Below are 72,089 nucleotides of genomic sequence, written 5' to 3'. Positions count from 1 at the left end.
TTGGTTCTTCCAGAAAATAAAGCTGATCAGAACTGCTGTAATCTATCACAACCGACCATAGGCCCGTTTCAATAAGAGGGTTCAACCAACTCTGAGTTTAAACTTGAACTGTGAGTTGAATTACCCTGAGATGGGAAACTCAGAACAGCTGAACTGAGATCCACTCCGAGTAGGTTTACTCTGAATTTAGCACATGAACCCAACTATGAAAAGCCCTGATCAATGGAGCTCTGAAATTATGATTCACCTATGATTGACAACAGTTCCCGCCAAAAAGACCTCTGCATTCTTTGAGTCTTACTTAGTATTATTGTTGTGTTTCCTATCAAAATTTCTAAGGATTCTTAAATCAAGATGCATTTTCTACATAGTAAAAAAGTTCATAAGGTATTTAGTCATTAAAGTATATTTTTCGTATTTTGCAAATTATCTGCCATTGGGGTAAGAAAAATAATCTCGTTTATTTGCATTAAGCTTATTTTCTTGTTTTAAGTAAAATGCACTAAATTTACATTCCAAAATATTAAGCAGAGATGGGCATAAATACATAGAAATGTATTTAAAATAAAAATACAAAATACTGAGTGGAAAAATGTATTTAAATACAAATACAATATTTTGTATTTTTAAAATACACAAAATACATGTGAAATTGGCCATCAAGTGCAGGCATCTCTATTAGACAATCTATTAGACAGAAATATCTGGACATTCTGAATGAAAAACAAAAACATTTAGATGTGTACTACTGATTAGAAATTACGAAGATTTTTAGCTAAAACTGGTACAGTCTGTCAGGGAGTAGATGGGCAACAGACCTTTAAAAGTAAAAAAAAATAAAATAAATAAAAACATGCACAGACAAATCCAAATTTTCACCCTGCGACTCATGACGATACATTGATGTCTTAAGACACGAAACGATCGTTTTTTGCGAGAAACTGAACCGTATTTATACCATTTTTACCTCTGATACACCACCACGTCCATCTCTCCTCGTGCTCATCATCCGACTCGTTACATGTGCACGCACTCTGGCGTAGAATACGCAAACGCCCGGAAGCGATCTGTCGCATGTATACGACACTCATTGTTTACACAGTGCACAGAGATTGTGGGAATAGCGGCTTTTCAAAATGTTAATTACTTGTGCTTATCCTGATTCTTCAAACCGATTTAAAACTAAAAGATTACGTTTGCTTGCGCGAACTCATCCGGGACTTTTCACCTGTTTCCCCTTACGGCGTTTGCGTATACTACGCCAGAGCGCATACACATGTCACGAGCCGGATGATAAACTCGTGCTCAGGACAGATGGACATTGCTGTGTATCAAAGGTAAAAAATGATATAAATTTTCTCACAAAAAACGATCGTTTCGTGTCCTAGGACATCAATGTATCATTACGAGCCACAGGGTGTAATTTGGTCTGATGCCCATCCACTCCCATTATATGGCTGACAGACTGCACCAGTTTTAGCTAAAAATCTTGGTTTGTGTTCTACTGAGGAAACAAAGTCACCTACATCTTGGATGCCCTGGGGGTAAGCAGATAAACATCACGTTTTCATTTTTGGGTGAACTATCCCTTTAAGGTTGGGGGAGGGCTGTGTCTGAACTAAATCAGCACCCTGATAAAGAGGTTAATTGGCACAAAGTATTTTATGTATTTTGAAAATGCAAAACACTCATCTTAAATGTATTTAAATACAAATTACATTAGATTTTTCCCAAAGGCTTTAAAATACAAAATACAAAATAGTATTTTGTATGTCAAATATGTATTTTAAATACATTTATCTGAAATACTGCCCATCCCTGATATTAAGAAACACATTTTTGCAACGTAAATGAAAGAATGAGCTATTTAAACATTGCTTACACTTTAAAAAGGGGGAGGAGACTGAAAAACTCTGGGTTTACCAAATAAAACCTGCTCCTGACCAGGTTAGGTTCCCAGAGTAACTGATTCTGAGTACAAGTTACCTCTCTTTCAGAAACAGGCTTGACTTTCTCAGGTTTGACAAACCTCCTATTCTGAAACGAAAAACACAGAGTTTTCCTCATTTCGGGGTTGACATTCTCTGAGTTTTCACTTAACCTCCTTTCTGAAATGGATCACAGATCATCTGTATTCAGAGAGTCTGAGCAGTTCCTCAGGGGCTTTCTTTCAGCCGTCAAACTGCTATGTAATCAAATCTTGGATGACAAATGTAAACAACCTCATTTTTAAGGGAGATAACATTTTTATGCACAATACTGTACATCTAAGCTACAGTGTCTCTACACAGATTTGCCTTTAGAATGCACTGACAGAGCCAAAGGCTGTGATTAATATCTTTCAAATGCAGGGTGTGCGTGAGAAAATCAGGATGTTTTTAATGATGAATATTTGTGTATTGATTGATTGTTTTGTTTATTTGGTATTATTCATTGTTACTGTATTTTTTCTATTTCATTTATCATTGCATTACTATTTCTAAATACTTTCCTTCTAATCTGTGTTTATATATAATTACATTCCTTGTCCTCTAGAGCTTTATTGACTGGAACAGGTTTTCTTGTAAAGCAACTGTAAATTCAGATTCCTTCTGAGTTTAATAAACATGTTTGAACCATAATCCAAATCATAAATATGAAAATCTGGACAGCGATGGTCAAACAAACTCAGCGCAAGTTACCACAACTTTAAGAAATCCATGGCTGCATGTTATGAGTGATGTCTGCGCTAATGCCAGGAACTTCTTGATCATTCAATTTATATCCTTCATAATGCATGTGCTACATGTCAGCTGTTGATTTCACCTGAAATACACAAGTTTAATTGATTTCAGGGTCACAGACACTGTTGAAAGAGAGCCGAGCTGGACATTCACATCACTGAATCAATGCTGAACTGAATTTAAGTGATGTTTTATTAACTAATTTCGGGAGGAGTGCGCACAGATAATTAACACAGCCAATGCATCATCAGTAATCACTCCTTATCCAATCGGTGTTAAAGGGAATCCCTATAAATAACCAAAGCAGTCTTACCTTTCCTATCTTACGTTTTTCAACAGACTTTGGTCCAACCAAGCTAGACAAAATGTCCGAGATTGAACTTCTCCAAGAGGAGAATCTTTTCAAGGCCGCTGCCTCACCAACATCACCTACTTTGACACAGGCAAACGCCGTCCCGCTGCACAGTCAATTTTCCTGAGTAAAATTGACTCAAATTTTACTCTATGACAGATAACATTTGGTCCCTCTCTATTCGGATGGTAATTGTTTCTCATGTACATGTCTGTAACAATGAATCTGCATGGCACTTGATAAAAACCATATACTCAGATGTCGATTTATGTGATCCTACAAACCTGGGAACATGCTGCTCATGTGGTTGCATGATTGTCTGCCTAAATACAATATAATATTTAATTTAACAAAAGGAAAATATTACAATATCATACTTATTACGTGATTATTTAAATCTCCTGTTTAAAAATAAGACAGGCATGCTATTGAAATGCTTTTTTTTATCTCAAAGTGATGGATGTCATTTTAAAAATATGGAAATGAGTGTAAATAAGTTAATTCGGCTTTATATTTACATGAGGTAAACATAAAGTTGCTTGGTTCACATCTTTAATGTAATATAGCCTAATTGTAGGTTAATAATAACATTGTATTGCTGTATGGCCCATTTCAAATGTTTTTTCCCTCTTTCTCCTGAGGTGGAGCATTTATGAAATATTCTTGTAAATATTGTTCATGTAAATCCGCAGTGGTCAAAAAGGATTATTCAAAAGGTGAATTTTAAACTGAAACACTGACATTATGCAATAAAATCACGGACTAGCCCCAGTAAATGTTGAAAATATCCTACGTTCCCATGAGAAACAGTTAACTTACCGTCTGAATAGGGTTAATTCACATCAAAATGACCTTCAACAATCCAATTAAGGCTAACACCTGTCTGCACCGGACGCAACAGCTAAAGTCTGTCTACAGCGGACGCGACTGTTGCAAATCATTTAAACTTTAAACTTTGCGTGAGCGCGTCATAAAAAAATGCGGCAGCAGATTACTGTCGAGGATTTGCAATGTTGAGCCGCGTTGCATCCAGTGTAGACAGCATTATAGATTTGATTGTATTTTTTCGTGGCGCACAGTGCGCTAGGTGTACCATTAACTTAACTCTTTTCCGAGTCAAGTACATGTGGTGCACAACTCGAGCCGCTCGTCACAATAGTTAAGTAGATAGCATTGATAGGCAGCTAACCTTAGCTAGTTTCACTGGTGTCAATTTACAATCCAATTCTCATAATATATATGTTAGCTAAGTTATTTGCTTTCAAGATAACTTCGCCTAACTCAGTTCTCTAACATGAGAAGCAATCTCTGTAATATTAGGGCTGGACAATATATCGAACGATATTGTGAGGCGCGTTTAGTCAATGAAGCCGGTACTTTGATTAGTAGTAAATCTCCATCACGTGCGTTCCGCTCAGGTTCGGCTGGAGCGGCAATTAATACACAGAGACGTAAATCTCTGACAAGCTACGCCATATCGAGCTTGATTAAGCTCGATATGGCGTAGCTTGTCAGAGGTTTACGCGCCTCACAATATAGTTCGATATATTGTCCAGCCCTATGTAATATTTATAAAAAACGCGGCAAAATGTTCTGACTCTGAGCTCAAAGCAGAGGCGAATATTATGGAAATAAATACACAACTTTAAAACTGTACTTACTTTACTATCCAGCAGAAATGTGCCGTCATCTGAACCCAAAGCAGCAGCAGTCGATGGTCGCGATTAACAGTAGGATCAACGAAGGAATGAGAACACTCAGTTAGGGGAGGAGTCACAGTTACTCTGAAAATTTGCTCCCACTCTAGTGACACCTTTTACTCTGTACACTCAAAATAGAGCAAAAACAACTCTTTTTGAGGAAAAAAATATTAACTCTGGAAAAACAACTCTGCCATTTTTCCTGTGTGGATCTTCCAAGCGAGCCCGCGGCTGCAAAATGGGGCCGTAAACCCCCGTTCCGCCATTCACGCTCGCCGAACCCCACTATCACCTTCACCCTCAAGGCATCAGCCACCTTCGCCGGCGTCTTCCTTTGCCTCAGCCCTTTCCTCCATCCCAGCTACAGGGAAGTGGACCGTGGCCAGATTGCGCCAAGTGCTCACCAGCGCCAGAGGCACCTTTCCGCGGCGAGCCACTAAAGCGGAGCTCCTCCATCCTCCAAACTTCACCCCTCCTCCTAATGCCGCGAACACAGCAGGCATGGGCCACGGCGCCCCTTATTCACGGCCTGGACATACTAATACCAAAAGGCCTTCAGCAAGCCTGGGCCGTGCGCCCCCACCTCTGTTCTTCTGGGTATCAGCGTGCCGATGACAGCACCGACCATCAGGCCGCCGCCCCTCCAAGCTGCCGCATTAGTGCAAGCCCACAGCCGGCTACAAAGACCCATTTACAGCCAATACCTTTCCACACTCCTAATCCCCTCCCCTACCCATGGCCGGCAGCGCCGCCATCCCACCCTAGCGCAAGCATGTCTCCGCCTGCGGCGCAAGCCACAGCACCCGCTAACGCCGCAACGGCACAAGCCCTCAGTTATAGCGTGAGCGGGCCATTATCACTCCCGGCAGTTTCTCTCCATGCTCAATCTCGCACTTCATTCACGCTAGCCTCAGCCACACCCCTGCCTGTCCCTCCAAATGCAATCGCCCCGGATTCACCTCCCGTTTCCAATTCCATCCGGACACAGATTCTAGCAGGTGCAGACATCGACCTCTTCACCCTCCTCTCTCCTATCTCTCCTTCACATCCGGATCGCCTAATTAATTGCGGCGAATTTTCAGTTACATTAAAAAACTCCACTCACAACTCATCTCGCATTCTTTCGTTTACAGAACTGACCATCGGGTTTAACCAGTTCTCAGAGGTAATTTGCTCTGTTTTTCCCCACAGGAGATGCGAGCTCAGCGATTACCTCACGATAATCGCTGAGCTCGCGCTGTCACACGGAGGCTCGCATTATTACGTCTATCAATAAGATGTTCTCTGCAAAATGCGCAATCCGTACCGCTCAGTGGAATCAGTGCCCCTATTGGGGTGCCTTGGATTACGAGCTTCACAACAGGGTGTTCGCTGGCTGCCGCAATATTGCTTGCGCAGTTTGCCGCTCCCTCTCGCACTCCTCTATTTCTTGCCCCTTTGTCATTCCTTCTATCCCTCAGTGTCCCGAGCCATCCCAACCCAAATCTACCAGCCATGTCCCACGCCTCATGGACACCTCTTCCTTCCCCTCTCCCTCTCTTCACCGCCGCTCTTCCTCTTCCGGCAGTCAAGCCTGCACCAACTTTAATAATGTGAGGTGCACTAGACCAGTGGTTTTCAATCCTGGTCCTGGGGACCCACTGCTCTGCACATTTTGTGTGTCTCCCTTATTTAACACACCTGATTCAGATTGTCATCTCATTAGGAGAGAGATCCATGTGCTGAACTCAGTGTGTCAGATAAGGGAGACATACAAAATGTGCAGAGCAGTGGGTCCCCAGGACCAGGATTGAAAACCACTGCACTAGACAACGCTGTCGTTTTCTGCATGTCTGTAATTTCTGTGGCAGCTCCCATGCCCGTTTGATCTGCCCAGTGCAGAGAGCTGCAAATAAAAAAGATAAACAGTATCTATCGACTCCTGTTAATGCTTCTCGTTTATCTGCTGAATTGCTTCATCATCCTGATTCTAATTTTACAGATTATATCCTTTCAGGTCTCTTGCATGGCTTTCACCTGGGCGTCGTAAGTCTCCCCTCCCAAAGTCTCATCTGTCCCAACCTTCAATCCGCTCTCACCGAACCCGAAACAGTCGACATCTTAATTGAAAAAGAAATAGAAGCAAATTTTATGATCAGCCCCTTTTCCGTTCCTCCCTTTGATGTTTTTCGAGTCAGCCCCATCGGCGTCGCAACCAGAAAATTTTCAGGTAAAAAACGCCTCATAATTGATCTCTCATCCCCACATAATTCCCCGTTTCCAAGTATTAACAGCCTCATTCCACTTGAAGAATTTTCTCTCCACTATCACAACATTGATCAAGCCATCACTCTGATCAAAGAAGCAGGTCTTGGTGCTTGGCTGGCCAATGGCGACATTACTTCTGCCTTTAAAGTTATGCCCATTCACCCTGACTACTGGCATTTATTCGGAATCCGCGATTTGCTGGATCCTCTCTAACAATTACCATCTACCGTTTCTGGTTCATCTCCTAGATGACTTTTTAATTATCTCACCCCCCAACTCCCTTCCAGCCGCCCATCTCGCGACAACCCAAAAACTCTTTGCCGAGCTCGGGACCCATCTCGCACAGGAAAAAAACGTAGGTCTTAGCACTTCCATCGAATTTTTGGGCGTCAACCTAGATTCCCAAAAATTTCAGGCTTCTCTTCCTAAAGAGAAAATCGATAGGACTATTTTGGGAGCCTCCTCTCTCTTAACCCCCTCCAGCTGCTCCAAACGCGAGCTTTTAGCCATCCTTGGCCACCTGAATTTTGCAATGCGCATTATTCCGCAAGGTCGCCCCTTCATCTCGCACCTCCTCTCCCTCGCGTCCTCCGTTCACGCGCTAGAAGATCAGATATACTTAAATGACTCATGCCACAACGAACTTAACCTGTGGATATCCTTCCTTAAACAATGGAACGGCTTATCCTTTTTCTACAAAAATCTGGTTTCCTCCCCAGTCGATATTCAGCTATTTACTGATGCTGCTCCCTCCATCGATTTCGGAGGTTTTTTACCATGGCTGGTGGTTGGCTTCCACATGGCCCTCCCAGCTAACAGACTTACCGCAGCACTTATCGTCCTCAGCACTTTTCGAGCTGTACCCTCTAGTCATCGCAGCCGCTCTATGGGGTAAAGAGTGGTCAGCCACCAGTATAATCGTGCATTGCGACAACGAAGCCACCGTGCACTGCATTAATAAAGGTCGTTCCCATTCTTCCGCATCAATGCCCTTATTAAGACGGCTGATCTGGATTTCAGCTCGTGACCAATTCATTATGACTGCTCATCACATCCCTGGGCCAAAATATTTAATAGCTGACTCTCTCTCTCGCTTTGCCTTTCAGAAATTCAGAGCATTGGCCCCGGAGGTGGATCCACTCCCAACCCCAGTACCTCCCTATTCAGAGCTGATATTCCCTCAAATCACCCTTTGAGACCTCTCCTAACAGCATCTTTGGAGTCCATCTTACAAGCCGTCTCCCCCAACACACTTCAGTCATACCTAACAGCGTGGAAATGTTTTAAAACTTTCCACTCCGCATATAATCTGGCGTTCCCCAATTTTTCCCTGTTAGCCGTTAACTCCTTCATCTCTTACCTCAACATCATAAAAAACCTCCAAATCAGCTCAATCAAAGGATACCTAAGCGGGATCCAATTTTTTCATAAGCTCATATACGGCTCACTTTGACCCAATATATCCAATTCTCAGGCATCCCTGCTCATTAAAGGTATCCAAAAAACCCATCCTACCCGCCCCAACACTGCCAGCCTATAACCCTTAATATTCTAACTAAATGCATCTCTACTCTCCGTAAAGGTTACCAATCTTTACACAGCGCCCATACCTTAGACCCCATGTTCATCCTGGCATTCTTTGGCTTCCTTAGATGCTCTGAACTCACTACCACATCCGTTTTCAACCCAAATATGCACCCTACCATCTCCGACCTAGCAGTGCTAGATGATGAAGTTATTTCCTACTTCATAAAGCAAATCATGTCAGACCAATTAAAGAAAGGCCATTTCATTTATATATTTAATCTCCAATCGCCCATCCAACCATTCCAAACCCTTCTAGCCTTCCTCCAGCTCAGGAGATCCCAATCAAAAAGTCCATCCGACCCCCTTTTCACAGATGACTTCAACCGTCCTGTCTCTCGATTCTGGTTCCAAAAGCATCTCAAGTCTGTCCTACTTTTATCCGGTACCCCAGCTAATAACTTCTCTAGCCACTCCTTTCGATAAGGCGCAGTAGCCCAAAAAGGTATGTCACAGTACCAAATCCAAACACTGGGGTGCTGGTCATCGGAAGCTTTCAAAAGATCTCTCCGATCCTCTCCTGGACAGCACGCCAAATACGCTTATCCTTTTACTCTGTTTATTATCAGTAAGTGGGAACTCGTGAACTGAAATACTGACTGCTTACAATGGTCTCCTTGCATTATCAGCACACTGTTTTTCTGTTTGACACTGTTAAGCTGCTTTGACACAATCAGTATTGTAAAAATGCGCTGTATAAATACAGGTGACCTGACAACTCCTTTAGTTAGAGCACCTAAATGTTTTTTTTAACAATCAAACACCAAATTTGGGTTAATGTCACAAATTAAGTTTCTATCAGTGTAGTTTGTGGGTTAAACAAAAACTATATTGAACATTAAAAGCTGCCATATTTCAAAAAGACAGATGAAATACGCGTGCTATTTTTTTGAATGAGTTACATTGAAAATATGAAACTACTTTCCTTGCAGCATTTCTGCTTACTGTCAGAGAGGGTTTTTTCACATTGTTTTGAAGAGACAAATCACATGCTGAACATTCATTTGTGTGAACAGGCCGTAAGCCTCCGCAGATGGATGTGCGTCACACCTGTCCTGATCTCACTCCTCTGGCTCCCATAGTCACTCAAATCAAATAAAGTATTAGAGCACTGGAATACTAATGTACTAGAGTGCTAGTGTGTGTCCATCTTTTTTTTTTAGAAGCAACTAAAGACGTCCACAGCCACTAACTAACAAAAATGCTATAATAATCATGCTTTATACTAAACCTGCCATTATGTGCTAGGAATAATGCTTTTGATGTTGTTTTTCTTATTCTGGGTAATTTTCAGGTTTCTCTGGCCTCATCAGTGGCCTGTGTATTTTAGTCTACGTGACGCATGTGTTGTTGCACCCGATCACAGTATGAAAACCTCCTCCGATACAGATGATTGAGGAAAGCACTAGAGAAACTGTAGAGAAACTATGGAGGGAAGCTGGACCACCTGTGCTAGGATCGTAGAAAATAATATTCTTGATTCTGCAATGTAATATATCCCTTCATCATCAGTTTCCAGTCATATCAGTGATTTCACAAGTAACTCATTACAATACTGCATAGATCATGATAAAGCACAAGATTACATGACATTGTTGCTGTTTTTCATTATCGGAGTGTGTGAAAGTTATCAGAACAAATGATTTCTCCGAATTAAAATTATATTTGTGTGCTCTTATAACATATATTACTTAATGGCTTACCTAAAACACAGGTTGAGCCGGTTTGCTGAGCATGCTTGGCATAGTCTGGGTTTCCCTGAGCCATTCTTTCCCTTTCTCACTTTCTACGGCTCCACAGTTCTTGCGTATTCTTCTGAGCATTAAACACTGGAATAAAAGTTAGTTTAGTCATAGCTCATAATGGTGTTGGGTTAAATGCATGTTGGTTAAGAGAAGAGCTGACAACAAATCACTTACGACATAAATGTCATAATAATCATTTAATTCATAGGTGCTTTTTCATAACAGATTAGTATAAAATTATTTAAGTCACACCCTGAAGGCAATGACTCCAATCACAAATATGGTGTGACATCTAACACACACACACACACACACACACACAGAAGAAACATGCACACACACACGCGCACATACACATATACACACACACACACACACACACACACGTTGGGTTTACATGTTTTATGGGGACATTCCATAGGCGTAATGGTTTTCATACTGTACAAACCGTACTTTTTATCACTCTACACCTACCCTACACCTAAACCTAGCCCTCACAGGAGATTGTGCACACTTTTACTTCATCAAAAAAACTCATTGTGCATGATTTATAAGCCTGTTTCCTCATGGGGACCTGAGAAATGTCAAGTGGTCCCCATAACGTGATGAATACCAGGTACACACAGTAAGTCAGGTTTTAGACCGTATCATAGTACTGAGACTGCTCTTATTAGAGTTACAAATGACCTGCTCTTGTCAACCGATCGTGGTTGCATCTCTCTATTAGTGCTACTGAATCTTAGTGCTGCGTTTGATACTATTGACCACAACATTCTTTTAAATAGACTTGAAAATTATAGGCATTAATGGTAGTGCACTAGCATGGTTCAAATCATACTTATCTGACCGTCATCAGTTTGTGGAAATAAATGAAGAGGTATCATTTAAATCGCAAGTGCAGTATGGAGTACCTCAAGGCTCAGTACTAGGGCCATTACTTTTTACGCTTCACATGCTACCCTTGGGAGATATCATCAGGAAACATGGTGTTAGCTTTCATTGTTACGCTGATGATACTCAGCTCTATATTTCTTCACGGCCCGGCGAAACATACCAATTTGAAAAACTAAAAGAATGCATAGCTGATATAAAACAATGGATGGTGAATAACTTCTTACTGTTAAATTCTGAAAAAAACAGAGGTGTTCATTATTGGACCTAAAAACCTCCACAAGTAATAACCTAAAACACTGTCTAATACTAGATGGCTGCTCTGTAAATTCGTCGTCATCAGTTAGGAACCTAGGTGTGCTATTCATTTACTCATTTAGCCGACGCTTTTATCCATCTGCGGAGGCTTACGGCCTGTTCACACAAATGAATGTTCAGCATGTGATTTGTCTCTTCAAAACAAAGGCTCCCTATAAAACATCAGATTGATTTTGAAATCTTGCTAATTACTTATAAAGCCCTCAATGGTTTAGCTCCTCAGTACTTGAGCGAGCTTCTATCGCATTATAGTCCCTCACGTCCGCTGCGTTCTCAAAATTCTGGCAATTTGATAATACCTAGAATATCAAAATCAACTGCGGGCGGCAGATCATTTTCTTATCTAGCGCCTAAACTCTGGAACAATCTACCTAACACTGTTCGGGAGGCAGACACACTCTGTCAGTTTAAATCTAGATTAAAGACACATCTCTTTAACCTGGCTTACACATAAAACATTAACACATTCCTATAATTCAAATCCGTTAAAGGATTGTTAGGCTGCATTAATTAGGTCAGCCGGAACCGAAAACACGTCCCATAACACCTGATGCACTCGCTGCATCGTAAAAAGAATGGCATCTACGCTAATATTAGTCTGTTTCATTCTTATTCCGAGGTCACCGTAGCCACCAGACCCAGCCTGTATCCGGATCAGATGGTCACTGCAGTCCCCCGGATCCAGTCCGCACCAGCTTAGATCATGGATCACCACCTAGAGATGACTTCAATAGCCGTGGATGTCAACCAGATGAGCTCCAGAGACCGATCATCAATGAAGACCTCACCAACCTAGACGGCCATCAGCGCTACACCACAGGATCCTGATGAGTTCTCTACAATCAGACATTGGTACAAACTGCTGGTTTGGTCTGGCCAGAGGAGAACTGGTCCCCCGACTGAGCCTGGTTTCTCCCAAGGTTTTTTTCTCCATTTCTGTCACCTGTGGAGTTTTGGTTCCTTGCCGCTGTCGTCTCTGGCTTGCTTAGTTGGGGACACTTTCCAGCGATATCGTATACTACTTGAACTGAACTGGACGATGATATCACTGAATTCATTGATGAACTGCCTTTAACTGACAATTGATTATCTACAATAATGCGTTACTTACTCACTATTGTGCTGTTTAAATACTGTGCAGTTGCTTTGACACAATCTGTATTGTTAAAAGCGCTATATAAATAAAGGTGACTTGACTTGACACACACACACACACACACACACATATATATATTTATTCCTGAGTTTGAAAGTGGCGGAATGTGGTTTGGTCTCTTCTGTCATTGCCTTTGGGAAAATGAGTCACGCCAAACTAAATCGTGATGATAAACATCACTAAAGCTGTTATTCCAGTAATGAATCTCTTGATAATACGAGCCGGACAGGTTTTGTGAAATTTACCTTCATGGAGGTGTTCTTTTAAATTACAATCTTGAAACTATCAGAAGTTTAGAACTACAAAGAAATTCTAATTGAAAGTATAACTCTTTACTGGATTTGTTCAATTAGCTTTAAACATCAAGCTTTTGCTGATCCAAAAAATGCTGTTGTTCACCGAAACGTCTTCTTATCCTTGCATGTCTCCAAAACTACTAAAAGCCTCAAGGAATTGCTTTATTATAAACTGGCAGTCATAAACACCTCTTTCATATATGTGCCAGAGAATCAGAAATCTGCCGGCTCCTGTGGCACGATGGGATAGAAACCTGTCCGGCGCTTCCTCATTTCAGACACTCTTTGCCTTTTTTTTTAGATACATCGTTGAGAAATAGTCAGCGATTGTCTTACATGTTGAACACGACTGGAAAATGAATATATCATATCGCTAACACTTTACCAATATACAACTTATATTCACAAGTCCACACTTACATATAACAGAGTAAGGGTTATGCACGGAATTTTGGGTTTCTAGGGTATATAGGGTTATATAATATAGAGTTTCTTAATGCATTTCGGCTCATGTACACTTGATGTGGCTTGGTTACACGATTTCTCCCGTCATCCCAAGGTCTAAGCGCACACTGGTTGCATTCATAACAAACCACAAAAATCATGGGAATTCTGCCTTTCAGGTTCGACACATCGGATGCGTTACATTCAGCGCTGACGTAAACAGCAGTTTATGTATTTCTTTGTGCCTTGAGTTTCACAGATGATTTCGGGTAATGTTCAGACTTAAAAACCCAGAGGCGTACAACTGCTTTCCTGTATGGTCATGTGCACATTCAGTAATTCACCAGTCATTTCCTATTTATTCTGTATATTTCTACAGTGTTGAGTCTCATCGGGTCACACTAGACCACATGAAATACTATGCGTGAAAGCACAGAAACCATACTGGAGCCCACTAGCTTTCATTGCAAGGGCAGAAAAAAACATTGCAATATATGTTTTGTTAAACAAATTGCTTAGTTTTTTTTAAGAGGAAAGGAGCAAATACAGGTTTGCACCAACTTGAGGGAGATGAAATAATGAATTATTATTCTGGGGTTAAAGTCCCTAGTCTTTTGCACTATTGATTTTTGTCCTATTTAGTTTTATTTATGATTGCTTGGGCACAAATTTAAAAATAAGGCTCATTTTGTCAAAACCCTACACACTATTTACACATCTACACACACAAGTAGCAGAACATCTCAGGTCTTTTGCAAAATGAAGCACTTAATTCAAAACTGTACAATAATTTACCAAACGCCAGTTTTGGTACCCTATGGCATGCACACACGGTTCATGCAGTCAGATTCTGTTTGAACCACTTTCACACATCTTAAACACTTGGAACATTTCTACTTTTCTAATGATACTGTACAGTCTGGGTTTGATTTATTTTCCTTTTTTGAGATATTGTTAAGGAACTTGAATATATTTTCCAAACACAACACACGAGACAAGCACTGCACCTTGATGAAAGTATTTATTTTTCACCACATTGTAAAATCCTTCAGTACATCATTGCAATTAGGCTGAATTTTGCACTGAAAATCCGAACATATTCTAAATACAATATAGAACATAACTATTGTGGAGACAAAAACAACAAACAAACAAAAAAACACCTTAGCATCATCTCTTCATGTAGCTGGATTTTTTCCACATTGGCTGTAATGTCCTCCCTCACAAGACAGCAAAGGAAGAATCTTCTTGAATGGCGACTCCAGGCGAGACTCTGCTTCTATTGGGTCACACAGGAGCTTGAATGAGAGTCGGAGATTATAAACTTTTCACTGCCGTGCGTAAGGGAAAAAGGAAAAGAAGGGAGAGCGTTGTGGGAGATACTGTAATGATGGATCAAGTTTCTGGTTGCATTAGTCCAATACTTAGCCTGTCTAGAAATGTGAGTATGTGGTCTGTATTGTAAGGACCTATTTTGTCATGCCAGTGGAGGAGCCCATATATATGTGATGTTCCCACAGCGTTGGACATTCAAAATAGCTCTGTGGCCAAAGAGGTTTCTCCCTATTCCTCTCCCTCTTACTGCAACACTGCCTTTCAGTTTTGTTGAAAACATAAATCCATCTGTTGCCTTTTTATAGTGCTTATACCTTGATTGTAGGGCTGCATGATTAATCGCATGCGATATCCAATGCGCATCTAGTCAGTAAAGCCGGTCCTGTAATCAGCACCGAAACACACACGTGATGGAGATTTATTACCGATTACAGGACCGGCTTTACTGACTAGATGCGCATTGGATATCATATGTGATTAACCCTGAAAGACCAAAATATAGAAAAAACTTTTTTAGCCCCATAGCAGTATATATCATAAGTAATAATCTCACAACAATCATATATTTTTTTTGTTTATGAATAAGCATTTATTAATAAATATATTTGGAAAAAATATTTGGTCACATTCAGTGTGGTTTGAATGAAGTCTGTGTTTACTTGCAGTGATAGTCCCTAAAACAGTTCTTTTCATCTGAGAAGCACAGGCGAACATTGCACTTGCTACACAGTGTGTTTGTGTATCCATTATTGCAGTGTCTGCCGCGTCCTCTCTTTGTCTTTACTGGGAAATGTGCAATCATGTCTTTGCGTACATCCAGTGGGGGGTGGTCCGATGACCTCTTGGCTGGGGGACTCACATCTTATGAGGATGGTCTCTTTTGAGGATCCAAAGGGCTCCCTGATGTCACCGTCTTCCCTGAAGATGGTCGCCCTCTCTTGGGTGATATGTTGTGTGTGTTCACAAGGATAAGAGAGGATGCAAGTTGTGCCTGAAACTGTCTCCTGTTCAGTATCTCTTTCTTAGTCATCTTCAGAGTTTTACAGTCCCGCTCGTAAAGGAGCCAGCCGTTAATTACAGCAAGGATGATGGTGTGCCAGAAGATGTAAATGTAGCAGCGGTGAGATTTCATGGGGAACTTGTACTTGGCAGCAAATGAGTGGCTTTGTCCCATCGTTGAATTTTCTGCACAGGTTCAGGTCCAGCAAAAGATGACACAAGCGTGGCCGCTCTGTTGTCATACCATTTGACAGCGCAGATGTTGTGGTTCCCCTCAACTCGGACATATTTTTAACAGAAAAAAAAATTACCCCTTTAAGACTTGCACTCTATTAATTTTCTAACTGCTTGATTTCTTAAAACAAAAACTAACATTAGCTTCTTTATTCTTTTTGCATTCTATTTATTATATAATAAACAAAAAAGGCCTCTAAACTTGCTCTATTCTTTTTCAATTCTAACTGTTTTCTATTTATTATATAATTAGCAAAAAAAAAAAAAAACTTGCCACATATATCATTGCTTTTAGACTGTCATTTAAACATCATTCCCTATGCATAAAGAAAAGTAGGTTGCTCTAAAAGTATGTTATATAGAGTGATGAATGCAGACAAGAAAACATGAAGAATGGAAAAGTGGAAAATAACACAGGTAAGACAAATACATTTATTCTACCTATGTACATATCAAACTGTTGGTACGCCAATAAGAACAGTTATTTAGAAAAAAAATATTTTTTGCGTGCTATACCACGTGCAGACAAAAAAAAGTGTAATACATTATAGCCAAATTGGGATAGGCTTCAAGCAAGTGTAGATCAAATGAGCGCGTGATCAAGTGACATCACTTTAGGGTACGAGCCGGTATCCATGGCAACGCTCAGCTGCTTAGTAAATGACAGTTAACGGTCCTCCCGGTTATTTCTTCAGACACGGTCTTTTGTTTATAGCTTTCGTCGGTCGAAAAGGTGTTTATACTTTTATATTTGTATACATTATCTACAGTAATCACTGTGTATCTGGTAATGCTAAAAAGTTCGTTTTCTGAAGTTGTCCGTCGTGTATAGCTGCTGCCGTTAGCATATGTGAACACGTTTGAAGCTAACGTTAGCATGTAAAGGTGAAATAATTAAATGTACATATTATTTACAGAAAATGAGCTTAAGTATTTCATTTTCATGTGGTAAAAATACACACAGAGACGCCAATGTGGCAAAAAGCCTATTTGGGACGGATATCTTCATATAAGGACCGCCTCGTCTAAATCCAAATTCTTTACAAATTATTTTTCAATGGACAAACTATAGTCCTTCTAGACATAAAATCATAACACTACTGCATGTTTTCATTTGATTGTTTTAGGATAGAAGATAACGGGAAGAATTGCCGTCGGACTAACCCCACAGCTGGCAACCACACTCACACTCCGAAGAAAGAGCACTTAACCTGACAAATGTTCAATTTAAATAAACCTATTTTAACCTACAACGTGTCTGTTGTCTATGATTAGCCTAAAAGTAAAATAAATTGACATCCATATTACTTAAAATGAAAGTCCCCTAAACGTCCCGAATGGCCGCTGCAGGTCCTGTGAACGTCCCCGTGAATGTCCGGAGGACGTCTTCGCGAATGTCCGCTAGACGTAACGGGGACCCTACAAAATGACGTCTGGGTGACGTTCGCAGAGGCCTTTTAGGGGACGTTCTGGGGACCTATTTTTGTTAGCTGGGGTCAGGTCTCTAAACCACCACCACATTTTTCCCAAAAGATGGTCTCTTGGTTCTTTAAAAACTTACAAAATCCATGGTTACCATTTGAAACTTTTTGCAAAAAAACAAAATAAAATAAAAGGATCTGGTACTTACCTACATCCTTGCATTGGTAGACTTTGCCTTCAATGAAGTCAGGTCTCTCTAAACCACCACTACACAAAACTAAGGGGGATCTGGTACTTACCTACAGGCTAGCATTGGTAGACTCTGCCTTCAAAAGGAGTCAGGTCTCTAAACCACCACCACAACACTTCTAAATGGTCTCTTGGTTTTTCTTTAAAGAGAAGGGGGAAAAAATCATAGTTACCATCTAAAACGTTGTCACTCACACAAAAACAAAGTGCAACTTTGTGTGCAACCTCAACCACTGAACCAGAGAATCTGTTTGTGTGTAAAAATTGTAGGGGGCACAAGTTACTCTTTAGTTCAAGATGGACTCTCCTCATCTGGTCAGCTCCTGGAGAATGTTCCTATGGCCTCATCAGTACCTGACAGAAACAAAATTACAAGAACTCACATTTAAAGAAACAGTATTATGATGCTTCTATGAAAATATATACAGCTATGAGTTTGTTTTCAGAAGTCTGTAGCTATACTCTGCTCTGTTACAGTTTAATTATAAACCGTTTAAAAACCATCATGTCCAGAAGGAGGTTGAAACCACTTGATGGCATAAGCAACATTTCATATTTGGGCAATCACTTTGCAGTACAGAACTGTCCTGTGGAGAAGGTAAACTAAATTAAACTCATTTTTCTAAATTAAAACCCTAACCCAACAACAGTTATCAACGCAACAAAGATTGAAAGGGTTAGTTGAAAGGCAGTTGGTTCCAAGGTTGCTTTGCAGCCCACAGGCTTTCATTGTACAACGACAAGAGATAGTCTTCAAAATACAGTGCGAGTCCACAGAAGAACTTATTTGTAAAAGTTTGGAATTACAAGAGAGTGAATAATTCTTATTTTTGGATGAACGATCCATAGCCATTTTTTTAAACCTTATTCATAGTACTTCCGGGAGCATATTGCTAAATAGCCCTGCTGAAAAAACAGCATATGCTGGTTAGGTATGTTTTGGTACTGGGTCAAGGACCAGCATAAACCAGCATCCCAGCACCAAAACATACCTAACCCGCAAATACTGTTTTTGTTTTTTTTTCACCAGGGAGACCTACAGCTACTTACGGATATCTGTAGACCTAACAAGCTTGGGCCGACCTTAACATCTAATAACTGAGCTTAAGGACCAATGAATTACACAAACAGACAACTGACCATCATCTGTTTGCCCCTCTGCAGGTCTCCTTACAAAGTAGTACTCCCAATACTGTAGTATCAGAGGTAGCTTTGAGTCAATATGCACACTGAAGACCAGGAGTCAAATATGAGTTTCAATCAGGGAGTTCAGTAAAGACAAAGTTCTCCACATTTACAAAGGCCAAAGACAGTTAGAAGATCCAGCTTTGAGTAAACTTCAAAAATACTTTTAGACATAAGCAAGGGGGAAAATGAAATTAAATTACCCACACAAGCCCCATTCTGAAAACTTTAGAGCCCATGCTTTACAAAAAGTAGCAGACACACCAACACACAGTAACTTTATTATAAGCAAACACTGCAGTTTCACTGATATTTCAGTGTCATCTGCAGCTTTAAATCTGCAAGCTCTTTAAAATTTGGTCATCGTTGCCTAACCCTAGGATTGCTTATTTGAGAGTCTGTGGTCTCTAACCATGCCCGAAGAGCCTCCAGGACAGAGAAATCTGCAAAAATTTAACTTACTACAAACTCAATGTGTAACGAAACCTGAAGTGATATGCTACCTTGTTTGTGATTTGGAATTAATTTTACTATGTGTTATTTTGCACACTTTGTTTGTATATGGTTTGATTTTGTTGAACAAATTAAGTTATGGATGGGGACTTCAATTATGACACCGAATGTACTGAGCGTAGCAGATATATGACATGTATAGTATTGGACGTTAAGCGAACACGCCAACAAGGAACGGGTACACGGCTGATTCACAGATTGCCCAATTTATTAGTTTAGCTCCTGGTTCAAGAGAGAACAAGGTAATCATGATTTGTTATACATGTATTGTAACGCTCTGACACGGATAACTGGTTAAGTTAGTGAAATGAAAGAGATGGAAACGGCAAAGTTGGTGACCCACACATTTAACTGCAAAGGAGAGTCCCTTGAGCAAGGCACCGAAACCCAAACTGCTCCCCGGGTGCCGCAGCAATAGCAATACGGCTGCCCACTGCTGCGGGGGTGTGTGTGGTGTTCACTACTGTGTGTGCACGCACGCATTTGGATGGGTTAAATGCAGAGCATAAACTCTGAGTATGTGAGTATGGGTTACAACACTTGGCCTCACGTCACATCCATCCTCCTTACGGTGGTTCATGATGCTATATTGTGCGATGGCTCTATGGAATGCGAACAACAAATGAATTGTGAACATCATTGGAAGGGTTGATCGTTTTTAACCAGGACACTACACAATAGATTAAACCAAATGTGCATATTGGTTTTTACTTGCATGTAACATAATGAACAATTGTTACATGCATTGAGGTCCAGCTGGTTGTCTGGCTGAAGTTGCTTTAGTACAGAGCCAACCTGAGGTTAAACAAGGCTAGATAGACTTGAATTTTGAGGAGAGACACCAAAAGTCCATCCATCTTACGAAGTCACCAACAGGCTGTCATGGACACCGGATAAACACATCGGTCTCAGTTGACGCATTTTGAAACTACAGCCAAAAACTTATATAGTCTAGGCCCAAGGTATACGGATACCATTTGGGAGCAGAAGGGTGTTGCATGAGTCGACCTGTTGAGACGGGGACAGATATAGAGAAGCAGGAAATTAAAACTGATAAGCTACCAAAACTTACAGCGTCATCTCAGTAGGTGGTTAAAATCCACAAAACTTGCCAAGCACACTTACCAACCGCTAGAAAGTCGAAAGAACTGACAGCATTAAACACATTTGGGCCTGAGTAGGACAACATGGCATGATATTTAACCTACCCAGTTGAATGAGGAGTACAGGAGAAAGATCAGTAGAGAGCTAATGGAGTTGCAGTGCAGTCCAAGAACAGTTGCGTTTCCGTTGTCTGGCAGAGATGAAAGCAGGAGTGAGTGATGATAGCTTTGTTGCTGGCTGTCCTACATAGTCACAGTCCAAAGGAGTGTGAAAGGCTGTGTGTCCCGCAGAGATCAAGGGAGGCGACCCAGAACAAAACAAAAACAAATAGCTTCAAGCAGCAAAGTAGACTCAGTAACCAGCTGATTAATCTCTTAGGTAGCGCCTGATAATTACAGACAGCTGTGTTGGAGCAGGGCCGGAACTAAAGTCTTCAGGTAGGTACATCTCCAGGAACAGAGTTGGGCACCTCATCTTAAACTGTCTGTACTGTAAATGAAGGTTAGAAGACAAGACCCCAAATTAAACAAATGGAAACCTAAGCCTAATAAACTGCAAAAGTCAACAAAATCATAAATGCAATCAATTAAAGAACAGAATATAAGTGTTTCTTTTAAAAACCTTCACTTACTCCTGCTACTGTCATCTTAGCCCCATCATCACACTGTATTCGAGTACATAGATGACAGACATCAGAGACCGCATTTGGCCACTGAGGCATTCAGACTCTTTAATAAAGATTACACCAGATAGTGGTGGCAACAGAGACAAGGCAAGTTCGTATCGGTAGATGTCAGTATAGAGCACGGTTTAGCTCCAAACCTGATCAAACTCACCTACCCGTGCCTTCCTATTATCCTGAAGACATGGACTAGCATGCTCAGGGGTGTTTGATTAGGGTTGGAGCTAAACTCTGCAGGAAATTGGATCTTGTGGCCAGAGTTGAAGATCCCTGGTATCTAAAAATCATGGTCACATCAGTAATAAGATGCAAAAGTCATGCTGATGCTCACTGGAAGAGAAAAAGAAAGGCACCACAAGACACGTGAACGCAAAGGGCCATTGATGTACAACACGTGTAAGCCACAAAACTGTAATAACAGCAAAACACTTCAACAGTAACAACCAATCAGTGCCACGTTGAAAGCAAAGGATCTGAAAGAGCAAAAACCACAGCAAACGTGAAAACCAAAACTCAGACACGGTCAAGCAATAAACTTTAAAAGACTTACCAATCATTGTGTAGTCACAGCTCACATTACAATAAAGAAACATTTGTACATAAACACAGAGCTGAGAAAGTAGAGGAAACAATTCTTAAATTAAACACACAACAGATGAAGAGGATGAGGAATGAAAAAACAAACAAACGTATAACAAGGCAAACACAATACAGGCCAAGATCCTCATCTGATGTCATTTCTCTCAGCTGTCATATTTAATCAGCTGCACATGATTTCATCGACCTTCAACAGGACTGTTAACAAATAAAAAAGACACCTTCTGATTAGCTCAGAACATTTACTGAATATAGGTTGTCATTTATTTATTTTTTTAAATCAAGCATGACAACCTCCTTCAGCATCCATCCACTGTGACTGCAATCTCACACTGACAAACCAGGCCCAGCTAATGAGCATTAATAGCAATGGGCAAAACCATTGACAGCCACACAAGCTAACAGAAATTAAATCAGAAATTAAATCCATCTAATGACCAAACCTCAGTTATAAACTAAACATGTGCTAATCAACAAATTGTTATTTTTTCAGTTTCAATTTATACATATTCCATCATTGGTAAAGCATTCAAATTTTAAAATAACAAACAATCCCCTTCAACTTCTACACTTGGTTTCTGCCACTTCCCATAATGCACCACAGCACAGATACAAAAGGGTTGTGGCTAGGAGGGATACAGCTCTGACCAAAAACTAACAATGAAATAATTTTTTCTACCTAGTAGATTGTGTTTTATTAAAATATAGAATTAGTGTTGTACAGTGTGACAAAAATAACATTGGATTGATGTGCACATGCCCAGAGCTGTATCACTTCTAGCATAAAGCATATAAAAGTTCAGTCCAGCAGCACCTCTGGTTTTTCACTTGCGTTGCAGTAAATTGGCATATTTTGATTATATTGTGCTGTTTTCTCTTAACTAGAGATGGGTAGATGAAGCCTTGTGAAGCTTTTGAGACATTTCCCCTGATTGTACCAAAAAGACTCAAAGTTTCAAACACAGACCCTATCAGTGACATCTAGTGGTCATCTGCAGTTATAGCAGCCACTTTCATATTTTACATCTCCTTATAATGAATGAAGATTCGAATCAGTCTTCTGGCTTTAGGTGTTTCAGTCAGCTGGTTTGAGATGCGCCTCGCCTAAAAATAAAGGTGAGAGCAGGGGCTGCAGTGAGGAGAGGAGTGAAATAAGCGCAGTTAAAGGAGGAGTTCACTCTCAGAACAAAAATTGACAGATAATGTACTAACCTCCTTGTCATCCGAGATGTTCATGTCTTTCTTTCTTCAGTCGTAAGGAAATTATGTTTTCTGAGGAAAACAGTTCAGGAATGTCTCCATATAATGGACTTCTATGGTGCCCTGAGTTTGAACTTCCAAAATGCAGCTTCAAAGAGCTCTAAACGATCCCAGCCGAGGAAGAAGAGTCTAATCTAGCAAAATGATTGGTTATTTACTAAAAACATTTACAATTTATATACTTTTTAATCTCTACACAGAGTACACACAGAGCTAGACAAGACGAGCATTTGAGGTTAAAATGTATATAAATATATATTTTTTTAGAAAATAACCAATCGTTTTGCTACAGTAGATAAGACCCTTCTTTCCTCGACTGTCAGTGTTTAGAGCCATTTGAAGCTGCATTTTGGAAGTTCAAACTCACCATAGACGTCCACTATATTGACAGAAATCCTGAAATGTTTTCCTCAAAAAACATTACTTCCTTACGACTAAAGAAAGACAGACAGACAGACAGACATGAACATCTTGGATGACAAGGGGGTGGGTACTTTATCTGTCAATTCTTGTTCTGAAAGTGATCTGCTCCTTTAAGACGGACAGTTCTGAGCGCTGGAAGCGGAACACATAGGCCTACGAGATTAAAGGCGGATATCGCGTTATTCACACTCACCTGCTGTTTGCTGATAAACATATCATCATTTCAGCTCTGTTGCTTTTATATGAAAATAAATGCGATGCACAAGATACTCAAAGTGCTTGCTATTTAATTCCATACGAAAGGCGTATTTATCATCCATTTTTTTACTTTAATACAAACATCTATTTTGAATTTTTATATAAATATGACAGCAATCCCATAGTGTTTGGGAATATTCATGCATAATTTAAACACACAACCACATGATATTAGATTAAAAATAAAACATTTTAGAAGAGAATGCAACGTCACAGTTGTATGAACCAATGAGCATTAAGCTGTGTCGTCAGGCAGTCGTTTCCCATCATGCTTTTGGTCAGCGCAGTCGGTGGAGAGCTACTGCGCCCAACAGCTCAATCCGACACAGACGCCTCACCTCGAGTTTTTTGGCTCACGTAAGCATGATGTCTGAGCAAGTCGGACGTAACTCCTATTGTGACGCCTGAAGCCGCAAACGTCATCGGTCACATGATCACAGAGATCTGATTCAAGCCTCAACATAGACTTTTGAACCAGTCCGCTTCAATAGAGTAAAACAGGCTTCGGAGCCTCAGTGTCAAACGTCCCATCGCTACTCTTAACATTTTTCCAGACACACGACCCTACCCTTCATTTGAAGTAAAATGGAGAGAAAGAGAAAGCTCATAATAAAGAATAGCTCTTCTCTAATAACCCTGCATCCCAATGTTCATACTTATACTACGCCCTTAACGTATGTACTCTTTTGGTGAAGAAAAAGTACACACTTTTGAGTGTGTAGTAGAAGAGTAGGCCAGCTTTGGGACATACTAACACATCCACAACTGCATCTTTACCCTGTCACAGTAAACTGGCCTGTAGATCAACTGGTCAGAATGAACATCCTCCACATTTACTTTAGTTTAACATCCTACCGTATTGGAGAGAAAAGTAGCACATTGATCTGCCATTGGCGGGTCTTTAATGCCGATACTCATATTTTCTGCATAATGACGCATTTAAAAGTTAACAACCAAACGGGTGTTTATAAAAGTTCACATTGCTGTTGCAGATTAAATATAACACAGATAACATTAAATAAATATGTTTTACCAGGTTAAATGTTGATTATTAGAAACTTAAACCCTTTTCTCTAAACATCTCTACCTAACCACTGGTCGCGCACATCTGCCATGCTTTTAACACGTTTTATTCTTGTTTGTAGTTCTGGACCTAGTCCTTTGCCAAAGTGCAATGGATTGTGGGCAATATTAGCCATTAGAGTGTGCACGGATCCACACTTTAAAAATTCGACCTGAAATAGTAGACCATCAATATACTCTTTTCAGCATACTATGCTTTGGGACACACTTATTGTAATCTCACATACTAATATAGGACGGATAGTATGAACATTGAGATGCCAAACACCCTTTTTTATTTAATACTTTTTTAACAATACAATACTTTACCTTTGGCAATTTTACAGCCATGGGTCTGTCCTATAATGCCTGATGAGTTTGGAGAACACCTAACAAGTATTCACAAAACATTTTGTCTTAGCACTAAGAGTTCTCCTAAATAGCAGTAAAAGTTTTTAGCTGAGAGTTTTCTCTTAAAACCTATTCACAAAGCAGCTGAGACTAACTTTTACTCAGGAATAGAGAGAAATCTTAATCTAAGAGTAAGGGGCGGGGTTGACCTCGTTGCTACGGATGATGTCAGCAGGCTCATTAACTATGCACACTGTGATTGGCTGATAGGGGAGGGGTCTCTGTCAGAGATTTACTCATAGAAATATTGTAGAGGGATATTATGTTGTCATATTCAAATAAAGGTTTAAAAATAAAAATGTTGCCACTAATGTCCATTAGTGTCAATAATTAAACAAGTATATGCTCAGCTAATTGTCAGCCTCTTGCATGTGTGCTTCTCATAAACAATTAGCTGATATGCATAAACAACATTTTAATTGACCGACTAGAATAACCACAGCTGATGGTAAGACATGCAAACATAAAAGAAAACCAAACTGGACTCAAGAACAGCTTCTTACCCAACCTGTTAATGAAAACAAGGATATAATCAAAGGAACATTTGGAGTATGGATAACCTCCAAAACTAAAAAAGATGCGTAGGAAAACATATGTGTGCCAGTAAATGCAACAAGTTCCTAAAATGTTTAAGTTCCAAGGCAGATAGCTGGCAACAGCCATTTTAGTCCTGCTAAAATAAAAAACTAAAAAAAAAAATGGAAACCATTACAATTTTTTTTTTTTTTTAAACTGGTTAAAATAGAAATCATATTGGTTTTAATGGTAACTGTAATGGTGCCTAGTGGTGGCTTGTTAAAACCACTAAATCCTAATGGAAACCAAAACAGTACAGGAAACCATTTATTAATGCTTTAATGGCTAAAAGTGGTTTGTAATATTTGTAATGGTATTTGTAGTGAAAACAATTAGAATTTCTGTGATGATTGTTTTTTTTTTCTTCAGCCGAGAGGATAGGCCTAGTTTGTGATTTGGTCTTAGTGACTGAGTAGTCCTCTTCACTACTCCTAATGTGTTACAGATCTAGGAGCTAGTTTTAATGATAAAATACTTTGTGAAATACTCTTAGAGCAAAAATTTAGGAGTCCTAAATTTTGGATTGACACGCCCACTATTTTTAAGATTTTCTTTTTGAGATTTTGAGATTTTCTTCTGGTTCTTTTTTCTATTGAGATGTTTTGTGAATTCGGGCCCTGTTATATTCTTGGAGGCAGCAGTATATGGAGGCAGACGGATGTAATTTAAGTCTGTTTGTTTTACAGATGCTGTACACGACAGCACACAACAACACACTGCTCTTCCCATCTCTCAGCGGTAAGCTTTTTATTACCTAAGAAATAGCTAATGACATGTTACTTACTACTTCACTAAAAAGATTAGCCTTTTTTTTTCAGATTCCCTCCAGACCCTTTAGATTCCCAGCTCTCTGTTGAACTCTCTCCTCTTCAGTTTTCTGTAGGGTTCAGGTTAAAGAACTGGGGCAGTCATGGCACAACCTTTGTTTGTGCTCAGTGATCCGTTTTTGTTTTGACGGTTCTTTCAAATCAGCGTTCAGCTGGAAAAAAATACAATCACGGTCCATTATAAAGTCTTTCTGACCCCAGGACTATTTTCTGCAAATATCCATCTGTGCTCCTTGAAGACTCCTTGGGCACTCAAACTATCTTCCTCATACTTCATATTACTACTTTAGTAAGTACTTCTTCAAGCTTTGGTCTGGATTCAGAATACCCGAGACCAGATGATGCCAGCCCTGAAACAACATACAGCACTACATGATTCTGCTACAAGTTTGATTGCAACACATAATCATTACTGTTAATAGTGTTCATCCTCTGTTTGATTACACCATTACGGATTTTAACATCTATGCCATAGGTACATCGACTTGACATACAGTAGTCACCACGAGTAAGCTACTAAATATACTGTAGAAACCTACATTTTCTGTACAGCTGCTTTGCAACGTTTTGTATCGTGAAAAGTGCTATACAAATAAACTTGAACTGAATGTTGTATTAAGATCTTGTCTGAGGACGACTTTGATTAACTTTTTGATCCACTTCAAATGTTGACTACTGTTTATGAAGATGTATTACAATTCAGTTTGAGTCATCTTTAAAGCTTGAATCGTAACAACGCCGCACACTTTCGTGTCAGTTTCAACCCTGCTTACAAACAAAGAGTTTCTAGACTATTCCTGAAGATCTTGATTAGCTGCTTTTGGTTGAAGTTGGAGGTAAAAGCAAGCCTTAGTTTTTAATCAGCAATCCGTGGATTATGGAGAGAGATTTAAGCAACGTTATACCAATAGTCCTCACAGTGGCAGTATTGCATTGTATTTTTAATCCAAGGAAACCCACAAATTGTATTTCTAACCTGCTTCAAAACACAATCCTGAAGACATCCTTTAGCAGATGACCCTGTGTGTGATTAGGTCTGGAACTCATCTCTGCAGGTCTACAATACAGTAGTGGAGACATATTGCTGTGGTGCCTGGGGACCGGTTGCTCAAGGGTCTCACCTCAGTCTGGTATTGAACCTGGAAAAAAGCGCCGTTTACTCTCTCCCCCCTCAACACCAATCCCTGCCAGACCTGAGACCTGAACCCGCAACCTTCCCGTTACAAGTCTGACTCTCTAACCATTAGGCTACGACTATAGGTTTAAGTGTAAAGCAATCAATACAAAAGGGGAAAATTATTGTACCCATTTTGTCGTTGTTAGATAAAAAGTGTAAATGGGGTTATTACAGATTTTTTTCTCCACATTTTTCAGTGTTTTAAATTTTTTTCATTTCAGTTTTGGTCCTTTATACATTTAAAACTAGTAATCAAGGGTTGTAATATTATTAATCGGCATTACTTGGACGAGTGTGCAGGATGTGTGTTTCTATTTCTCTTTTTGTTACAATAAAAAAAGTAAGGGTGAGCAAATGACTCAAATTTCACTTCTGAGTATAAGCTATCCCTTTAAGAACTTTAACCAGAGTGCCCACGCTTTCCCTCGAAGCCCACATTCACAAGAGGACTCTGACGCACGCGTGTGGTGGCGCTAACACAGACCAATAGCTCTCATACAGCGAGCGTCTTTCTCCGCATGTAAACGGGGCACGACGTATGTGTTCAGCACCGTAACGGCCGGATCAGGGTCAGCGCCGCCACACGCTTCCGTCGTGGTACACAAGTGACGCAGTAGAGATGAAAATGTGGAATAGTCTTTACTTCTGTTTTTTGCGCAAAAAAGTAAAGTATTCTCATAGCTTCGTAAAACTGCAGTTGGACACCGTTGGACTACTTTGTCGAACATCTTGGTTCTTTTCTGGGTCTTGAACGTGGTAGGACCCTTTGCTGTCTACAGGAGAGTCATCAAAAACATCCTCAATTGCCTAATACAACAAACAATGTTTGGAACAACATGAGGGTGAGTAATTATTGACAGAATTGTCATTTTTGGGTAAACTAACCCTTGAAAAGCGATTGATTTACAAACCTCAGAAAAAGACCAACTTGATCAAGAATTTCTTTTCTGACCAACAGCAGAGCTGGAAAAACAGAGTCTGCAAACAGTTTGAGCATTTGCTACCAATCCTTCTTTATTTATAATAAAGGAAAAGCAAGTAGGCCGATTAGCGAGAAAGACAATGAGTGTTTGCAAGTGCAGTTGGCATGACAGGAGCAGGCGACGGCATCCGATGTCTTTGGTCCGAACCGGAGCAGGAGGAACGAGACGGTGAAAGCGCATGACTGAAGGCACTTGATTACAGCGGTCTCAGATCGTTTTGGAAAAAAAGAATGAAACGAGTCTCTCTCTATACACGAGGAAGAACAGAAGTCGCTCGATTCAGAGAAATAATAAATCGCACTACATACATGGCCGGAGGCTACAAAACATTATACATATAGTTTACATATATACAGGATTGAGCTGATCGCCGTGACAAAGCTTTCGGAAACAAAAGAGAGACGCACAGACGGATTCGAAGTCGGCAGAGAAAGAGCTTTCCCGATCGAACGCGCAGACGGTTTTTGATCCGATATCCCGGCATGCGGACGCTTTCCGCCGGAGTATTTCAGGAAGGCCGAAGGGAGCAGACGGTGAGAGCGGAAGAACAGCGCGGCGTGAAATGAGGCGGTGAGAGCGGACGCGCGTGAGGTATATCGTGAGCGTGAAGACTCCAGCTTTAGCACCCGAACGGGGCCCGCTGGAACAAACCGCCTGCCGTCTTAGTGTTGATCATCGAGAACCGCTTTCCTCGACTCTAAACCGTTTGAAAGAGGAAGCCCACGAGCAAACACTCACCACAGGAACTACTGAGACTAACACTGAACTCTAATGTGACAGACGGGTGTAAAAGAATAAGACAGAAGAGTGAAGAGCAGCTCAACGGATGTAAACTTGACTTTCTCTTCATCAGACAGCGGTGTGTGTGTGTGTGTGTGTGTGTGTGAGATCACGGGCCGTGGGTCCGCGGCTGCCTCTGAGGAAGCCCGTTGTGGGCGGGTCGATCGGAGCGGTAGCCTGAGGAGTGCGAGGAGCCTCTGGTGCTGTTGGTCGGCTGGGAGTTGAGGTCGCTCTGGTGGCTGCGCTCTCCCTGATAACGGTAGCCGCCTCGGCCGGGGTTCCGCTCGGGATGCGTGTTTCCGTTATACCGCTGGTTGCCCTGGTAACCGTGAATGATGCGCCTGTTGCCCTGGAAAATCTGCAAGAGACAAACGGCAGTTCAGCTCACCATCGTCAGGATCAAGCAGCGCTAGTCCGGTTTGTGTTGTGCCATATATTGCCCTACAAATAATTGCAATATTACTGTCATTTTAAAGGTACCATAGAATGGAAAACTGTATTCACCTTTGCATAGTCAGGGTATCTGCAGATATGAACAAGTGAAATGTATGATTTAAGACCTTTTTAATACCACCTTACATAAATTTAAGACCTAAACCTGTAATGGAAATACACATTACATTACATGCATATATGTGACCCTGGACCACAAAACCAGTCTTAAGTCGCTGGGGTATATTTGTAGCAATAGCCAAAAATACATTGTATGGTTCAAAATTTTTGATTTTTCTTTTATGCCAAAAAATAATTAAGAAATTAAGTAAAGTTCATGTTCCATGAAGATTTTTTGTAAAATTCCTACTGTAAACATATCAAAATGTAATTTTTGATTAGTAATATGCATTGTTAAGAACCTAATTTGGACAACTTTAAAGGTGATTTTCTCAGTCTTTTTGATTTTTTTGCATCCTCAGATTTCTGATTTCAAATAGTTGTATCTCGGCCAAATATTGTCCTATCCTAACAAACCATACATCAATAGAAAGCTTATTTATTCAGCTTTCATATGATGTATAAATCTCAGTTTTGTCAAATTTAACCTTATGACTGGTTTTGTGGTCCAGGGTCACATATGTAATATTTAATGTGTTTAATGTAAAAAGTAAACAATTTCATGGCTGTCATATTATATTTATTACTACGATATACAGTGAACTTTTCATATCAGCAGACACTATTCCACACAAATGTCCCCATAAAAGTACCACTTAGAGATATCTGGTGAAGTAAACAATTTATTCTGAAGCAATATTTTCATCAGTGCTCCATTAGCTTTTACATCTTAAATCTGCATATTTGATTTACCTTTATAAAGGCCTTTTTTTACTTTTGAAATGAATGCATCACCTTTGAAATTATTGCAATTTATCAAATTCTATATGACTGTTAGCAGTCAGATTACATCATTTACACTGCAAAATTAAAAGTGCAATAAAAGATGTTATGAGATTAATGTACTGGGCCCCGAAGACAGGCGTAACGTTAGCGTTTGGATTTGCAGTAGCTGCCGATGCTGCATACATCTGAATGGGGACAGTTGTTGCCTGACTTTCGGCATAGCGCTTGTGCTTCTCGCCGTTCATGTGTGCGTCAAGGGCTTGGCAGCCCATTGTTCCCAGTTTCATTTTTTTTTGCAAAGTCTGCAACGCGCTTTGTATTTTGTCGTTTTCTGTAACCAGCCGCGATATTTCTCATCCTCGAGCCAATTATCATTGAACCTGCACTTGCCCATCTTGGCTCGCGTCTGCCACCCTGAAATACTTCTTCGTCTGTTTCCACTGGGCCTACAGTGGAAACACAAACTCCAGCTGGTCCAAAATGCAGCAGCTAGAGTTCTTACTAGAACCAGAAAGTATGAGCATATTAGCCCGGTTCTGTCAGCACTGCACTGGCTCCCTATTAAACATCGTATAGACTTTAAAATCTTGCTAATTACTTAAAGCCCTCAATGGTTTAGCTCCTAAGTACTTGAGCGAGCTCTTATCATATTATAGTCCTTCACGTCCGCTGCGTTCTCAAAACTCCGGCAATTTGATAATACCTAGAATATCAAAATCAACTGCGGGCGGCAGATCATTTTCTTATCTAGCGCCTAAACTCTGGAACAATCTACCTAACACTGTTCGGGAGGCAGACACACTCTGTCAGTTTAAATCTAGATTAAAGACACATCTCTTTAACCTGGCCTACACTTAATACATTTCACAATCCAAATCCGTTAAAGGATTGTTAGGCTGCATTATTTAGGTCAACCGGAACCAGGGACACTTCCTATAACACCTGATGTACTCGTTGCATCAGAAGAAGAATGCCATCTACGCTAATATTAGTATCTTTCCTTCTTATTCCGAGGTCACCGTAGCCACCGATCATGTATCCAGATCAGACGTTCACTGCAGTCCCCCGGATCCAGTCTGTACCCATCAGCACCCAGAGATATCCTTTACAGCCCTGAATGTCAGCAGAGACCACATCAAAGACAGATCATCAGTGAAGACCTCATCACCTAGATGGCCATCGACGCAAGACTGCCAAAACCAGATGAGTCCTCTCCAATCTGATTTTGTGGCAACTTGGAACTCTTGCATCTACATTAATATTAGTCTGTTTGTTTCTTATTCCCAGGTCACCATAGCCACCAGATCCAGTCCGTATCCAGATCAGATGGTCACTGCAGTCCCCCGGATCCAGTCCGTACCAAGAGGTGGATCAACACCTACAGCCGAATGTCAGCGGATACCGTGTCAACTAGATGAGCCCCAGAGACAGATCATCAGAAAGAACTCCTACCCTAAACGGCCACCGGCACAAGGCCACGGGAACCAGATGAGTCCTCCCCAATTTGACTTTGCTGCAATATGGAACTTTTGCACTTTTGACATTTTATTTTATTATTTTAATACTGTAAGGTTGCTTTGACACAACTTGTATTGTAAAAAGCGCTGTATAAATAATCTTGACTTGACTTGACTACAGGGAAAATACTGCCCCCTAAATGTGTTATGCCTGTGCCATTTTACTGTCTTGTTAGACAGGGACGAGCATGGGAAAATCTCTCTCCAAACATATTCTTTCATTCGGCACAAATTGAATTTAATACCGTCCTGATGAAATTTAATGCCACCCATCGAAAATTAGCGAAATTTAATACATTTTAAGACCTTAAAATTTAAGACGTTTTAATACTTAAGGATCCGCAGAGACCCTGTGTTACTAAGGATATCAATAACGTTTTATTAAAACACTGGCATATTGTAGAGAGTGATCCCAGTCTCAAGAAACGTTTCCATAAACCACCTTGTTTAGTGTATAAAAAACACCTAACCTTCGAAATATTTTAGTCAGAGCGGATTTGAAACCGGCTCCTCACTTCTTGAATAAAATACCTCATGGGAAACATAGATGTGGTAACTGTCTACAGTGTAATTTCACATCAACTTTCACACATCCTCACACGGCAAAAATGTTTGTAATGCTGAAAAAATGTAAATTGCTTTTACAGCGTGAGGTTTTTTAGATTTTTACTTTAGACACGTCGCCCCCTAGAGCAGCGGTTCTCAATTCCAGTCCTCGCGCCCCACCGCTCTGAATATTTTGCATGTCTCTCTTAGTTAACACGCCTGATTGACACGGTCCCTGCACAGTGTTCATTGCTCCCTGCTCCTTGAGCGGGGGAAATCTGTTTACGACACTTCGAAACATTCATTCACATATTTGCGCTACGTTACCGCATGCAGCGTCTTCACACACAGATGAAACTTAGAGAAGTGTGACAAATGCATCTGTAAATAAATACATTTAAAATTTACGTCTCGAACGCTTTAATGACCTTCAAATGGAACACATACGCTCGCTCCGAACTAATGAATAATGGGGGAATATCCTGTGATGTCCACTTCGAAGGGCAGTAACGTTGGAATAGAACAAACGTCTGAAGCGATGCGTGAAACACACAAAATATGCAGAGCGGTGGGTCTCGAGGACTGGAATTGAGAACCGCTGCCCTAGAGGACTTAATGAAGATTTTGGTATTCGTCATAAACTTATTGTGTCTATATATATGGGTGTGTGTTTCTCTTAAGGTGTATAATATATCAAAGGTTTGGGTGTGACTCATTTAATTTCATTTAATGAATTAATTTGATGTATACTTGCAGGTACAAAATCAAGAAAAGCATTTTTTGAAGTGTATATTAATAACAATATTGTTGTATTTTGCATAGTTTTACATATTTGTGTGTGTAGATTTATTACAGCTGTTGATGTATTGGTCAGTAACATGGTGTTTGGTCCTGTGATTTGGATCACCTGGAGCTATAAAGAGTGGCACATTAGTATTCAATTTGTCTGATGAACAGCCTGCGAAACGTCACATACGCTATGCGAAAGTTGTTTTAAAAATAAGCATTTTTGATATTTTTGGAGCTTTGGTGTTGCCGACTTTACACTTTACTTTGTACTTGTTGCTTTTTAGTCGAGCACCCATTTGAGACTGATGTGCGTGCTATTAATTTTAAAAAGTATATAAATTGTTAATTGTTTTGAAAATAATCGATCGCTTCACTAGACAAGACTCTTCTTCCTCGGCTGGGATCGGTTAGAGTCCTTTGAAGCTGCATTTTGGAAGTTCAAACTCTGGGCACCATAGAAGTCCACTATATGGAGAACAATCTCTTTACGACTGAAGAAAGACAGACATGAACATCTTAGATGACAAGGGGGTGAGTAAATTTCCCCATCTACAGATTTTTCCCTGAGCTTCTTTTCTCTGTAAATGAAGGGTGCAAACTATTGCTGAAACACACAATCCCTACTTAGCAGTCAGAGGCACAGACCCCTAAACAAGACCATATCTGCAGATGAAGCTTCTTGTCAATTTAAACTAGCAGCTCATAACTGCACCACGTTACGTACGAGAAGCTGCAAAAGACACAGGCGCACGTGGAATGCAAAAGACATGATGACATTCATTTTTATGTAAATATAATGGGCAATATATTGTGTCACCAAAAATGATTGAGGACATGTACATATACTGTGCGATAAGCGGATATGTTGATTATCGCGACAGGCCTAATGAGCGTGCGATCGGTCACCTGTTTGTGGGGCACGCTGGGACGGCCGGGGTAAGCGGAGGCCTGATGCTGGAGCTCAGAGGGAGGCGGGGCTTTGGTAGGGGCGGAGCCTGTGACAGAGGAAGAGGTGGAGCTACAACGGGAACGGCTGGAGTAACTGGTCTGAGGATGATAGACTACAGAAAGACAGACAGTCAGTCATCTGAACACTTCATGTGCATTTATATGAAAATGACCACAGTCACGCTCAGGGTTGCCAGGTCTTAGAAAAACTTCCAGCCCAAAGACCCCCAAAAGGACTGAAAGCTAACCCAATATTCTCCTGTCCAATCACAGCTGACAGCTGCAGAATTCACATATAGGGCCTTAAAATACAATAGTCAACATTTGAAGTGGACCAAAACCTTTCAAAGTTGTCCTAAAACTAAAACAAAACCCATTCTTGCCTTAGGACAACTACGATGAACCTTTTTGATCCACTTCAAATGTTGACTACTGTAAATGCTTTGATTTCATATAAAATCTTTTTGGATTTTTTTTAGCATTTCTATAGGCAGAATGACATTTTATTTCATTATTTAATCAGTATTTTATTCCTCTTTAGCAGTGTTGGGTAAGTTACTCTAATAACTAGTAATGAATCACTTTTCTTAATTACATCTTCAACAGTCTAATAAGATTACTGTACAAATTACTTTTTGGAGAGAGTATTTAATGACTTATTACCAATTACTTTCTAAATCCTGTATCAACCTTGACAAGTTAATGATGCAAAGATTTGTTCTTTTAATTAATAAGTTCTTTAATAATAAGTTCTTTTAATTCTTTCAAATAAATAGATAACTACATAAATGAGTCTGGTTACACTTTAGATTAGGCTCCAATAAAGTAGTTAAGTTTAAGATTTGAGTAGGATTAAGGATTTAGAATAAGGTCTTGAAACACATTAATGCCTTATTCTGCAAGTAATAATCAACAGCCGATATCCCAGTAATATCCATGCTAATAACCAACTAGTTAATAGTGAGAATTGAACACTGGAGAGTTAATAAGAATACTGGTAACACTTTAAAGCATTTAAAGTGTGAAGGGTACATAAAAAGCACACACTTTCAGGTTAGACTTTACATTTTGATGTTAAATTCACTATTGTATTGTACATAAATGTTCTACAGTCTATACACAGTATTAAAGTACAATTACATAAAAAGTAACTAATTAAATTACAGAACAAAATAAGAGTAATCCCTTACTTTACTTTAAGGGAAAAGTAATTAAATTACAGTAACTAATTACTGAGTAACTAGTTACACCCAACACTGCTCTTCAGTTACTTTCATTTTGTTACTCTTAATTCTTCTTTTACCCTCTTTGATTTTAATTTTCAGCACTTTGCTTGATGAAGCTATAAATATGAATAAGACTTTCGCTATGTGATAAGCTGACATCCATAAAAACAAGTCAAAATGTACATTGTGAATTTCACCGTACACAATGTTTTAAAGCAGCTTTACAGAAAATCATAACGTTAATGTTATAAAGGTATACATGAAGAACATTTAGCGCATTACAGATTTAGCAGATTAAAATGCTATTTCAAAATTTTTGAATTTTTCCTTGTCTACAAGTAACCTTTCTGGCACATGTGGTACATTACAGTGGTGTGAAAAAGTGTTTGCCCCCTAAACTCAATAACTGGTTGGGCCACCCTTTGCAGCATCAACTGCAATCAAGCGTTTGCCATAACTTGCAATGAGTCTGTTACAGCACTGAGCAGGAATTTTGGCCACTCATCTTGGCAGATTTGTTGTAATTCAGCCACATTGGAGGGTTTTCCAGCAGGAACCGCCTTTTTAAGGTCATGCCACAGCATCTCAACAGGATTCAGGTCAGGACTTTGACTAGGACACTCCAAAGTCTTCATTTTGTTTTTCTTCAACCATTCAGAGGTGGATTTGCTGGTGTGTTTTGGATCATTGTCCTGCTGAATATATCGATATTACGACCTATGCTATCAATGTCAAATGCTGAAACATTAATTCATGCGTTCATGACCTCAAGGATAGATTATTGTAATGCTTTATTGGGTGGTTGTTCTGCACGCTTAATAAACAAACTCCAGCTGGTCCAAAATGCAGCAGCTAGAGTTCTTACTAGAACCAGAAAGTATGACCATATTAGCCCGGTTCTGTCAACACTGCATTGGCTCCCTATTAAACATCGTATAGATTTTAAAATCTTGCTAATTACTTATAAAGCCCTCAATGGTTTAGCTCCTCAGTACTTGAGCGAGCTCCTATCGTATTATAGTCCCTCACGTCCGCTGCGTTCTCAAAATTCTGGCAATTTGATAATACCTAGAATATCAAAATCAACTGCGGGCGGCAGATCATTTTCTTATCTAGCGCCTAAACTCTGGAACAATCTACCTAACACTGTTCGGGAGGCAGACACACTCTGTCAGTTTAAATCTAGATTAAAGACACATCTCTTTAACCTGGCTTACACATAAAACATTAACACATTCCTATAATTCAAATCCGTTAAAGGATTGTTAGGCTGCATTAATTAGGTCAACCGGAACCGAAAACACCTTCCATAACACCTGATGCACTCGTTGCATCGTAAAAAGAATGGCATCTACGCTAATATTAGTCTGTTTCATTCTTATTCCGAGGTCACCGTAGCCACCAGACCCAGCCTGTATCCGGATCAGATGGTCACTGCAGTCCCCCGGATCCAGTCCGCACCGGCTTAGATCATGGATCACCACCTAGAGATGACTTCAATAGCTGTGGATGTCAACCAGATGAGCTCCAAGGCGGATCATCACTAAAGACCTCACCAACCTAGACGGCCATCGGCACTACACCACAGGATCCTGATGAGTTCTCTACAATCGGACATTGGTACAAACTGCTGGTTTGGTCTGGCCAGAGGAGAACTGGTCCCCCGACTGAGCCTGGTTTCTCCCAAGGTTTTTTTCTCCATTTCTGTCACCTGTGGAGTTTTGGTTCCTTGCCGCTGTCGTCTCTGGCTTGCTTAGTTGGGGACATTTTCCAGCGATATCGTATACTATTTGAACTGAACTGACGATGATATCACTGAATTCATTGATGAACTGCCTTTAACTGACAATTGATTATCTACAATAATGCGTTACTTACACACTATTGTTCTGTTTAAATACTGTGCAGTTGCTTTGACACAATCTGTTTTGTTAAAAGCGCTATATAAATAAAGGTGACTTGACTTGACTTGCTGCAGAACCCAAGTCCGCTTCAGCTTGAGGTCATGAACAGATGGCTGGACATTGTCCTTCAGGATTTTTTGGTAGACAGCAGAATTCATGATTCCATTCATCACAGCAAGTCTTCCAGGTCCAGAAACCCAGACCATCACCACCAGATTTAACTGTTGGTATGATGTCTTTTTTCTGAAATGCTGTATTACTTTTAGGCCAGATGTAATGGGACACACACCTTCCAAAAAGTTCAACTTTTTTCTCGTCAGTCCACAAAGTATTTTCCCAAAAGTCTTTGGGATCATCAAGATGTTTTCTGGCAAAACTGGGTCACTTTTTTTTTTTAAACACAGGGCCATGTGGGTTTGGATTTTGTTTTCCCCTTCATAACAAAAACCCCTTCATTTAAAAACTGCATGTTATGTTTACTTGTGTTATCTTTGATTAATATTTAAATTTGTTTGATCTGAAACATTAAAGTGTGACAAACATGCAAAAAAAAAAAAAATCAGGAAGGGGGCTTAACACTTTCACACCACTGTATATGGTTATCCCAACAAACGCAGCACTGCATTTTCTCCTGTGGCTGGACGGAAAACCACAACCCTGGCAACCCTAGTCCCACTCACTGACCCACCTGATCCAAACGACATGATGCTGCACTTCAGAGGCTCCAGATCATGGGAGAATTTCACAGCTTTACCAAGATCCTCGTCATACTTGCGCTCACTGACAAAGTGCTGGAGAGAGAGAGTTGTGCATTAGACCGTTGCAAATGAAGATGATTTACACTGCTCTGTGTGTGTGTGTGTGTGTGTGTGTGTGTGTGTGTGTGAGTGCGTGTGTGTGAGCGTGTGTGTGTGAGCGTGAGCGTGTACCTTGATGTCAGCCCGTAGTTCAGCGAGCTGCTCCTCTGTCAGTGATGCTGATTTGTCAGCAAGTCTCTTCAACTCTTCTGCTTTCTTCTGACGGCCATCCAGGATCGCCACTGTCACGAAAAACACACAGCTGATCAACCTCACTGAACGGCATACTTTTTCATGGTGAAAGCCACACTTGAGTTATTCATTTACAACAGAAACCAAATAAATTTAAAGGGTCATGAACTGAGAAACCATCTTGATCTTAATTGCAGAAACCAAATGATAAAGATGACTTGATCAGGGCTCGAAATTGCGACCGTTTTGGTCGCATATGCTCCCAAAATTTAACCTGCGCGACCTCAAAATATATTTGGGAGCATTTGTGTGAGTGAGAGAAATTGTTGTGTTGCGACTTGGTTTCATTTCTTTACAAAACTTTGGCGAGCCCAACTACTGCACAGACTGCTGTGAGCTGATGCGGTGACAGGTTCACCATTCTCTCTTTTGATTGTGGACAATTAAAAGGTCTCCACAATCTGCTTTTGAAGAAATCTATTTCGTGCTGCAGCGTACATTGTCAGATACAATTCTGCCGCCTCCGTCTCAATATACTGTCCAACGCCGCATACATTCACATCAGATGATAACTCAGCGGCAGAGTTCCACTCGCACAGGGCCGTAATTTCCACTGGAGACACGCTTTTCAAAATCCCGTTGGTGTCCTCCCACTTTCAAATGGTTTTGTTAAAGTAATCTCTTGTATTGTAGAATGCACGCTCAGCGCCGTCGAGAGATTCGTGCGATTGTTAAAACGAAACCAAAAGTCAAACGCGCACACGCATTCAAGAGCAATTTTAACACCCCACGTTTAGAGAGCGACTCCCCAATGCGCGCAAATAGGCTACATAACATATCTAGGCTGTTATTAGTATGTGGGCTATAATAAGCTGTATTGTGTCTATAGCTCTGTATCATGCCTGAAAAATTCGGTCTCTATTTGCACTTTGAATATGAAAGAGTAGCCTACTTTGATCCTGCATTTATTGTCTACACGACTAAGAAAGAACTGTGTCGTTTATTTTTTGTTGTTTCTACTGTAGATTGTTTAAAAATGCATTGGCTGTCTCTAATTTAAATGGCTGTACCTATAATAGAGAAAACAAACATCTTGTTCATGCACTCATATTTTCATTCATTCTTGTCCCTTGCTTAAGGCGTAAAATAAATATATAAAAAAGGCTTTCAGAATCAGCCCATTTGCTTGTAAAACATCTGCAATCAGAATCGACCATAAAGAATCAAGATCGGTGCATTACTAAAAAGAAATTGGGTGTTCTAACTTAAAAATATCTACTCAGAATACAACAAAACGCTGTGCAGAGTCAAGTTGTGGAAAAACAGTCTGATCCTAATGTTAGGAAAGTGTGGATGAACTTTATTGTTAATGAAGTTCCAGACCGCTTCGGTGAGAGCTTAGTCCTTTCTTCTCTTCATTCTCCCGCAGATTCGTTTACAAACAAGGCACAATTCGACATGGAATTTTCAGAAAGATCGAAACTAAAAGACGACGCTGTGCCGACTATATCGGATCCGACGGTGATCTTGATAACTCTATAAGCGGACCTCAGGGAACAGTACAAAATAATGAGAAAGTCAGTTCATGAACACAAGCTAATTTAGGATTAATTTGCTTAACAAGCGTATTAACAGAATAAAAAAGTATGTTTGACAGACAATGTCCCCTAAATATGAGTGTAGTGTTCTATCCTACATCATGTGTAAATGACGTGATCTCAACAGTTATTAAAGGAAAAAGTACTTCTGATCCCAACTGCAGAGTTGACTGCATGTAAATTAAGCACTCGCCCCATTCCGATGCCATTTATTTTTGCGGTGTACATTCCACTGTCATTAGGAAAGGAATCGTGAGGAGCTGAAGTGTAAATGTGTGTCAGTCTGAACGCCAGACGGACCGTTTGTGCATCAGAGCCGTTCTACTCACAGGCTTCTGCTTTGACGTTGTCCATCTCTGTGAGCAGCGCCACCTCTCGATCCATGAGACTGAACAGAGAACAGCAACAGTTACAGACACTTTTCATTGTGCTTTACTAACAAAGACAACAGGAGAATCAATACTTGTACAGTCAAAGAAGCAAAAAAGGACCAACAAAAACTGAGTGTGAAGAGAAAATGATGCTCTTTAACCCTTGTGCGTCAAAAAAAAAAAAAAGTTACACACAGGTGCAAAATGGACAAAAATACCCATTGTCCAAAAATGGTCATAAAAATATGTTTTATTGATATTTGTTTCCACTTTGACTGATGTGGATTGTTTAACCAGCATCAGTTCTATCCATAGATACCAAACATTCATTCATTTTCAGAGTTGTAACCCTTTAAATGCTGGTTTGTTTGCATAATGCCACAGGTGTTTTTTTATGAAAAAATGAAAAATAGTAGTAATTTCCATATACTAAATGGTAAATGCTGAGCAGAATTTTTTTTTCTTTGCTTATTAGGTTCTTGGGTGTGTCAGTGAAAAACAACAACATTCATTTTGAGGCATTTATATTTATGTAGTGTTAGATTAAAAAAAATGTATATGCCAAACTTGAAGGAAAAAAAAAGGGCACAATCTAGTAAAAATGAGAAAAATGTAAAATTTGCAGCCTATTAGCAAATATTGCATCATTTTAGTCAAATGGCCCTGGGTTAAATAATTGCGTTTTTGTTCTTAAGGTCCTGAGTGCGAGTATTTTTTGTACAGAGGGTAAAATTGATTTTTTTTTAAGAAAATGATGGTGAAATATTAAAATTTCAAGAAAAATAAACACCTGAGCCAAAATGTATGCAGTTGGCATTAACACAAGCACACTTATAACAAAAAACTAATCTGAAATGGACATAAATGTCCATAAGGTCGCACAAGGGTTAACCCTCAAGCATCCTTCATATAGCAGCCCTTAATCGGTCCTTCCTGGACAAATTTGGGCACGAAGGTCTCAGGTGTGATCCCAATTTTTATTTAATTTTTTTCAATAAATGTCACATCACTGTCTTCGCTAAAATAAAAACTATCCATTCATGCAATTTTTGGTGTTTTTTTAAATTTATTTAATTCATTGAAAACATGCTTTTTTTATTTCATATTTAATGTCTTATACGTCAGTAAAAAAAAAAAAAAAGTTCAGTCAGCCAAAACCTAAAAGCTGATGGTATAATACAAAAATATCAATAGCTACCATTTGGCTATAATACTCAATTGCTGCATATTGGCTGAAATCTATAAACCCCCCAAAAAAAATCAAATTCAATAACTCAAAAACGTAAACCAGAAATCTTTGGAAAAATTCGATTTTGATTTAGATTAATTGCGCAGCCCTGTGTGAGAGCCTTCAGTGTGTGTGTGTGCACTGCATACCAGCTCTGCAGCTCAGCAAACGTCTGCTTTATCCTCTTGATGGAGGAGTCCATCTCGTCTCTCACCACCACTCTGTAGCGGGACAGAGACGCCGCACATCTCTGCAGGTCCTTCGCGGAGCGATCGGCGTTAGGCCCTGACAAAACAACACCAGGTCTTCACAAAGCATCTCGTGAACACACAAGCTCTACTAACAGCGCTCCAGCCCCAAAACCTCCAGCCATCGGGTTCCCGTCAGAACTAGACATCTGGGGCCGTTTCACAAACATCATTACAACATTCTCATGAACTTCTTAGAATTTATCTTAAGAAACAAATTAAGAAATTTCTTAAGATAATTTCTAAGAAGTTCATAAGAATGTTCTTAAGTGCATTTCTTGAAATATTCTTAAGTAGTTCTCAAATGTGTTCTTAAGAACATCTTAATTTTTTTCTTAAGAAAATTATACATGAATACATGGCTAAAGACGCATTGATAAACTCGCACTTTATTGTCTTTTTTTGTGGTTTCTGCAGATTATCCTAATAATCATAATAAGCACACACACTATTTTCGTCACGATCTTCACTGGCGCTCGGCTTCACGTTTTTAATGCGCCGTGTTTTTAAACAGTAACTTTTAAAGGGTCCGTCTTAAGCTTCGACGATCTGTTTTATTCATTGTTGTGCCGTTTTCGTGCCCTCATCCAAATGAACGCTTCCGGTATGCGTTTCTGCTCTGCTACAGCAAACGTGTCCTGTGCATATGCGCTAAATACTGCCAAAGATCATGACGTATTTATAGGTTAAATTATAGGCTAAATTATAGGTTAAATTAATAATTATAGGTTAAATAAAACAAACAAACAAAAAAAGTTCAATTAAATCTTTTTTTGTAGAGTTGCTACTGAGTTTTGATCTCAGCAAAAAGTAGAGTCATATATGGGCTAATCATGATCCATCATTGTTTTCATTATCATTCATCACTGCCACTTCAGACAACTCCTGCTCATCTCTATTAATAGTCCTAATATGTATGATCTGTAGCTAGTAGTGTTGCAATGCTTATATAGAACAATTCATTTGAAATAACGCAATAAATTCATTAAATAATTCTCACTATTTGGGATTTAAGACAAGTCTCGGGCTATCCCAACTTCAAGAAGTTATTTATGATGGTTTTTAAGAAGACTTTTCAAGAATTAGAATTTTCTTGAAAATTGTCTTAAGAACAATATTAAGTAATAAGATAAGAATGTTCTTAAGATGAATTTTTGGGAAAACAAAATATTCTGTTTTCTTATTTTAGGAAATAATAAGAAAATGGAAGTTAAGAAGAAATTTGTTCTAAGGAATGTTTCTTGAATCCGGCCCCTGGGACCAGTCACAGGTTTGAACACAGCTGAACGCTCTGGTTAAACAGTAAAAAATGTTGGTTTGTGTTCTACTGACATCTTGGATGCGCTGGGGATAAACATCACATTTTCATCTTTGGGTGAACTATCCCTTCAGCATGGGCTGACATTACGTGTACGCTCTTCTTTTTTTCCTCTTTAACGACTGCCTCAAATTAAATGATAACGCGAGGCAAGTGGAACTCATTGAGGGATTTGACAGTGTAATTTAGAGATAAGCATTTCAAATGTAGGCTATTATATACACACACGCAGGTTTCTTTCTTAGCATCTTGCTTCTACTCTAGGGCTGCAACAACTAATCGATAAAATCAATTATCAATAATGAAATCCGTCGACAACGATTCTCATCATGGATTAATGGGGTCGGCCCACAATGCACGTATAACTTCAGAGAATCACGTCAAATTACAGAATGACGCATTTCAATGGACAAAATGCATCTAAAAATAGTGGAGGAAACAGACTGAGATGCTGCAGGAGAGTTACGTGATCCAAGCTGCACAAAACATGAGAATTCCTCATTTTTAACTTGAAGCTAATAGAGTAATGGCTCGCCCTGTGAGACGCTTTGAGATCCGTTTGCATCCTCAGCATGAACACTTTCAGTTTACGGTCATATCCTTATCTGTAAACGTCACACATTCACAAGAGCATTTCCATTTATGCATAAAGTCCATTCTGGCAGTCTGTGTTAACTTTAAATCTTTACTGAATGAGCGTCAGACTGGAACACAGAACACAGACCGGGAGACAATTAATACTCAGCGCAAAAACATTCATTGTGCTGAAACATCAGTCGTTGAATGTTAAATTTAGATTTAAATACAACATGTAGTGCACATATTTATGGAGGGTAGGAACTGTAGGGCTGTGACGTGGCAGATTTTTACCATCGCCGGTGGTGCGGTGTTTTATATAAGGGAGACTCAAACATTATTAACAAACGTGCGTCTATTTTAGCAATTCCGTCGGTGAACAAGCAGCCTACAAAACACTAAAATAAATCAAAGAAATAGTACATTTAAATAAAAAGTAGCCTAAATAAGTGTAACATAGGCTATTAAACAATCATTCGTTCCAAAATATTCCTAACAACCTCATCAGCTGATCAGAATTACTGGCCCGAGTCCGACTGGAACCTGGCTTTTTTTCCTCTTTCTCTTCCCCATTGCACAGCTGCTGTTTTTAATAGCAAAGTAATGACATTTATTTTCGTTTCTTTAGTTTATAAAATTTAGAAATATATCTGGAACACATTTTTTTGTGAAATTCAAGTTTTAGTTTTTTTAAAGTAACGACCGCAAGCGGCCGGCGGCAGACAGATCCATTCAGCCTTCTCAGGTCACCACGATTTACATTAAAATCCTTAGATATAAAAAAAAAAAAACCACTTAAAGCATATCACAATATTAGTTTATTCGTTTAAAGGAGAACTCCGGTGTGATATTGACCTAAAGTGTATTGAATCATGATACCGAGTGTGAACGTACCTTGCATATTTCATCTCGGTTTGTGTCCAGCTGTCCGAAATCTGGGGTCAGTTAGCCGATGCTCACAACAGCTTGTCAATGAAAGTCAATCGGGCATCGAAGTAGCCATGTAAATAAATCACTGTTTTACGCCATTTACGAGGCACAAAGTAGCTCCACACTTCATTGGTAGACTTCCTAGGGCCCTGACATTTAAAACGAGACATTGAGAACTCAGAAAAAGCACCGGTAGTTTATTTACAAGAAGATTTATACAGACATCTTCCACCAGGAACAGAGCAGTCGCCGCCATCTTAAATGTAGTCACGATAAGTCGAGTGTCGAGCACGAAGGAAACTACAACCTGATACGTTGATAACCTGATAAATTCATTGGTGCTCCACACTCGATTTATCGTGACTACATTTAAGATGGCGGCGACTGCTCTGTTCCTGGTGGAAGATGTCTGTATAAATCTTCTTGTAAATAAACTACCGGTGCTTTTTCTGAGTTCTCAATGTCTCGTTTTAAATGTCAAGGCCCTAGGAAGTCTACCAATGAAGTGTGGAGCTACTTTGTGCCTCGTAAATGGCGTAAAACAGTGATTTATTTACATGGCTACTTCGATGCCCGATTGACTTTCATTGACAAGCTGTTGTGAGCATCGGCTAACTGACCCCAGATCTCGGACAGCTGGACACAAACCGAGATGAAATATGCAAGGTACGTTCACACTCGGTATCATGATTCAATACACTTTAGGTCAATATCACACCGGAGTTCTCCTTTAACCAAGATAAATGTGTGCTAATAGGCGCATTTCCAGTCGTTTGTGCGGAGAGTGAAAGCTTTGGTGCCGCCAGCGCTATGTGAAACTTAATTTTCGCTCATAAAGGTAAGAGTAATAAATTGAATTTAAATAATTTACTACTATAAAACGAAATAATTCAAATCGAAAACAAAACAATTTTATTAGCTATAGGCCTAATCCATAAATATACATTTAGGCATCAGGATCGTCAACTTCATCTTCGCGACACAGACTCAGAAAACCCTAGTTTATTAATAAAAAAAAAAAAAAATTTAATAGCTCCTTACTTTTTCCTCTGACACATTCATGGTAATTACTTTAGCTGGGGCTTTGCAGTTTAAACACCGCCACGGCACAATAAATAGCAGAAACACTATTTTATGCTTGTTATAATGTGTTTTTCTTCAGATCGGTGGTCTAATACATTGTTAAGCACTGTGTTCTCATAGCATTCAGAATGTGGAATAGTGTGATTTTGACCAAAAAAGAAAAGAAAATGGGAATTAAGCCAACTAATCGATTAATCGGAAAAATAATCGGCCAACGAATCGATTATCAAAATAATCGTTAGTTGCAGCCCTATTCTACACTTGTCAGATACAAAACTTGTTTAAATGACTATCAAATTAGTTGTTGCGCACATCCCTGGTTTCTTTATGCGTGTTGTCTTATTTGTTCTCTCATAAAGAGACAGGCAGAGCCAGAAATACACCATCCATTATTAATTGCCGTTTTATTTGAATGCATTAAAATCAGAAGAATCATTTGTGTGTTTCGATGCTTATTTTTTGGCACTCCAGTTTTATTCAGGCCGTTTAAACAGTCGATGAAGCGGCAGGAAGATCTCAACGCCACACCGGCTTTCATTTAGTCTTCAGTCATGTTCGACGCAGTAATCAAATTTCTAATTAATGTTCATCACACTTCAATATTTAGACTTACATAGGCTATATACACAAACTGCCAATGACAATTCTTCTAAACATTCATTAATCTTCGGTCATTCCAATATTTAATAAACAGTTAAAAAAAAAGTTGCAACTGTGTTATTTCAATGAGCTAACAATCTAAGAGTTGTATTTTTTGTTAAAGAATAACTTATTTAGCAAATGTAGGTATTGCTCATTGTGAATATTAATGCATTAACTAAGAGATCTTACTGTAAACTGATAACTATTAGTCTTTATAATTCTTTTGCACTTTGTGTAAATCTTTTAACTTTATACTTGTGTATTGCTTTATTGTATTTAAACGTTCAGTTATTTTTGTTACAAGAAAATAGTTATTAAACCCGTTATACTGTAACCACTTTTTTGCAAACAAATGTCAATATCATGCTAATACTGTATACCTTAATAAAAGTATTATCGATTAATCCCAACATGGAAATTGATATCGGCATATCCCTATGCATATTGTTATTTAAAGAAACCAAACAAAAGCAATAAAAGTATTTCAGGAAGAGCTTTTCATCTTTTTTATTTTTATATAAAATTATGGCATGCAGTTGCTTCAAACAATAGTATAAAGCTATTTAACCCTTAAAGACCTACAACATTTTTGGGGCACCTGAGGCACCTGTATATTTCTTTGTTTTTTCAGACCTATTTTAGCGGTCAGCATCAATTTTCATATATCATTATAAACAAAAGAACTTGAACTTTATGTCTATCTTATTTAAAATTATATTTTTCCTTTCGTTTTCTCTAAAAATTAGTGAATTTCCAGAATTTTAGGAAAAACGCTAGCAACAATCGGGTGTTTTTTTACTTTTACTCAAACAAAAACTCCTGAAGTTTGGATTTTTTTATTAGAAATTTGTATTTAGGTCTTTTACACCAGTGGTTCTCAATCCTGGTCCTGGGGGACCCCTGCTCTGCACATTTTGCATGTCTCCCTTATTTAACACACCTGATTGAGATTATCAGCTCATTAGTAGAGATCCATGAACTGAACTAACAAGCTGAAGATCTCATTCAGGTGTGTTAAATAAGGGAGACATGTAACATGTGCAGAGCAGGGGTCCTCCAGGACCAGGATTGAGAACCACTGTTTTCAGTGAAAAACAGGCCAAAAAAACGTTTCAGGAGTAAAGTCATAGCAGAAACAGTGTTATATAATAGCAAAACAGTAAAAATAAGTTACTTTTTCAGATAAATATATTCTTAATCTGAGGATTAACAAACACAAACAGTGTGGAAAGTAGCACAAGAAAAATTGCACAAAAAAAATAAACAGTCCAAATTATTCACAAAATGAGAGCGAAATATACAGAGTGCAACCGAAAAAATAGTGAAAATAATCTTTACAAACTATATAAGAATACAAACTAATTAACCAAATAGATGGATCCGCTGGCTGTAGTCTGCGTCAGAATCTATTTCACCGGGACATCGCCTAGTGAAGCGAAAACCTGCATTCCAGAGCTTTATCCGATATGTACTGCTGTTTCATCTTTGTTTTTGGTTTGTGTTATGTCAAAGGGCTCTGTCCTGAATATTTCTGTACATTTTCAAAGAATGCTGTCATGCAAATGTCTTATTTTGCGTTTGTTTTCATGCACGCAAGACGCACTTCGCTTTCACTTTGCGTTTGTTCAGATTTCCAAAGAAACTTGCTCATCGGTGGTTCAAAAGACCAAAACCTATGTTTATTGGTGGAATAGATGACAGTTTGAACCAATCTGGGCACAGGGGTGGGACTAAGCATCAACAATCGTTCCTGTTTGGCTCAGAGGACCGAAACGTATTGATTTCACCTGACAAATCAGTGCTGAGGAAATGTGATGACGCAATCACGCTCACCACGGAGCCTCTGAATATCCACATGAGACAGAGTACGAAAAGAGTAGATTCTGTGCATTACGTGACTTTTTAAAGCATTCAGACTGGATTAGCGGTTCAAAAGTTATTAAACATTTAAGAACAATAGTTATTTTTAGCCGCGGACGGCTGTCTCGGTCTTTGAGGGTTAAAACATTAACCAATGTAAACTGTGATAATCGTAATCAATGATTGCAATTACAATTTCAAGGCAATAATCGACAATTGTGATTTTTGTCATAATCGTGCAGCCCTACGACGCAGAAAGGAAAGACCAACGTAGAGCGATCGTTCACAAAATAAAGCAACTCTTACCGATCTTTCTGCCGGCAGGACCTCGCTGCGTGTCGTCAAACAGAATGGGCGCAGAGGGATTATGGGAGCTGGAAACGGGCTTGGATTGAGATCTGTTGGAGTTTCTGTGATGGTTCTGTCGCGCTCCGTGATTGGTGCTGGGCTGAGGGGCGGGGCTCGGTGCGGAAGCCACGCCTCCACCTGCGGCAGAGAATGGCAGAGTTAATCGGCGCTCAAACACCTGCAGGGCATCACCTGCTCTCAGCAAACGCACCTGCGGCCTCCGAAACCTCAGGGACGGCGGTTTCCGAGTCGAGCTCGGCGGCGTCCAGGGAGGCGGAGTCCAGCTGCTCGCTCAGAGAATCCAGCGAATCGCCGTCGGCCGCCGCAGAACCGTTCGCGTGGAAACCGTTAACGGCCTCCTGAAGCTTGGGGTCCGGGGCCGAATCGGCAGCGGTCGAGTCTGCGGGAACGTCGCTTTGTGCTTTCGGCTTCTTTTTCTTCTTGGGCTGCGAGCGACAGAACGAACACAAGCGACAGCTGACATTTATACCTTTGAGACACTCAGTACTCAACATTTAAACCGCATGTTTTCGTTTATGGTTTTATGTCATGACAGTCAGATATGATTTGAGACTGAAGCTTATTCCCTCACCTTCTTTTTCCCAGTGACATTCCACTCCTTCAGGATCTCCACGGCCCCGCCTAACACACACACACACACACATACACAGAGAGACAGACACACACACACACACAGACACACACGTTAAGAGTCTCGTCACGCTGGGGACACACAGAACTGCCTCCCATGAGACCTGCATGAGGGCATTGGGTGTGTGGTTGTTTTTCCCCTTTTCTGTTTAACACCATGCCAGCATCTATGGCTATATTCATGCTTCATGTAAGGAGAGACACTGAAGGCAAAATCAGTTTTCATGCACTTGTCAAGTTTGAGATTTTACACTTTTTGGTTTTTCAGAGTGTTTTTTCAGACTAGTGGAAATAAGAGACTGTTAAGTGTTTCTTTTATAGCACTTTATCCATTTGCGTCATTAGATTTAAATTACAATACATATTTTAAAGGCCATTTTCTCAAAATGAGTTTTTTCTCCTACACTGAGCCATAAATCTCCACTTCAGCAGCACTAACCACACTTTACATTTGTGTTCCTGTCTATATCCTGAAGGTTTTTACAGTCGGATTTGCTCGTGAGTAAAAGGCGGAAAAGGGTAAGCATAAAAACAATAAGTGCAATACTGCTTTAAAATGTTTAATGTAATTGCATTTTTGTTTTTGCTGAGGAAAAATAAATCTCATACATTTTCCTCTAATTTACATTAAAAACACCCATTAAAAACATCTTGTCAGGCATATTTACAACAAAAATCAATTTATGACATTAAAAGACAAGAAACTTATTTTAAACTTATTTTAAAGAAATGTAATTCTACATTTTTTAAAATTGTCACTATTTTTTACTCATTTAAAACAATCAAATTTAATGTTCCTTATTCTTTTATTGTAATATGAGAAGTCAGGATAAGCATGTTGTTAGAATTTTTACATAAATACTGTGTTACACTGAATGACAATCTAACATTATCTCAACCAAATTTTCACATTTTATTCTCCAGAAACTTATTTGAAACCTTAAAAGTAGACCCTTTACTTACACTTAAAGTCCTTTCTATGGACATTAAATCACTTTTGTACATTTCTTTTGATGTGGACATCTTCACTTCCTTGACCCTCATATATATAATTTGCTTGATTATGTACACATTTTATTCCTCCCAAAATTGTGAAAATATATTAGTTTTCTGTCTGTTCTAAGTATTTTGAGTGACAAAAATAAGATAAAAATTCCCTCTGTAAAACATTTGATTCTAATAGCTCAAATTAGCGCTTATTTCAATAAATAATGATCATTTGCATATTTAAAGCTGAGGTTCTAGAACACTTGTAATACAAAAAATGTTTGCAATTATCAATGTAATCAATCATCTGGGTAAGTAAGGCGACAACTATTATTATTATTTTACCCTTTTCACCTGCAGTGTCTCGCCTTAAAAGTAAAGCTAAACAAGTTAAAAAAAAAAAAAAAGTAAAAGTGTCTGTGTGTTTGTACCTTCCACAAACGCCTGCACCGCTCGATCCACGCAGTTTTCGAAGTGCTGCAGCACCAGAACGATCTCATTATTGCTCTTGTTGGGAACCACAGCTCGCACAGCGCTTATCTGTCGAGAGCCAAAACATTTTCAGATTCGCAGCAGAGTAAAAACACAGACATAAAGAGCACGGCGAAGACCGGAAGAGGACATTCGCACGGACAAATAGAAGAAAAGCCATTTGTACCTTTTCCTTCATCTTCTCAAACGTTCCTCCTTGAGACATGACCATTTTCGAGTGCGTGTCGAACACCACTCCGGACACATCTGGAAAAAGAGGAGGGAGGAGAGACTGAGAGATTTCCAGAGTTTCCACGTGTTCAGTTCTGAAAACTGCAGCTCGACTTCAACAGCGCAGAAACTCTTGGCAGAGGATCTCGGTTAAAGCTTTTCCCCAAAAATATGTAGGTCAAGAGAAGAGCCAGAGAGAGACAGGAGGGGCTGAACGGGGAACGATCGCACAGACCCCATTTCACCATCGGGACGTCCAGACCAAGTGCTTCTACCTCCAATCCCAACATCAGAGTGATTTCATATTACATTTATTATCCAGTCTGACACACGTCAAATACATGAAGGTTATTACATTCAAAAACACACACACACAAAAAAAAACAAAAAACACACATCAATTCCGCCAGCAGTAAAACTAGAACAGAGGCGACTATAATCACAGCTCCACTTTACAGTAACAGCCTAACCTTCAGGCACAAAACGAAAACACAATTCAGTCCGGTGCAGCATTACAGTACAGATCTACTTTTGTTTTTGTAGTAACACAAACCACTAGGCAACAGTGTGAAGATGTGAAAAACTACTATCATGTGTGTTTACAAAAATTAGAGCAGCACAGGCCTCAGAAACTCACGTTTGAGGGAGACAGAGGAAGCGCACAAACTTCTTATATAGTAGAGTGTGACTTGTGATTTGATTTTTTGCATTATTGACACACTATTGTCCCATTTTAATACTGTAAAGCTGCTTAGACACAACTTGTATTGTAAAAAGTGCTGTATAAATAATCTTGACTAGACTGGTCCTCACATCTTTGTCATTTAATTTGTTTTTACATTCATTTCCAGTATGTTTGTCCTTTTCCATCTCTAACTGTACAGAGTCAGAATTATCATATGCTCTCAGACATATGACCACAAAATCAGTCATTTTTGGAAAGTTTTCCATTGATGTCTGGTTTGTTAGGATAGGACAGTATTTGGTTAGACAACTACTAAAAAATTCTGGAATCAGAGGCAAAAAATAATAATTAAATTAAAATATTGAGAAAATCGACTTTAAAGTTGTCCAAATTAAGTTCTTAGCTTGCACAATACTAATCAAAAATCAAGTTGATATATTTACAGTAGAAAATGTACAAAAATCTTCATGAAACAAAAATGTAAAAAATAGATAATTTTGACCCATATAATGTATTCTTGGCTATTGCTGCAAATATACCTGTGCTACATAAGACGGGGTCACAAATGTGATTTCGGTCCGTTAGTTTAAGAGCTCATTTTCACACGGTTCATTTCTGCTTCATGAGACTACAAAAATAAAAATACACAATCAATCCGTGAATAATGTGTTTTGCTGAATGCATACTCCGTATGTGATCATTTTGTAAGGTGATGGTCATCTCTCTTCAACCAGAATGAATCTAGAAACACCAGCAGATTCCTCTCATCACAACATCCAGAGCTTTAATCAAATCATCTGGCATGATTGACAGTCACTGAACAGCAGTTCTCAGATCAGTGACTAAAGGATGATAGTACGGACTACACATGAACATCCAGTGTGAACTTCCTGTCACATAATGCAGGTGTGGCACCTGTGTGTGATGATAAACTAAAGCACAACAGATTTCACACACACACACACACACACACACACGAGAGTAAAGCCCCAGCCAATCTGCCAGATAACCCGATAAGCGTCCGCAGGTTTACTAGTACAGTAACTCGATCAGCCGATGTCAGCTGCAGATTTTCATGTTAATGCAGCCACACCTACAATTCACACAGGAATCTGTGCGGCTCAGGTGTTCAGAGTCGCCTACATCAGCTAGACTGGATTGTTATACCACCTACACGAGCTGGTATCCATCACTCCTGGATGACTGTCACAAAAATTCACCGTCTCAACTGGAAATGCTGGTGCTTTCGTGTGCGTGAGGATTTCCCTTCGAGCAACATTTCTCCAGCTCTTCAACATTGGAACTGATAAGACGTGCGGCGGGTCAGAAACATCAGCCATAAAGACACGCGACGGCGGCGAGGCGCGGTTTAATCGGGTCAAAGGCTGCTGAAGATGCCGTCTGCGTACAGTTTACAGTGCGTTCTGCTGCTTTCAGCTCCTCCACCCTTCGATCAGAGTTCAGGAATTTGCAAAGTCATTGAAACGCAAAGTTTTCATTTGACAAACAAAACCAGAGACTGCAGAGCGAGCGACTCAACCGCACGGGAAGCGTTAAAGAAACGATTCATCAAACGCAGTCTAGTCTTTGACGCGATTTCTGTTTCTACCGAAGATCTAAAAGCCTCCAAAGTTCAGCATCTGAAGGACATCCAGCGTTCGGATGAAGGAGTCGAATCAGCAGCTCATAAGAAGATGCTTCTACATCTGCTTGAGACAACTGAACACGACAAACCATCAACACAAATGATGCTAACGGTGCCGTCGTGATCTTGTGTCTAACGACAGAATCGGAGTCAAACTAACAAACCTGTCGTCGTCACTGCCTTGAGTGCATTTGCTCTGAAATAACGCCAGTATTTCCTATACATTGATTTATCTGTGGTGGTCTGCCACTGTCAACACTGATCTCCACAAACACATTTTCCAAAAAGCTTTGACTTCATCTAATAAACTTAAACACTGCATGTTTCAAAATCAAAAGTTTTTATATGAATGTATTGAGAAAAGTTTCAATTTCATCTTTTCTATAATTTCTGAGCGCAGCACTGCTTTGTTTTCAGCTGTTATTAGGGAAAGCGCTGTTTCTGCTGCCCCAAAAGCACCACCTGTTGGCAGCCAATGAATCTGCATTTTCAATCAGCCTGTTTTTGTTCAGACCAATGAGAAAATCAAATGATGTTGTCTGATATCGACCGATGCGAGTCTGTCGGAAACACTGAACTCTGGACTTGTGATTCAGACAGCACAGCTCCAGTTACAAAATATGAAGTATGTACTTATTTAAACAGACAAATATAAAAATATCAAGAGAACACAAAAAAAATGCAAAAGCAGTTCAAGTTGTTTCAAAAACAAAGAAATCCTTCATTTAATACAATCAAGAAATGTTGGAGTGTGCATTTAGTGAAAGTAAATATATATATAACTTTCACTCAAATTGTGAGCGGGTTAAAAAGAAAAATATTGTTTTGCAACATAAGAGTGAAATTAACATGGCTTAAAAAAAAAAAAAAAAAAAAAAAAAAAAGGCTAAACCTATAATCAGAATAAGTACGGAGATCCTATTACTGATCCTCAATGTTTTGCCCAGTCCTGACGGTGATTATATGAACCGAATCGTAGTATGAGATCGCTCACCTTTATGACCGCTCTTCCTCGCCATCCTCGTCAGTCAGTTGCACTTCTATAGGAAGAGAAAAAAATCTGTTTAACAACTCACATTGTAATTAAGACTGAAATTAAAACAGATCGAATCTCATTGAGATGCAGAAAGATTCGATGTAAAAAGATGCTGAATCAACTCCAACAACAGACTCATGGAATCAAACTGTGGCGACAATCTCAATCCCACTGACCTTTAGTCAGTATTTGTGTGAATCGATCATTAAAGTGCCATCACGCCCCGGACTGAAGCGAACGAAGTAAATACTAAAGATGGTTTACCGCACTCCATCGCAGGACGACAGAAACCGTGTGAAACGTCAGAGAGCCTTTTGTTACTGAAGAACCAGCCTTTACTTTAGAAATTACATTTGTATACAATTTTTTCTAAAACATTACCCACAATTTTATTTAAAGGAGTTATTCATTTCCAGAACAAAAATTTTACAGATAATGTACTCACCCCTTTGTCATTTAAGATGTTCACGTCTTTCTTTCTTCAGTCAAAGAAATTGTTAAAAAGCTTGAACTTCTGAAATGCAGTTTAAATGCAGCTTCAAAGGGCTCTAAAAGACCCCAGCCGAGGAAGAAGGGTCTTATCTAGCGAAACAATAGTTATTGTCTAGAAAAAAAAAAAAAAAGACCATTTATATACTTTGTAATATTAAATGCTGGTCTTGTCTAGCTCTGTGATGCACGTGTGTACTCTGTGTATTCCAGTTCAAGACAGTTAGGGTATGTGGGAAAACTCCCATCTCACTTTCTTCTCCAACTTCAGAATCGTCCTCCATCGCTGCAGAAGAACAGACCCAGTGTTTACAAAGTGATTGTGCAAAGATCAAATGCCCTTTACAAAAAAACTGCAAATGTAGGACGATTCTGAAGTTGGAGGAGAAAATGAGACGCGAGTTTTTAGACATACCCTAACTGTCTTGAACTGGAATACACAGAGTACACATGTGCATCACAGAGCTAGACAAGACCAGTATTTGACGTTAAAAAAAAAAAAAGTGTATAAATTGTACATTTTATTTAAAAACGGCCGATCGTTTCGCTAGATAAGACCCTTCTTCCTCGTCTGGGATCGTTTAGAGTCCTTTGAAGCTGCATTTAAACTGCATTTTGGAAGTTCAAACTCAGGGTACCATAGAAGTCCACTATATGAAGAGCATTCCTGAAATGTTTTCCTCAAAGACATGAACATCTTGGATGACAAGGGGGTGAGTAAATTATCAGTCTTTTTTGGTTCTGGAAGTGAACTAATCCTTTACCCAGCTCAAAATTCAGTCTAAATACTGAAAGGTGCATCAAAACCAGATTATGGCCCATAATCAGACCCACCTCAGCCCTGGTGTCAAAGCATACAGTGCTAATCGCTGTGTATATGAATTTAAGCCATCTCTGATCAGCATTAAACACCACTTGAGCAGTGCTTCTGTGCCTCCTTTGCAGTGCAAACATTGTAATATCTGGTATTTGTTTGGTTATTCTTCTAACCAAGCCTAACTTACACCACCATCCACTAATATTGATCCCAGCATCATTAATGACCGACTTGAGACTCTGGTGTAAACCAGCAGATCCTGAACAAACTATCCGTGTTTCAGTCACTCAGGGTCAGACGAGGACAAACTTCCACATCTACACTTGGACTCGATCCTATGCTGCAAAACAGACGCTAGAGAGAACCGAACCGAACCTGAAGAGTCCGTGAGAAATTAAAGCGTGCTTTCAATCGCGTTCGCCCTTATAGAAACACATCTGGCTGAATAACTGGGAATCCAAACGGAGAAGCCGTTCCCGGATGGTTTTCCCATCATCATCATCATCATCATCATCATCGGCGGCAGCAGTACCTTACAGTCGATCCGGAGCCGTTTCAGTCGTTCTTTCCTGAGAGTTGCTCGCGTTCAGCTTCGCCCGGAGTAAACCGGCTCCTTTATGAGCTCAATGAGCACAGACTCTCTCTCTCTCAGGAAAAAGAAACTTAAACTATGCAAACACGTACGCGCTCGGACTGACGTTTACACTCACACACACGCTCACGCCCGTTCCCTACCGGCGGCAACGCAAGCAGAACGTCACGCGGACGTCAGCACATCGCGCACCTGTGCAGGTGAAACAGGTGAAGCCGCATTCAGGGCTATATTTAACCTGACCGGAAAGCGAGCAGCTGTTTACCAAAGAGGAGGCGCGCGGCGCTCGCATCTCTGTTATGCAACCGGAATATTCCAGCAGCGAATCGGAACCGGATCCATCCGAGCGCAGAGTTCCTGCTCGGCCTGTTCCGCGGATCGTGCGGCGATAAGACGCGTAACTCGACCTGCGCGATGAAAAGGTGAGAAGCAGCAGAAGAAAAGAGGCTGAACTGGAGCCGGACAAAGCGCCGCTGTGTTCCCGTCTGGAAGTGGGCCACCGCCACAGGAAGCGGGACCGAATCCCGGAGCGCGCTGATGTGGCACTGCGAGACTGCACACGTGACGCGCGCGAATGATTGACAGGTGTCAAAACACTCATCATCCAGCACGCGCACATCAGTGCTGTGTGAACGCTGCCGATTCATTCCTAAATCTGTCTGTGTTTATGCGGCGATGCTGAGATTCGCTCTCTCTATCTCTCCTGAGCGAGTTCCTAATAGCGAGGCGAGCGTTTATAATGTCAATCACACTGCGGCGCGCGCGCTGGCTATGTGGCAGTATCTTAGCAACGCCTCCGCTAGCCGCGGAGCTAACGTATGCTAACCGAGAGCAAAGCGCACACAACGACGCTCAGATGAAAACAACTGCACAAAACATTCGGTTAGACGCGTCCCTCGAGCTGCCGTTTCACCGCTGCGACGCGCTGGCTGCTGTGTTTTTGTTAGCGTTCGCATCACGCGCGCAGCCGCGTTCACGCAGGATAGAACGCTTTTAATCACTGGAGCGATGGCGGGAAATGTCTTACCTGAGTGACCTGCAGAGATCCGCGGCACCTTCACACGCAGCGTGCTATCTTTTATTTGACTTTTGTGCGGTCGCTTATGCGCGAACGTCTGTCTTTTCTTTCAGCCGGCTCACGCGTCACTTCCGCTCGACCAGCGCGCGCCCCTCACTTCCGCCCTGCTTTATATCCGCACGCGCGGCACCAGACAAAAATAAAACCCAGTTGGGTAAAGGTTCAGCGTTGATCAGAGGAATCAAACTCTAGCAGCCTCTGTTCTCTAATTCCATTCTTTAACTTAAAAAAAAAGTTACACACAGGTGCAAAATGGACAAAACAGTCCATGTCTAAAAACTGACATAAAAATATGATTTATTAATATTTGTTTCCACTTTCACTGATGTGGATTTTTTAATCAGCATCAGTTCTATCCATAGATACCAAACATCCATTCATTTCAGAATTGTAACCCTTTAAATGCTGGTTTGTTTGCATAATGCCACAGGTGTTTTTTTATGAAAAAATTAAAAATAGTAGTAATTTCCATATACTAAATGCTGAGCAGATTTTTTTTTCTTTGCTTATTAGGTTCTTGGGTGTGTCCGTGAAAAACAACAACATTCATTTTGAGGCATTTATATTTTTATGTAGTGTTAGATTAAAAAAAATGTATATGCCAAATTTGAAAAAAAAAATGTCACAATCTAGTAAATAAATGTGAAAATGTAAAATTTGAAGCCTTGCTGATAGAAAAAATGCCTATTAGCAAATATTGCATCATTTTATAGTCAAATGGCCCTGGGTTAAAAAAGTTTTGATGGGTTTCAATCTGGACATTTTTGTCCTTAAGCTCCTGAGTGTGAGTATTTTTAGTACGGAGGGTAAAATAGATTTTGAGGGTGAAATATTAAAATTTCTATTAAAAAGAAACCCAAACACCTGAGCCAAAGTTTGCGCAGTTGGCATTAACACAAGCACACTTATAACAAAAAACTCAAATGGACAAAAATGTCCATAAGGTCACACAAGGGTTAAAAAAAAATGGTATTCTTATCTATTTGTAGGCCTCTAACACTAGCTATTTTCTGTTTATTTATTACATAATTTAAAAATACCTTGATACATGTACTGCCTTAGGCTAAAGACACTTGTCATACTTGCATGTTATTGCTCTTTTGTTGATTTTGATTGCTTGCATTGTCCTCTTTTGTAAGGCGCTTTGGATAAAAGCGTTTGTCTAAATGTAAATGAAAGGAAGCAAACACTGAATGAGAACGAACACCAACTATTTCTGAATTCATGTTTGTAGGTCATTTCTATTGTAGAGCAACACTTGAGTCTCATTCCACGAAATCTGTGCCTTTTACTCTTGGAAAACATTAAAAAATAAGATTAATCAATGTTTTTTAAATATCCATGAAATGAAGACAGCTTAATTTACTGAAAATGTTGAATATGATTTAAAAAAAAAAAAAACAACAATGCAGAGATTACATTTTATTCTTTAGATTATAAAAAGGTTAGAAAGAGATGGTTCTTTAAAGAACCTTTGACTTAGTGGTTCTTTGTGGAACCAAAACTGGTTCTTCTGTGGCATCCCTTCAAAGCACCTTTATCTTTAAGAGTGTATGTAATCTCTGTGATGATGTTAAAAATAATATTTAATTGACTTTTGATGTAATATTGATGAAAGCATACATGTTTTTTTAATTGCACATTTATTTATCAGCCTGGTTTGAGGGTTAGGGTTAGGTTTATCTCCTCTGCTGCTCCAACATCCTCAGACTTCAACCTTGATTATGATTATAAAAATGATTGTGTTGATCAGTAGTTGATGCAATGTTGAAACACTGAAATGATTGTAAATCAGTGATCAAATGCTGTATATATGCTGAATAATGACTGGTATTTGTGTGAATGTTCACAAAACTTGCGAGTTTCTGAATGTATATAAGCGGTAGGCTATTTTAGAAAGTAACATTTAAAGATGAAAAAGAGGAATAAAGGTGAATCAATAAATTATAATTTTTTGCTAGTGTGTAAATCATATGTAACCCATAAAAAAGTAACTGTAGTCTGATTACGAGTATTTTAAAATGTAATTTTAAACTCTAATTACAAGTACTTGGTTATTGGAATCTGATTGTCCAGATTACATGTGATCAGTTCCTACCAGCTCTGCAGACAAACAGTTTTGGGACAGTTTTTGTCATCAAACACACAAAACTCTTCCATTCACACTGCATGCACCAAATGGCTATTTCCCAACTCAACAACGGTTTCTCAGATAAAGCATCATATGACTTCTGAAGATTTAAAATATATCAACAACACATTTTATGGTGCTTGCTTTATTGTGTATTATGTCATTTTGGGTCCTCATTCATGCTCATTTTATGGAAAAGACCAGCTTTGGCTTTTGTCCGCCGCTGGAGGGCGCTGTGGAGCCGAACATGTTCATCTGCTTCATTTCATATCCAGCATTTCTGTTTAGTTAAAATAGCGGTTAGAAATGGACAAGAACAGCTGTAATGAAAATACTCCACTTATGACACTGTGTGAAGATTGAGGAACAGCTCAGAGTTGTTTGGACTGACCTAGAAAAAGTGTTACGACTTTGTGGAACTCAAATATAAGTACACATTCCAGTGGCCATGAGAGAGAAATGAAGAAAAACATGTATATATGTAGAATTATTTTGTAACATTCGTAAAATGAGATGGTTTGGCTGCTTTTTTAATTTACAGATGATTTGAACAAAAGTTTGTTTGTGTGTGTGCTGAAGGCGAGTCACTGCAGGTGAAAAGGGTAAAAAAAACTAATAGTTATCGCCTTACTTACCCGGTTAATTGATAATTGCAAACATGTTTTCTAAAATGTTAGATTTAAATATGCAAATTAGGCATTGTTTAATAAAATATGCGCTAATTTGCATACATTTCTAGTACAAAAATCTAAACACTGGATGAAGTCAGTTTCAAAATCTCATTTTGTCACTCCATAATTTAGAAAAAACTTAGAACAGACAGAAAAAAAATGCATTTTGTACCATTTTTGGGGAAATAAAATGTTGTATGAAATTAAGCAAAATTATATATGAACAAATCCCTCTGTAAAACCTTCAGGATATAGACAGGAATACAAATGTAAAGTGTGGTGTGTGTGTAAGTGCTGAGAAAAAACTCTTGGCCTTTAAAAATATGTATTGTGATTGAAATCTATTGACACAAATAGATAAAGTGCTATAAAAGAAACACCTAACAGTGTCTTTTGGGTGTTTTCTTTCCACTAGTCTGAAAAAACACTTTATAAAACAGCAAAAAGCCCAAAATCTCACACTTGACAGGTGCATGAAAAAACAGCGTTTTTGCCTGCAGCGTCTCCCCTTAAATGTTGCACAATATTGTTACAAATATTCATATTCATACGCGTTACTTTGTTACATTATACTCCTCCGTCATTTTAAAACAAATTGTATCATGCAACTTTGTAACAAACACAGACACGATTCTTACTGACAAACTCACAGCCCGCGTCCCAATGTGCTCACTGTCCATCCTTATTTCTATGTGATAGTAGTCATTCTCAATATTATTTAGGGTGGATTGTATGAACATGAGAGCAGGGACAGTCTCGCGATAGCGACACAGAGCGGAAACGGAAGTCAGTCTTTGTTAAAGATGGCAACCCCCTATGTGACAGATGAATCTGGTAAATGATTTCACATACAAACACACATTTCTAAGTAGATGTATATATATAACATATAATCGCCATGTATGTTAGTGATAATGCGTGGAGTTGTGTGCGCGCGCGCGTGCGTGAGGCTGAGGAACCGCAGCGAGTCTCGAACTGATCGCGACACACATGAAGCATCCGACTCTTCTTGCCTTTTTCCTTCTGTATGCTGCTTATTCTACATGTGTGTGGGTTTCATTCACTCGAACTCTTTTCTATCCTAATGAGATACAAACGCTGCAGCGGTGATGCGCATAGCCTAATAATAATAATAATAATAATAATAATAATAATAATATTAATGCAGATAATCACAACAAAACGACTCTGATGATTAGTGTTGAGTACAGTGGAGTGGTTAACAACAACAATAACTACTTTATTTTTTGCATACTGAAACCACCTTCTTTTAGATTAATTTATTTAAATATAAAATAATAAAGGTTTTCAGTGTGTCATTCACTAAATCAAGTCCTTCATTATACTCAGGGTGTCCGTGGGTCCTTAAAAATCTTAAAATGTCTTGAATTCAGATTCAGTGGCTCTTAAATAGTTTTGTTAATATCTTAAGTCTGATGAACCTAAAAACTGTTTACAATCATTGGACAGGCTTTCTTACTTTTTTATTGATAAATTGTAATAATTTGACATGAAAGGTGATGCATACATTTCAAAAGTTTAGAAAATAGGCCTTTATAAAGGTAAATAAAAAGGCAGATTTAAGCATGTAAAAGCTAATTGAACACTGATGAAAATATAGCTTCAGAATAAATAGGTTACACCAACAAAAATCTCATTGATGTGGTACATTTGTGGGAAATATTGTCTGCTGATAGGAAAAATTCACTGTATATTGTGTTAATAAACATTCTTTATGACGTTTTCCTTAAACGCATTTAATATTACATAAGCATGAAATACAATGTGAGTTTCCATCACAGGTTTAAGTCTTAACTTAAGGTGCTATCAAAAAAGTCTTACATTGTACTTGTTCATATCTGTAGATACCCTGATACTGATGTTCAGAGTTCTTGTGCCATGACTCAAAACCAGTCATAATGGTCAGTTGTTTTAATTGAGGTTTATACATCATCTGAAATCTGAATGAATAAGAAGGGTTGTTAAAAGGATAATATTTGCAAAACTATTTGGAATCTGAGGGTGCAAAAGAATTAATTATTGAGAAAAGTTGTCCAAATGAAGTTCTTAGCCATGCATATTAATAATCTAAAGTAAGTTTTGATATATTTACAGTAGAAAATGTACAAAATATCTTCATGGAACATGATCCTAATGTTTTTTGGCATAAAATAAAAATGATCATTTTGACCCACGCGATGTGTTTTTGGCTATTGCTCCAAATGCAGCTGTGTTTTGTGGTCCAGGGTCACACATACGGTGAATGTGAGGAGTGTGGACTGCTCTGTCAGTAAAGCGTGCGTGTGTTTCAGGTAAATATATCGCCGCCACGCAGCGGCCGGACGGCACGTGGAGGAAACCGCGGCGCGTGAAGGACGGATACGTCCCGCAGGAGGAGGTACCGGTGTAAGCGCCGCTTTATCTTTGAACAGCCGCAGGATGTTTGACTGTAAAAGTGTGCGAATCTCAGACGGCTAACGCGCTTCTCTCTCGTTTGTCGACAGCTATGAGAACAAGTACGTGAAGTTCTTCAAGAGCAAACCCGACCTGCCGCCCGGAATGAACCCGGACGACGCGGCTCAGGCCCGACAGCAGCAGAACGCCAGCGGAGCCGAGAGACAGAGCGACACCGCCGGACTCTCCAAAACCGCCAAACGCAACATGAAGCGCAAAGAAAAGCGCAAACAGCACAGCCAGCAGCCGCAGGAGCCCGACGACGACGACGACGCCAAGGCCTTGAGTAAGGAGCTGGACGCCATGAAAGTCACGGCGGAGGAGGAGAGGAGGGTGAGCTCGGAGCCTGAAGCCGCGGATCCGACGGCGGCCGCCGCTGAGAAAGCCAAGAAGGTGAAGAACCTGCGGAAGAAGCTGCGGCAGGTGGAGGAGCTCCAGCAGAAGGTGGATTCGGGAGAGCTGAAGAACCCCAGCAAGGAGCAGCTGGACAAACTGGGCCGAGCGCAGGCCCTACGGGACGAGCTGGAGCTGCTGGAGGGAGATTTGTGAGGCCCAAACCTGTCCGTTTCCATTGACAGTCGTGTCGGGGTGTGTTTGTACGTCAGTCACAGCCGTAACCGCTTCATTCTTGTGTTTTATACATCACCGAGACACGTGGCGGCATCTGGCGCTGTGGACTCTCGATGCGGGTCGTCCAGAACCCGCTCCAGCGCGGATGATTCCCACTCTTTGTAATCGCGTCGTCCGGACGGAGACTCTCTGTGCTAGATTAGAAAGACTGATGGAATACAGATCCATGGCCTCATCATTTTTTACCACCGTAGTGCATAACGGCATGAATAATAATAATGTGTAGAATTGTGTTATATTAAACATAGCATAACAATCTTCCCGTTTCGTGTCCCCGTCTCATCCGCAGCGTGGAACCCGTAGAGCTGTGCGATTGGTTTAGTGTAAAACAAATAAAAACAGGTCTGGCTTATGCACACTTTGTGTGATGAAGACTAGTAGACGACAGCTAGAATGACCTGAAAATGCCTCTGTGTGAGTTTGTGTCTTATATTTCTATCTGACATAATCAGTATCCTGTGAGCAGACAGATTTCAGATGTCAGTGTGATCACAAATGTTATATTGTCTGTTTTTGTGCTCTTTTAGCAACAAAAATCATTCCAAACTAAAGCGGAAAAGAGCGACAGCTGCAGAGTTTCAGCAGTGTTCCATTATTTACAGTCGATGATCCAGTCGTAACAACACTCACTTGCCTTTTTCCTGAATAAATCAACTGTTTCAGATCAGTTGAATGAATGACTCAATCACTCACTCATCCACTTCTAAAATAAAAATGTCCTCCACGATGTTCATGTCTTAGGTTTTTTGAGGAAAAACATTCCAGGATTTACCTCCATATAGTGGACTTCAATGGTGCTCAACGGATTGAAGGTTTAAATGCAGCTTCAAAGGACTCTAAATGATCCCAGCTGAGGAATAAGGGTCTTATCTAGCGAAACAATGTTAATTTCTAAAAAAAAATTTTACAATTTATGTACTTTCTAACCTCAAATGCTGGTCTTGTCTAGCTCTGGGATGCACATGTGTAGTCTGTTCACTCCGGTTCAAGACAGTTAGGGTACATCGCTGCAGAAGGACAAACCCAGTGTTTACAAAGTGAACATGCACAGAAGATCAAACGCCCTTTACAAAATAAGGTAAAACAGCGATGGAGGACGATTGTATAAATATTAAAAAGTGTATAAGAAAATGACAGCTCATTTCGCTAGATAAGACCCTTATTCCTCGACTGGGATCATTTAGATTCCTTTGAAGCTGCATTTAAACTGCATTTTTAACCTTCAATCCGTTGAACACCATTGAAGTCCACTATATGGAGAAAAATCCTACAATGTTTTCCCCCAAAAAACCTAATTTCTTTGTGACTGAAGACAGACAGAAACATCTTGGATGACATTATCAGGACATTTTTATTTTGGAAGTGGAGTAATGCTTTAACACACCGACTTGCAGTTTTATTTTTATCTTTAAGTTATCCTTTATAGAATTTAATTTTATTCATTTAAATACTATTTTAAGAACATTAACCTCAGCATTATTTATGCATTTGTTATTGCAGTGTAGAGTGTAACGTCATCAGATGCAGCTTCTTCTGCAGTGCAAACATGGATTTTACTGATTCTGCTCTCATTTGATCAACAGTCTATAGTGTCTTCTTATTCTAATTGAATTTATTGATTTAATGTACGAATTTGACATATAAGATAATGCACATGTAACCATGGACCACAAAACCAGTCATAAGGGTCAATGAAATTGAGATACACTATAATAAATACACTTTCCATTGCTGTCTGGTTTGTTAGGATTGGACAATATTTGGTCGAGATACAACTATTTGAAAGTCTGCAATCTGAGGGTGCAAAAAATCTAAATATTGAGAAAATCACCTTCAAAGTTGTTCAAATGAAGTTCTTAGCAATGCATATTACTATATTTATGGTAGAAAATGTACAAAAATATACCTGAGCTACTTATGACTGGTTTTGTGCTCCAGGGTCACATATATCTAATATCCAGTTTTAATGCGTTTATCATTAAAGATCTGTGTGTTCTAATGCAGCAGTCAGTCAAACACACACCAGAGAGCGTCTGCAGGATAGATTTCAGGCAATGACACCGATAAGTGTCTAAAGACATCACTGAATGACAGGCGTGTCTGTGAGTTATTTCACAGCGCTGAATGAGATCCAGGTCACTCTTTTAAAGCTGCGGTGTGTCAGGTTTCCACAAACACGCCGTCTGCCATTGGTCAGTCAAACAAATGGTCCCGCCCCAAACCCACATCATTGGTCGAGTCAGAATATGACATGTCTGTCAAACAAACACCTCAGGAATTAAACAACCAACAACTGACTTACGGTGACTCTAAACATGAAACTGACACCACACTCTTAAACCATTCCACTCACACACCTCTGCATTTCTTCTCTTCCTGCTGGCTTCCTCTTCTAGTTGTCTAGATCTCAGGTCTTCAACCCTGCTCCTAGGGACCCAGTGTTCTGCACATTTTGTGTGTCTCCTTAATTGAACACACCTGATTCAGATAACCAGCTCGTTAGGAGAGAGCTCCATGTACTAAACTGAGTGTGTCAGATAAGGGATATGTACAAAATGCGCAGAGCAGGATTGAAAACTACTGGTCTAGATCAATGGTCTTCAACCCTGCTCCTGGGAACCCTGCAGAGTTTTCCTCCAACCCTAATCGAAACACCTGAACCAGCTAATCAAGGTCTTTAGGATCACTTTAAAAAATAATAATTTGGTCGGCACAGATAGGCGTGTGGTTAGCGCGCCGACATATAGCGCTGGTGCGCTCCGGGCGTCCCGGGTTCGAGTCCCGACTCGAGGACCTTTCCCGATCCCTCCCCTAATCTCTCTCCCACTTCACTTCCTGTCCTATCTGATCTTTCCTATCATAATAAAGGCAAAAGGCCAAAAAATAAATCTTTAAAAAAAAAAATAAAAAAAAAAATAATAATAATTTGATCTCCTGCTGATATTGTGTTTGCCCACTGACGAAGAAATGATCAATCTATAATTTTAATGGTTATATATTTTAATCTATATTTAATAGGTTTATTTGAACAGTGAGAGACAGAATAAAGCCAGGAAAACACATTTCAAAAAAGTTATAAATTGATTTGCATTTTAATGAGTGAAATAAGTATTTGACCCCTTCGCAAAACATGACTTTGTACTTGATGGCAAAACCCTTGTTGTCAATCACAGAGGTCAGACATTGCTTGTAGTTGTCCAGCAGGTTTGCACACATCTCAGGAGGGATTTTGTCCCGATCCTCTCCAAGTCATTAAGGTTTGGAGACTGACGTTTGGCAACTCGAACCTTCAGCTCCCTCCACAGATTTTCTATGGGATTAAGGTCTGGAGACTGGCTAGACCACTCCAGGACCTTCATGTGCTGCTTCTTGAGACACTCCTTTGTTGCCTTGGCCGTGTGTTTTGGCTCATTGTCATGCTGGAATACCCATCCACCACCCATTTTCAATGTTTTCTCACCCAAGATTTGACGGTACATGTCACCATCCATCGTCCCTTTGATGCGGTGCAGTTGTCCTGTCTCCTTAGCAGAAAGAGTTGAGTTGATGCCAAAGAGCTGGATTTTGGTCTGATCTGTCCACAACACTTTCACCCAGTTCTCCTCTGAATCATTCAGATGTTGATTGGCAAACTTCAGACGGCTGTACATGTGCTTTCTTGAGCAGGATCTCAGTCCTTCACGGCGTAGTGTGTTTCCAATTGTTTTGTTGGTGACTACGGTCCCAGCTGCCTTGAGATCATTGATGAGATCCTCTCGTGTAGTTCTGGGCTGATTCCTCACTGTTCTCATGATCATTGAAACTCCACGAGGTGAGATCTCACATGGAGCCCCAGACTGAGGGAGATTGACAGTTATTTTGTGCTTCTTCCACGACTGGTGTCTCCTTCTCACCAAACTGCATGGTGATGGTCTTGTAGCTCATTCCAGTCTTGTGTAGCTCTAAAGTCTTGTCCCTGACATCCTTGGACAGCTCTTTGGTCTTGGTCATGGTGAATAGTTTGGAATGTGACTGATTGCTTCTGTGGACAGGTGTCTTTTATACAGGTAACAAGCTGAGATTTGGAGCACTCCATTTAAGAAAGTTACCTGTATAACAGACACCTGGGAGCCAGAAATCTTTCTGATTGATAGGGGATCAAATACTTATTTCACTCATTAAAATGCAAATCAATTTATAACTTTTTTGAAATGTGTTTTTCTGGATTGTTATTCTGTCTCTCGCTGTTCAAATAAACCTACCATTAAAATTATAGACTAGATCATTTCTTTGTCAGTGGGCAAACATACATAATCAGCAGGGGATCAAATCATTTTCCCCTCACTGTATGGACTAGATTAAAGACCTGGCATTGTGTACTACAGTGATTGTTGGCTCTCAGTGTGTAACGAAATACACTGGAGAATTAGTGGAGCTTTGTGAAGAGGCACAACAAGAGGCATGTTATTAGCAGAATGTTTTAAAACACTGAACGACACACACATAGATCCTCGCGCTCAACCGCGTCTACTCTGAGGATAATTATAGTGGTAATTATAAACTTCACACTTCCTCTCACCCAGACCCAACACTCTCATGAGAATCGGCTTGTTTGTGCTGTTTGACAGACGAAGAACCCTTCAAAACAACTCTGTTGTGAATATATTCCAGATCACTTGAGTGAAAAGATTTTCTCCTAGATCATTTCATGACGAAGACAAAACCAATTATTTCAGTCTAACAAACGGTAAAGTCAACGCACATCTGATTTTGATCATTAAAGTTGTTTATTAAGAGTTTATTAAGATCATTAAGAGTTGTTCACTTTCAGAACAAACATTTACAGATAATGTACTCACCCCCTTGTCATCCAAGATGTTCATGTCTTTCTTTCTTCGGTCATAAAGAAATTATGTTTTTTGACGACAACATTTCAGGATTGTTCTCCATATAGTGGACTTCTATGGTGCCCTGAGTTTGAACTTCCAAAATGCAGCTTCAAAGGACTCTAAACGATCCCAGCCGAGGAAGAAGAGTCTTATCTAGCCAATTTATGAGTTATTTTCTAAAAAAAATTACAATTTATATACTTTTTAATCTCAAATGCTTGTCTTGCCGAGCTACATAAGACGAGCATTTGAGGTTAAAAAGTATATAAATTGTAATTTTTTTTTTTTTTTTAGAAAACTGGTTCTTGGAAGTTCAAACTTGGAGCACCATAGAAGTCCACTATATGGAGAGAAATCCTGAAATGTTTTACTCAAAAAACATAATTTCCTTATGACTGAAGAAAGAAAGACATGAACATCTTGGATGACAAGGAGGTGAGTACATTATCTGGAAATTTTTGTTCTGAAAGTGAACTACTCCTTTAAGCCTTGTTAAATCTGCGTACATCACCAGACAGGAAGGTCATTGGTGGGCACTAATGGCTTTTCCAGATGCTGAGGCCCACATCCACCTGCACTACTCCTGCACTGTGATGTCATTTCCTGCTGGAGCATCCAGCCCTCATTCAGAGAATGTGACGGATGCCATGCTCTGCTCATGGGCACACACACACACACACACACACACACACACACACACACACACACACACACACACACACACACACACACACACGTTTGTTTTTGTGAATTGTGGGGACATTCCATAGACGTAATGGTTTTTATACTGTACAAACGATATTTGCTATCACCCTACACCTTCCCTACACCTAAACCTAGCCCTCACAGGAGACTGTGCATATCTTTACATTCTCAAAAAAACGTATTCTGTATGATTTATAAGCCTTTTGAAAAGTGGGGACATGGACAATGTCCTCATAAGTCACCCTCTCCTTGTAATACCTATGTCATACCCATATTACACCAATTTGTGTCCTGATATGTCACAAAAACAAACACACACACACACACACACACACACACACACTCACAGACACACACACACACACACACACACACACACACACACACACACTTGTTTGTTCTGCAGAGCTTGACTTCACATAGTTCTGATGACCACAATGATGTGGACCAATCCTCCAAGCTCAGCTCCAGACACACGCCCAGACGAGGCACAAACAGCAGCGTCACATTTAGAGGCGAGCCGCCGCTGCTCTGCTCCTGTGGGCTTGGAGCTCTAGATCTCAGAGCGGCAGAGATGCGAGTCCTGGTCCTGATGACGCTCACGTCGGCGTGTGCCGCTCTGGATCCGGCGGCGCTGAAGGAGGCGACGGTAAGCGGAAGTCATCGGTGAGGCCGTTTCTGTGAATGCTTCATTGGTTATTCTAAAGACTTGTGTTGTATAAGATGGTCTGTCTGTTTGTGTCTCTCAGGTCTATCTGAAGCGGTACGGTTATCTACCTTCATCATCCAGCGCTGATCATCCGGAGAGTCAACCAGAGCAAATCAATGAGGCTCTTCGGTATCTCTCTCTCTCTCTCTCTCTCTCACACTAGTGTTCCTATCATTATGGGTTCATTCCAGAGGCATAATGGTTTTTCTACTGTACAAACTGTGTTTTCTAACCCTACACCTAAAACTACCCCTAACACAAAACTAGGCATCTTTACATTCTCAAAACTCTTCATTCTGTCTGATTTATAAACTTGTTTCCTTCTGGAGAGCAAAAAATGTCCCCATAAGGTCAAAATTTATTTACATTTTAGAAGTAAACTAGATAAAAAAGTTTGTCAAGACAAACTTTAGGTTGGCTTGAGAAAGCTTTGCCTAAAAGTTTAAAGAAGTTTTGTTTTTAGAAAAAGTTGTAAAAGTTTTAAGTTTGACAGTTTTCAGTCAGAAATAGTTTGCAGTTTAAAGTAGTTTTAAAGCTTAAAGTTTGATAGATAGATAGAAGTTTTAAATTTGACTTTTCAGTCTGAAATAGTTTGAAATTTAAGAAGTGTAAAGTAGTTTTAAAAGCTTCAAGTTAGATGCTAAGGTTCTTAGAGTGGTTGCTAGGGTGTTTTTATGTGGTTGGTAGGGTATTCTGGGTGGCTGCTAAGGTGTTCCTATGTGGTTGCTAGGGTACTTGGGGTGGTTGCTAGGCTACCCTGGGTGGTTGCTAAGGTGTTGCTATTCGGTTGCCAGGGTACTCAGGATGGTTTCTAGGCTTTTACTATGCTGTTGGTAGGGTACCCAGGTTAGTTGCTAGGGTGTTTCTATGTGGTTGCTAGGGTACCCGTGATGGCTGCTACGGTGTTGCTATGCGGTTGCTAGGGTACCCAAGATGGTTGCTAGGGTATTACTAGCATGTTGTTAGCATGATTAGCAAGTTACTAACATGATTTTAGCATGACTAGCATGTTACTAGCATAGTAATCAGACTTCAGTTACTTTTTTACGGATTACATATTAGTTACACAAAAGCAATACATTATTACAGGGTTTCTACAGAAATGAACAAGTGAAATTTAAGACTTTTTTGAAGACTTTCGAACACAAAAAAATGCACTAATTCTCAAACTTTTTTGTCATCTGATCCTCTTACGTGTAATATATTTATTCACGCCTGAGATTTTTATATAAATATTTTAATAAGTGAGTATTAACATTTGCATGTTGCATGCATCAAATGACATGCAGGTAAACATGTTTTATTGTTTTGATTGATTTTAAAATGATTGATTTTAATTTAACATTTTTTATGATTTTACATTTTTATGTTTTTTTAAATTCGATTATTAGCTGTTCATTAAACTCATAAACCCCCTGGAGTTTCTTCACTAACCCCGGTTTGGAAAACCTTTACATAATGTAAGGTTTAACACACTTTACGTTGCTAATGATATGAATGGAATATATTGTCTTTCTCATTTGTATTTTTATATCAATATGGTACAAGATTATTCTATGTGAATAAATGAGATAGGTCAAAAGTAATCTAAAAGTAGTCTTTACCTAAAATTAGCTAAAATGTGTGATGGATGACGTTGCTGACTACATTTTTGTCGTGTAATTAGGAATCAGTAACGGATTACAATTTGTAAGTAATCTATCCAGCTCTGCTTGTGGAGAAGTAGGGAATACATGTGCCATTTTACTTATGTTGTCCATTAGGAAAGAAGAAGAAAGATTCTGTCACAAAAAGAGCAGAAATGAGTGTGATTATCCAAAAAAACAAACCCAATCATCCTATTTAAAGTCTTGTTCTCTTATCGTGCAGTATTTGACAAATAAAACACTGTAGCGTTTCAGTACTCAGCTTACCCTGCTGTCTTCGTCTCTAATGTCTGTTTCAGGATGTTCCAGAAGGTGACGGGTGTCCCTGTGACGGGGCGTCCGGACAGAAGCACGCTGGTCATGATGAGAGCGGCCCGCTGCGGCCTGAGCGACTCCTTCAGTCGTGTGCTGGAGTACCGCGTCCTGGGTGAGTCACGAGAGACACAAACACACGGCTCCTGCTGGACCTCAGCGCAGGTTCATCTCCACTCATTCAGGATGTTTGATCAAAAGTGAAGCACTGTATCCAAAACCAGCATCAGTCTGATATTGAAGTACTTTAATAATGTTCATAATATCTTACAATATATATGTGACCCTG

At 39.7% G+C, this 72,089-nt stretch overlaps 3 protein-coding genes across 5 annotated transcripts in view; 2 read left to right on the top strand and 1 right to left on the bottom strand.

The window, feature by feature from the left end:
* Positions 1 to 28,758: 28,758 nt before the first annotated feature.
* On the bottom strand, positions 28,759 to 57,990 carry spats2 (spermatogenesis associated serine rich 2). 3 transcript variants are annotated; one of them, XM_073819655.1, is made up of 13 exons: positions 57,624 to 57,990; positions 54,657 to 54,702; positions 51,289 to 51,368; positions 51,062 to 51,170; positions 49,585 to 49,634; positions 49,204 to 49,438; positions 48,951 to 49,130; positions 42,137 to 42,272; positions 40,718 to 40,776; positions 38,731 to 38,840; positions 38,490 to 38,592; positions 34,630 to 34,784; positions 28,759 to 29,891 (listed from the first exon to the last, which is right to left on the bottom strand). In XM_073819655.1, exons 2-13 carry the CDS (start codon positions 54,679 to 54,681, stop codon positions 29,643 to 29,645), a joined length of 1,491 nt encoding a protein of 496 aa, XP_073675756.1. In that variant the 5' UTR covers positions 54,682 to 54,702; positions 57,624 to 57,990; the 3' UTR covers positions 28,759 to 29,642. The 3 variants fall into 3 exon arrangements, with proteins under 3 accessions (XP_073675756.1, XP_073675758.1, XP_073675757.1); XM_073819657.1 differs by lacking the exon at positions 57,624 to 57,990 and adding an exon at positions 56,862 to 57,563; XM_073819656.1 differs by lacking the exon at positions 57,624 to 57,990 and adding an exon at positions 56,537 to 56,796.
* Positions 57,991 to 61,261: 3,271 nt separating this feature from the next.
* Positions 61,262 to 63,969, top strand: pym1 (PYM homolog 1, exon junction complex associated factor). Its single transcript, XM_073819407.1, has 3 exons — positions 61,262 to 61,310; positions 62,789 to 62,882; positions 62,981 to 63,969. Exons 1-3 carry the CDS (start codon positions 61,280 to 61,282, stop codon positions 63,477 to 63,479), a joined length of 624 nt encoding a protein of 207 aa, XP_073675508.1. The 5' UTR covers positions 61,262 to 61,279; the 3' UTR covers positions 63,480 to 63,969.
* Positions 63,970 to 68,967: 4,998 nt separating this feature from the next.
* LOC141287787 (matrix metalloproteinase-19-like) overlaps positions 68,968 to 72,089 on the top strand; it is a 9,359-nt gene continuing 6,237 nt past the window's right edge. The window contains exons 1-4 of the mRNA XM_073819913.1: positions 68,968 to 69,090; positions 69,594 to 69,782; positions 69,883 to 69,971; positions 71,788 to 71,915. Of these exons, the coding sequence (XP_073676014.1) occupies positions 68,968 to 69,090; positions 69,594 to 69,782; positions 69,883 to 69,971; positions 71,788 to 71,915 (529 nt within the window). The remainder of the gene's footprint in view (positions 69,091 to 69,593; positions 69,783 to 69,882; positions 69,972 to 71,787; positions 71,916 to 72,089) is intronic.

The sequence above is a fragment of the Garra rufa genome, chromosome 15 (assembly GCF_049309525.1).
Source record: "Garra rufa chromosome 15, GarRuf1.0, whole genome shotgun sequence".
Classification (NCBI taxonomy): domain Eukaryota; kingdom Metazoa; phylum Chordata; class Actinopteri; order Cypriniformes; family Cyprinidae; genus Garra; species Garra rufa.
The sequence above is the reverse complement of the archived record's forward strand: the minus strand, read 5'-3'. Positions and strand labels throughout refer to the sequence as shown.

What these genes read in the sequence shown, in the direction of transcription:
- spats2 (XM_073819655.1), bottom strand. Translation starts at nt 54,681, where the DNA reads ATGGCGAGGAAGAGCGGTCATAAAG. An exon ending in TTTGCTGAGCTGCAGAGCTG is followed by an intron (nt 40,777 to 42,136) that starts GTATGCAGTGCA and finishes TTCTCTGTTCAG; the next exon opens with TCTCATGGATCGAGAGGTGG. An exon ending in CCAGCGTGCCCCACAAACAG is followed by an intron (nt 29,892 to 34,629) that starts GTGACCGATCGC and finishes TGTCTCTTGCAG; the next exon opens with ATTTTCCAGGGCAACAGGCG.
- pym1 (XM_073819407.1), top strand. Translation starts at nt 61,280, where the DNA reads ATGGCAACCCCCTATGTGACAGATGAATCTG. An exon ending in CTATGTGACAGATGAATCTG is followed by an intron (nt 61,311 to 62,788) that starts GTAAATGATTTC and finishes CGTGTGTTTCAG; the next exon opens with GTAAATATATCGCCGCCACG. An exon ending in CCGCAGGAGGAGGTACCGGT is followed by an intron (nt 62,883 to 62,980) that starts GTAAGCGCCGCT and finishes GTTTGTCGACAG; the next exon opens with CTATGAGAACAAGTACGTGA.